This window comes from Salvia splendens, chromosome 10 (genome assembly GCF_004379255.2).
Source record: "Salvia splendens isolate huo1 chromosome 10, SspV2, whole genome shotgun sequence".
Classification (NCBI taxonomy): domain Eukaryota; kingdom Viridiplantae; phylum Streptophyta; class Magnoliopsida; order Lamiales; family Lamiaceae; genus Salvia; species Salvia splendens.
The window spans coordinates 8,824,988-8,885,935 of NC_056041.1; the positions used below are offsets into that span (position 1 = coordinate 8,824,988).

The window sequence follows — 60,948 nt, forward strand, 5'->3', positions numbered from 1 at the left end:
GCGGTTTTGCCACTTCGGCCACTTCGTTTTACAAAAGGCCCTAAAGGGCTGTACAGGGATCAAGTAAAACCAAGACCCCTTCCTCTTAAATTGAAAGAATTTAAGGATCGCCTTCAAAGACAAATCCCTTCCTAAATTACGGAGTTCGGCAGCGAAGGCCGACAAGTGCCTCCAAGAATTCGGAGTCACCTGGCCTAAAGGAAGCTGAAAAAAATCTAGTAAATCTATAAAAGCAGAAGGGAGGGGGAAACGAAGCCCGCATTCTAAGCAGGCCTCGTACACGGTGGCGTAACCCTCCGGCGGGGAGTCAGCCCTATGATCACCGTCAGGTACCACCACCTTCCCCCCAGGAAAAAAGTATTTTTCGGGTAGGGATATCACAGTATCCTTACTCAAAATACTATGGAAATACTCTACGGTCTTCTCCCCGGACTCTTTCCGGCCAGAAGACCCCTTACCGCCTCTCCTACCGCTACCCGACTCCGAAGAAGAAGAAGAAGACATTTTTCTTACTTTTTGAAGGTGAAGAAAGTCTGAAGAAATTCTTGAAAGCGGAGAGAGAATTTTCGCAAAAAAGAGAGAGTGCAGAAGAAGCAGTCGCAAAAGTGCTTCAATGATGAAGAAAGGAGGTATTTATCAGATTCGGGAAAGATTTCGAAATCGTTGCGCTGTTTCGAATCCCACCTTTTCAGGATTCAACGGCCGGATTTTACTGTCGCATTTAATGCAGGCACGCGCAAGGCACGTCCCCTGACGTCAGCCTCCCCCTTACCATTATCCAGAATGCCGAAGTGACTCACCTCGCCGAAGTGATTCACTTCGCTTTTCGGGGGGGGGGTAGTGATGGGGTACGAACTAAACCCTAATGGCAAGCCCAATAACAGTGACGGCCCATCAGCCCAGAGCCCAAGAAAAGATTGCTCTGGCATTAGTAAATGCAGCAAGGAGACTGCGGCCATACTTCTATGCTCACAAGGTATGCGTCTTAACTGATCTGCCACTTCGGCAAGTGTTGACCAAACCAGAAGCATCAGGCAGAATCGCCAAGTGGGCTATAGAGTTGGGAGAGCACACAATTGAATATTTACCTCGGAAAGCCATCAAGGGACAAGCCTTGGCAGATTTTCTTGCAGAAGCAAAGTTCGATCAAGCAATTCCTGTTATTGCCGAACAGAAGAATTCTGCCAATGCCGAACTAGCACAGCCCTTGGAATCCGAAGTAGAGCCGCCGGACTGCTGGAGCGGATTCGTAGATGGAGCTTCAAACAAGATGGGAAGTGGAGCTGGTATTCTACTTGTCGCTCCCGACGGACACGAGGTAACCTACTCACTTCGGTTCCTATTCCCCACTACTAATAATGAAGCCGAGTACGAAGCCCTCCTGGCCGGACTCCAGTTAGCGCAAAGTCTGCTCGTCAAATCTCTCAAAGTCCATTGTGATTCACAAGTCATAGTAAATCACATGTTGGGTACAAGTGAAGCTCGTGACGAGAGAATGAAGAAGTATTTGGACAAAGCGCAAAGCATCAGCCGAAGTTTCTCCTATTTTCGGATAATCCGCATTCCCAGAGCGGAAAATAGCCGAGCAGATACCTTAAGTAAGTTGGCCTCAGATCCGAGCTCAAAGGCGGAAGAATTAATGCACCGAAGCATTGATGAAGCCGAGGTACACTCAGTATCCAGCTCGCCGAACTGGATGACGCCGATCTTGCAGTATCTGGATCAAGGACAATTGCCCGAGGATAAGAGAGAAGCTCGGAAGATCACGTGCCGAGCACTTCGGTACGAACTTCATGAAGGAGTCCTCTTTAGAAAGTCTTACCTTCAGCCGTTATTGCGGTGCGTAGGACCAGAAGAGACGGACTACATCCTCAGAGAAGTTCATGAAGGATCGTGCGGTAGCCACATCGGAGCCAGAGCTTTAGCTAAAAAAGTACTGAGATGGGGATATTATTGGCCAACCATGGTACAAGAGGCAGTGCAGCTCGTCAAGAAGTGTACGAAGTGCCAAATTCATGCAAATGTCCCAAGGATGCCGCAGACCGATCTATACACTATGCAAAGCCCTTGGCCTTTCATGCAATGGGGCATAGACATAGTGGGACCACTTCCTCAAGCTCCTCGGCAAATGAAATTCCTTATCGTTGCCGTGGACTACTTCACGAAGTGGGTGGAGGCTGAGCCATTAGCTACGATAACGAGCTCAAAGGCATTGGACTTCGTCTGGAAGAACATAGTGTGCCGATTTGGCATACCCCACATCCTCATCTCGGATAATGGGACTCAGTTCACCGACAAGACGTTCAAGAATTGGTGCCAAGAGCTGAACATTCAACAGCGGTTCACTTCGGTCTCCCACCCCCAAGCAAACGGACAAACGGAAGTAACGAACCGGATTCTGGTGAAAGGGTTAAAAGCTCGGTTAGAACAAGCCAAAGGACAATGGGTAGAAAATCTCCCTCAAGTCCTATGGTCCTACCGAACTACACCCAAAACCTCCAACGGTGAAACTCCGTATAGTCTGGTGTACGGCACTGAAGCCGTAATTCCGGTGGAGATCGGCGTACCCAGTCCCCGAACTCTAAATTTCTCCTCAGAAATGAATGACGACGGACTGAGAGCAGAACTAGATCTCGCCGAAGAAAGAAGAGAATTGGCGTGCATAAAAGCAGCCAAGTACAAGGAGCAAGTAGCCCGGTATTATAACCAAAGGGTGAAAAAGCTTCAATTTCAAGTGGGAGATCTCGTCTTGAGAAACAACGAAGTAAGCCGAGCAGAAAAGCTGGGCAAACTCGAACCCACATGGGAGGGTCCATATCGGGTGTCAGAAGTCCTCGGCAAAGGGTCTTATAAATTGACTCACATGTCAGGAGAACAAGTACCCCGAACATGGCACGTCTCCAACCTCAAGAAGTTCCACTTGTAAGAGACAAAAGTCCGGTCAGTCCGTCTCGTGTCTAGTTCGGTCATAGGGGTATATGTTTTTATTTGTTTGTTTCTTACTTGTACCTTTTACTTGTCGTTTTTTAAAAAAAATGTTTAAAGTTTTTTTCCTTCATCTTTTTCATTTTTTCTCTATGTGTTTTGTCTCTATGTGCTTGTCGTCTCTTACAAATGGTACCAAGGTATATCGTTCTTTAAAGACTGATCCCCTTTTTAGATCGATTATTAAAGACTATTGTGAGTCCAAGCTTCTAAGGAGGATATAAGACCACAATTCAGCTTAACAAGCAGTCCGTCTGAAACGAACTGCAATAAGCCAACGATTGTGAGTCCAAGCTTCCAAGGAGGATACAAGACCGCAATTCAGCTTAACAAGCACTTCGTCTGAAACGAACTGCAATAAGCCAACGATTGTGAGTCCAAGCTTCTCAGGAAGATACAAGACCACAATTCGGCTTAAGAAATAAGCACTTCGTCTGAAACGAACTGCAATAAGGGAAAGTCCGATCCACGCGATAAACCTCGCCGAATTAGGACGACCAAGTTCGGTCAAAGAAGTTTACCTCATAAGACCGGGGACGACCATGTCTAGTCAAAGAGGTTTACTGCATGAGACCACTTCGGTTAACAGGGAAAGTCCGATCCACGCGATAAAACTCGCCGAATTAGGACAAGGGAAAGTCCGATCCCCAAATTAGGACAACGGAAAGTCCGATCCGAGCGATAAAACTCGCCAAATTAGGACACAAACCAAGTCCGGTCAAAGATGTTTATTTCATCAGACCAAAGACGAGTCCGGTCAAAGATGTTTATTTCATCAGACCAAAGACGAGTCCGGTCAAAGATGTTTATTTCATCAGACCAAAGACGAGTCCGGTCAAAGATGTTTATTTCATCAGACCAAAGACGAGTCCGGTCAAAGATGTTTATTTCATCAGACCAAGGACCAAGTCCGGTCAAAGAAGTTTACTTCATAAGACCAAGGACCAAGTCCGGTCAAAGAAGTTTACTTCATAAGACCGAGGACAAGTACGATGAAATTTTTTCGCTAAGCTGTAAATACAGTGTTAGAAGCGAAAACAAAATTTCATTTTTCAAATCTTGTTCGGCATACAACTCAGCTACCCTACAAAATGGCGTTACGCTATTACAAAGGACTATTCTAATGTCCAGGGTTGCTGAAGTTAAGCCACCTATCTGCAAAATCCTCTGGAAGCCGAGTTCGGTTGTTCCGAGCAGATGAAGAATAAGCAGGTCGACGAGACGCTATCCTCGACCCAACACCTCTTCCGCGAGCCCCAGAAGCTCTAACCCCTCGGCGATGAAGAGTCTCTGCAATAAGCATCTGCTGATCTTGCTCGCTCATAGTCACAACTCCTCGGCGAATTTCAGTCCGTCCCTGTCTTGACGATTCCGGTTGCTCCTGAGCCCGTTCTCGTCTTGACGTTTCCGGCTGTTCCGGAGTTCGTTGTTGACTTGGAGTAGGATTTTGAACAAGGGAACCAGAGGCTTGATCTGGAGTGCGAGCATCTGTTGGCGGGAAATGCCTAAGGAATCTCTCGATTGCGGGACGCCGGGAAAGAATGATGTCGTACCGAGAAGCCCAGCGCCGTAATGATTTCACAACTTGTTGGCAAGCCAAGCTCTCCAGCGCATTGTTCCTCCGGAGTACATGATATTCCTCCCACAGTTCGTCAACTCGACTCTGAACATCTGATATGGTCACTCCCCCGCGCACACGGATGTAATCCTCGTACGCAGTCCTCTCAGCAATGGTCGTATTCAGCTCGGCCTCCAGATCCTTCTTATCGGACTCTAAGTCCTTATTATCGGCCTCCAGCTTCACTAAACGAGCCAGAAGCTCGTCATTCTTCGTCTGATCGGCTATAGCTCTTTTCTCAGCTTCGTCTAAAGCCGAAGAGTACAGCCGTTTCCAGTGAAGTATCTCCATCTCCTTGAGTACAAAGCAGCTATATTAGTTCGGCAGCTGTACCGAGCAGATAGTAAAATACAACAGGAATAAAGGCGAGTACGAAAAGCTATACGAAGACAAGTGTAGAGAATTTTTCATTCACAAGGAAAATTTTTTACACTAGGAGGGCTTCAAGGCCATTTTACAAGGAAGAAACTAGACTAAGAGAAGGGAGACGAAATCATACTCCGCCAGCTTCGTCTCCGGATCCTCGGTCTGGTTCAGCTTCTTTCTCCTGAGCTACCTCAGCCTCGGCCTCGCATCCTGCCGGCCTCGCCTCCGCCTCCTGATCGGCTTCCTTCTCCGGATGCCCGGCCCGCTCGACTTCGGCCTCCAGCTCCAGCGGCTCGGCCTCACCCTCTCCGTTGTAAGTCGAAGCGGGTGAAACGGGTCCCACGGAGGCAAAGATAGCCTCCAGGTTCTCGTCCCGATCAGCTCGACAACTCCGGACTCGGTCTGCAGAAAGCAGGACCGAGGATGAAGCGAGCTCCTCAAGGAGCGGCAGATTCTGAAGCCGAGCTGCTATCTCTCGGCTGTACAGAGGCAGCACGACGTCGGCCCCCTGCTCGCCCTTATCGGCAATTAGCCTTACCAGACTACCGACAAAGGCCGAGAACTGGCTGCTCAAAAAGAGTCTCTCCGTGTAAGCACGGAGAGCCTCCCCCTGGGCAGCCACGGCGGCAGCCTCCCTCTGAGCCTCCCGGTGCTTCGTCTGCTCTTGCAGGATGATGAGCTGGTTTTTGGCTGACCGGGCTTCATCCTGAGCCGAGATCCTAGCAGCTCGGGCCCTCTCAAATTTGGCCTCAGCCTGTTCGGCCAGACTACGAGCAAGATGCAACTTCTTCTGCATCTCCTCGTAGTCGTGGGATGCTTTGGAGAGCTCCACGGAGACGAGCTTGGCTCTCTGAAGATGAACAAGGAAAAAACTCAACAGAATGGCCATCAAAAAATGTGGAAAAGAAGCCAAGTCAGAAAGCTTACCTCCACAAAATTCGTCGGCCATTGAAAAGGCTCAGGGACGTGTTCCGGGATGTCTGCAACCACCTCGGAGATGACCAGGTCTTTCCCCGGCACTCTTGGGGACTCATGAAATTTCCCCTTCCCTTTAGCCGAACACGACTCCGGCTCTTTCGGATCCGAAGAAGAGGTTTTTTGCCTCTTCGGATCCTTCTCGGCTTCAGACGCCGAGCGAGGGGCTCTCTGCCTCTCCGGCTCCACAAGCTCGGAGGACTTTCGGATAGCCTTATTCAGCATGTACACTGCCAAAAAGCAAGAAAACAAGGTTAGTTTTCTTCGTTAAAGCAGCAGAGCATAAAGATAAAGAGAAATCCTCACCCTCGGCCTCTTCGTCCGAAGACGAGATGTCGAACACGACGTCGCCCTTGACGAGCTCAGACTCCGTGTATTGTTTCCTAACTATGGGAATCTTGTTGAGCTCGCCATCGAGCTCGTCCAACGGTTCAGGCCGAGGATGACGGATAACGGACTTCGGCCCTCTCCAGGGAAAACTAGGAGCCGCGGTCCTATCATAGTAGAAGAAGCGGTTTTGCCACTTCGGCCACTTCGTTTTACAAAAGGCCCTAAAGGGCTGTACAGGGATCAAGTAAAACCAAGACCCCTTCCTCTTAAATTGAAAGAATTTAAGGATCGCCTTCAAAGACAAATCCCTTCCTAAATTACGGAGTTCGGCAGCGAAGGCCGACAAGTGCCTCCAAGAATTCGGAGTCACCTGGCCTAAAGGAAGCTGAAAAAAATCTAGTAAATCTATAAAAGCAGAAGGGAGGGGGAAACGAAGCCCGCATTCTAAGCAGGCCTCGTACACGGTGGCGTAACCCTCCGGCGGGGAGTCAGCCCTATGATCACCGTCAGGTACCACCACCTTCCCCCCAGGAAAAAAGTATTTTTCGGGTAGGGATATCACAGTATCCTTACTCAAAATACTATGGAAATACTCTACGGTCTTCTCCCCGGACTCTTTCCGGCCAGAAGACCCCTTACCGCCTCTCCTACCGCTACCCGACTCCGAAGAAGAAGAAGAAGACATTTTTCTTACTTTTTGAAGGTGAAGAAAGTCTGAAGAAATTCTTGAAAGCGGAGAGAGAATTTTCGCAAAAAAGAGAGAGTGCAGAAGAAGCAGTCGCAAAAGTGCTTCAAATGATGAAGAAAGGAGGTATTTATCAGATTCGGGAAAGATTTCGAAATCGTTGCGCTGTTTCGAATCCCACCTTTTCAGGATTCAACGGCCGGATTTTACTGTCGCATTTAATGCAGGCACGCGCAAGGCACGTCCCCTGACGTCAGCCTCCCCCTTACCATTATCCAGAATGCCGAAGTGACTCACCTCGCCGAAGTGATTCACTTCGCTTTTCGGGGGGGGTAGTGATGGGGTACGAACTAAACCCTAATGGCAAGCCCAATAACAGTGACGGCCCATCAGCCCAGAGCCCAAGAAAGAGTATCTGTTCGGCACCAAAGAGTTCGGCACGACCAAAGAGTTCGGACTCAGCCTACAGTTCGGTAAAAGCCGACCAGTCAAGCTCTCCTCTCAGATCGGCAAGAGCTGATCGGTAAAGTCCAGCAGTTCGGTCTCAGCATTCGACCGAACTAGGAGTTAGTGGACTCATGAAAGGCCTCCACGACCTCCACTATGCCCACGATCTATTTAGTGGTACGAAGCAGTTATTGAGCAGTTATTGCTCACCCACGATCTTGTTAGTGGGGCTGCAAACCACGATCCTAGTTCAAGGTATAAATAGAACTTAGATCAGATAGAAAAGGGTTAAGCTCTCTAGAGATAAAATATCCGATAGCAAGTCTGTGTTGTAAGCTGTAATCCCAGATCAAGCAATACAATCTTGCCCTCCCTTCTTCCCGTGGACGTAGATTTACTTCAGTAAATCGAACCACGTAAATTCTTTGTGTCATAGTCTTTATTCTCTACCAGCATTTACTAACATCAGAAATTCGCGGTCTCATCACGACGCGTTGCAGCCTCCATCCCGTCTCGTCTCGTCCCGGCGAGCCACGAGACGGGCTGTCTCGCCACGCGCCGAGGCGACGTGGATCACGGTCTCTTACGATCCCATCGTCGGGAATCAACAAACCCGGAAGTGTTTCTGGGAAAAGGTCTGCGAGGTCTACCACCAGATAAAGCCGAAAGGCTCCCGCAAGAGCAAAGTTAAAATGCTCCGCTCTCACTTTGACCGAGTCGACCGACAGATCAAAAAATTCTGCGGCATCTACTCGACTGAAGAGGCGCGCTACCAAAGCGGCGCCAAGGCCACCGACATTTTGACGTCCGCTTTGCGCGCCTACTACCAGGACGAGGGTCATCAATTCAGATTTGTTGATGTTTGGCAGGCCGTCAAGGACGAGGAACGGTGGGCCGGAGGTTTCCGCTCCAGCTTGGGCTCAACCTCGAAGCGCACGAAGCATACGGCGAGTGGCCAATACTCGTCTGGTGGTGCGTCTGGTGGTGACACCGATGGCATCAGCCAACCTAAGAATGAATCCCGGGAGTTTGCGGGTACGGTCGGCGATGCTGGAGGATCCGCGCGTGGGCGCCGTCGGCCGCAAGGGACGAAGGCGGCGAAAGCGGCTAGAGCAAGGAAGGGCCGAGGCGAATCAAGCCAGCCGGCCTCGGGCTCGCGGGGAGGCTCGGACACACTTATGGTGGCGTACATGACCGCCACAATGGCGGACACTTCCCATTTCTCGTACGCCCAATTCACGGCCTGGTGGAACGGAATTGTGCTATGGCAGCACAACTTGACCTTCCGACACCCCCTAAACCTCGACCGCCTCCAGAGGATGATTCGCCGGCGAAGTAGTTTTTTTTTTATTTTGTGTGTTTTTTTATTTTGTGTCTTTTTTATTTTGTGTGTTTATTTAGTTTGTGTGTTTTTTAATAAAGTGTGGTTTTTAATAAAGTGTGTTTGTTTAAATTGAATTGGGTAGAAAAAAAAATTCTAAATGAAATTGAATGAATAGTAATTAAACGACGGTATAGAGACGGTTAAGAGACGGAGCGTTGCAGGTTCCGTCCCTTAGTTAAGGGATGGAGGAAAAAAGGACAGTGGGGCCCTCAAATAGTGCTCAAATAGTAGTTAAGAGACGGTTTAAGGGACGGTATAGAGACTGCGTAGTGGATGGCCTTACAAATGCAAATGGTAATAATTAGTTGGCAGATATATTCAATCTATCGATCAACAACTCAAAAGGCCTTAAAACAATTACCCCAATTAAATGACCAATTAACTAGATTGATTGTATTTGCATAAATATAATACTATTGCATAGGCTTAGTTGTACGAACTACATTTATTTATAGACGATCATAAAGAAAAGGGATAAACAATAGTATTAATTTTATGCATTAAATCTAATGTACATTATGTTTCAACTATAAAATTAAAATATAATAAATACAAATAATTGTAATTCGTTAGATGTTTCGGAACAAAGTTTACTAAATAGAATAAAGAATAAATATATAAGTTTATATTGTCAGATAATTCTGGATAAGTCACCTAGAATTTAAGGTTATCATTTCATTCGTATTCAACTTTTAAAGGCCAAAAAATGTATCATGTATAAGAGCAATTTAAAGAGCAAAGGGCAAATTAAGATGTTATATTGCTCATTTATCTTTCAAAAGGATAAATATACCCTTTTTTCAAGTAAGGAAATCTACAGTCCCAAAAGAAGAACTCCAAGGGAAGGTAAAATGGAAAGGATAAAAACTTAATATATACTCCATTAATTAATATTGATATAAATTTCTTATTAAATAACAAAAATACTTATACTACTATAAATTACTACTCCCAAAAGAAGAACTCCTAGGGAGTAATATATTAAAGAGAAGACGAGTAATTATCCATTTTCTTTTTACCTTCTACCTAGCTAGAGAAGGGTAAATACACCTTCCAAAAAATTGAATAAAGTATAATTATAATCCCTTTCTCGTTGCAGCAAAAAAGCGATTCCGTCGCCTTGGCGGCCGGCCCTCACACCCCGGCCCGACATCATGTGAGGGGGTTCAATCAGGGTACACAGTAGCCCATTAAGGGGGAGGCCTTAACCCACTGGCGGCCAGAAGCCCATCTCCCAAGGCAATTCACCAAGCAATTCATAACGATAATGCAATCTGCACATATTGTTAATTAATAATCCATATGATATGCAAATTACTCTAAATATATTATATGAAAATTGTGTCAAGAGTGTCTACTACTTCATCGTTATTGTTCTGCTTTATTGAATCTAACTGATAAATATATTTAGATATTATCTGACATCAACCATAAGTGTTCCAAAATCAGTTCTAACCTATTTTCTCTTGCCACATCAACATGCAATTTTCGATCTTATTTTTTATTTCCTAAAGAAGGAAATCGAGATGCCCAATTAAAATTATTTAATAATAATAAATTAAAATCCTTGGTAAAAATAGATTGATTTAAAAAAAATTATTTAAAATATATGTTAGTGATTATAGATTGATTAAACTATAAATATGTTTTAAAAATCGGAATACATATGAAGCATTGTTTTCAAGTTTCCATATGTTCTATACAATTTATTAATTTGTTGTATATATGAAAAAAAAAACTTGCTAACATATAGTAGTAGCACATATTGATAATTTGTGCACAAAAAAAACTTATAATTCAATTAATTTAAGCATAAAATCTTTAAATTAGTAGAAATTGGTATAAAAAATCTTAGGAGATAAAATTATTGTGTGCTCAAAGACCTTATTAATGTATATTCAGTCATGAGAGAGAAGTGTGGGCTCGTGAGCGAATGCGACAATAAAAAAATGAGCCCAATTCTACAAATAATAACCCCCAATTTTTGGCCCATTTGTCATTTCGCCTCTTCGTCGTTTTGAGTTTCAGCTGAGCAACAGTGAGAAGAAGGGAGAAAGATGAATGCCCCCGATCGTTACGAGCGATTCGTCGTCCCCGAAGGCGTCTCCAAGTACTCTTTCTCTCATCTCTCTAAATATATTCTCTTACACTATTCGATCTCTGCTGCGTTTTTTTTATTTTTAGTAGTGATTTTTAAAATTGCTTGAATAAGGGTTTCGTACGAGAGGGACACGAAGATCATCAACGCGGCGACGTTCACCGTAGAGCGCGAGGATCACACAATCGGCAACATTCTCCGCATGTATGTCAATTTCCTCCCTTCATTTTCGCGGTGATTTGATCGTGCGCGGCGTTCCGTTATTAACCCTATTTTTCCCGTAAAACAGGCAATTGCACAGAGATGAGAACGTTTTGTTTGCCGGATACAAGCTGCCGCACCCGCTTCAGTACAAAATACTTATAAGGGTTTGTATTTTCATCACTCGGATTGTTTAATTCATTTTTTGGTTCTCGATTTTTAGGAATTATATTGTTTTGTCTGTGCTAGATTACTGTAAAATCGTTGGCAATAGCAATGTCGTTAGCTTAGTGTGGCAGTTTATACTGAAGAGTAATTTTGCTGAATTGTGTAGATGTTGGAAACTTAGAGCTGAGAATCTGATATTGTCTTTATCTCAGTTGTGCATTTTGAAACATTGAAAAAGATTCCATTTTTTTTCTAATTTTTGCATCTGAGCATACCAATTGAACTTTGGGAATTAAGTTTGAAGAACGTCATGTTTCTTTTTGTGGGTCTAAAATTACGAGTCATTTGTCGCTCATTGGCTTCATATGTTAAAGTATATATCTGAACCTGTTATTGCATTTCTTTCTATCAGATTGAAGTCTTCTCTATCGACTTGTTTGTAATTGGTTACTTCTCTTCCAATTTTTTTGTGTTTGATATTTTTTGGCTGGCCAATTTGCAGATCCAAACCACGAGCCAATCTTCGCCAATGCAAGCATATAATCAGGCTATCAATGATCTGGACAAGGAACTCGATCATTTGAAGAACGCTTTTGAGGTAATACTATCTTCCTAGTGTTTTTGCTGTCACATTAGTGATACATCCCCTGTCAAATGCATCCATGTAGTAGTTTCTCTTTGGTTACTGACGCTGGCAATTGCGTCTTGTTTCGTTATGTCACGTGCTGTAGCCATCTTTGGTTTATGTATACTTGCATTAACACTGTGGTTAGATAATATAAATTTTTGCGCTCTGTCTAGGTTGAGTTGGCAAGGCACAATGCAAGTCAACAACGGGAGTTCTAAGCTGCGTTATTTCGGTTAAGATGCTAGTAGCAGTTATACTGTGGTAAATGTGGTTAAGTTGGGAAATGTCTACATGTAGAACTCCATTCTAAAACTTTCAGAAACATACCTGTGTATTTTGTACGCGTTCTGAGATGTCGTCACGTTGGTATGTTGTTGGCCATTCGTGCTTCCCTCTTATGAAACTAATACTGATTCTAGTGCTGTGTTTTAGAAGAATTTAGAATTGGTTAATCCTCTTTCTACAATGTGCTGTGTTTTACAACCCCCTGGAATCGCTGCGCGGTGAGTGCACTGGGTAAATTGTCGATCCTGCTTCTGTATTTTTTGAGTCATTGGTTGGTTCCTCAAATAGGATAGGTAGCAAAATTGCTGGAATACAAATTATGCTTATGGCTTTAAAAAAAATAGCTATCTACTTATAATCATTATTTAAGATGATTAGAGTTTGATTATGTTATTCTTATATGTTTCACTTATTAATATTTTTATAAGCATATGGTCCTATTAGGTTGACAACTATCTTAAATTGATAACGGACAACTATGTCATCAAATGTCAACATGAAGACATTTTACATCTACAACAGATGCTCAGTTGACATCTACAACATAGGTTAGTTGATATAGTTGTCAGTTATCAATTTAAGATACTTGTCAATCGATCATATCCCTATGTTGTATAGTATTATAATTAAATGAGTGTCGTCTCGTTAGAATAAATGTGTGTTGCTCTCTCTCTAGTGGTATAGTGAATAATATCCTGGATAATAGGCTTTGGCTTTGAGCTCAGTCGCTCACCATGATATGGTATTAAAATTTTCTGTTTATTTGTTCATAAAAAAAGCTCAAAATTTAGCCCAATGGAGCAACATAATGAGACCCACATACTACTCTTTGCTCTGCTACTAGCTTGTGATTCAGGAGAAAGTGAAATTCTAGTATAAACTTTGTAGTGTTAATTGGATTTAACATTATAAAGCTAAAAGTTAATGCTATTTATATTTAATTGATTATGTAAATTTCTTTAAAATGAATACTAAAATTTTATTTTCACCATAGAAGGTTTTAATATTTTTCTGATAATTTTGCATTCCTCTTTGAGCGAATTGGTTCTTTGACCATACGGTGTAGGCCATTTTTATTTCAGGTAAAATCTTATGTGGGGAAGTTGCCGAGATTTATCAAAGATCCATCCCTTGTCTTTGTCTTATATCAGAACTTTGAAACTTATAAATTAAATTATTAAATTAAATTAAATTTGATCTAGAACGCAAATAGATAGACAATATATTTAGAATAAAACGGATCTTAAGTATACTCTTTTGGATCAGAATGTAACCCGGTAATGATCTACCCTTAATTGCAGATTTTGTTTTTGTATATGAGGACTTGTAACTTGGGATGTGGGAAAAATGTCAAAAGAACATAATGTCAGACGTATGGTATAAAAAAAACATACCGAAAATATAGCATTTTTGGTATGGAGTATTATTTTTGTTATTAATATATTTGAATCACCAATAATCAATACACTTTTTTTATTTAATTTATTTCTTGTTTTTAAGATATTTTATGTGCTGGAGCTTTAAAACTTTATTATAATAGTATAATAAATTCTCACTAGCTAGATATCATATATTCTCTCCATCCACAAAAAATTGTCAGATTTCTAAAAATAATAATTCTATCATTTTGTCATTTCTTATGTCCAAGTTTTGCCTTTTTTGACATCCTAAATCAAAGTTTTGCTAGTCATCAAAGATAAAAAGATACTTTGTATTGTTGTTACAAATGTTTAAGGGATCTTTTGTACATCCATTCTACAATATAGTAGGAAGACCTTTTATGAGTAAATATAACTAAATTAATGGTGCAAATTTTTTTAAGCTCAAACGAGAAAGCTTATTTAGCATTTTGACTGCTGCATGAAATAACATTATTATTAGAAAAAAGAATGGACACTTTATATAATAGGAATGTAATCAAATGCAAACTCTAAATATTGTACAAACTCCAAACTATGTTCTGGACCGTTGGAAAATGTCAACATATGACAAAACATTGAAATTTTCAAATGGTCCAGATCAAAGTTATAGTTTGTACAATATTTAGAGTTTGCATTTTAGTACTACCCTTAGGCAATATGTACAAGTAATAATAGTACTTTTACTCTCTTCTACTTTATTATTTTTATAAGTAATTCTCTAAAGATTATTTTCTTAAATCTCGTGTTTAAAAGAATGTCTCATTTATGGAAACGAAGGGAGTAATATTTTTGGGTAAAAAATCATACAACGAGAAGTGTAGAATTGAAATTATTAGTCTCAAAATTTATTAGCTGTTTTAAGCCTAAAAATCATAACAAATGAAATAGTTTCACCTCTTAATAAATTTTCATTACCACAATCCAACGGTCAGTAATCGGTATACGGCTTCATGTAATCCATGTACGGCGAAATCGAGCTCTCCGCCATTGCTGATTGGAACATCGAACTCGTCCGCGGAGAGCAATAGAAATCACTCGATCCATTTAATTGCGGCTCCCCCTCCACCAAATACGGCATTCTGTACAACGCCGCCAGATCCTGATTCACGTCGGCCTCAAATCTCTGATCATCAATCGATGACGCTGTTTCATAATTCTCTTCGTACGATCCGATGCCGCCGCCAACAGTATTTCCAAATCCGCCGCTGCTGGTGTCTACTTTATCGTCCTCCTCCTTCACCATCCCAACCTCCACTTTTGCCGCGGCCTCGGGGGTTGCCTCCCCGTCGCCGTCGTCGGACTGGCCGGTGAGCCTCTGCACCAGCTTCATGAAGTTGCTCGGCGCGGCGTGGATGACCTTCGGCGAGTGCGTGTATATGATCAACGGCTGCCGCGGCTTGGCGCCGGCGGATGGGTGGTGATTAGAAGGGGGTTTTTGGATAATGTGGGAATCTTTGTTGACTCGCATCGGATGACGTGGCCTGGCGACTTCACTACCGTTATAATTTAAATTAGGGCTCATTCCTTTCTTGATGTTGTCAAAATGATATAATTAAATACTAAAAAAATGAAGTAGAAAATGTGTGAGCTTTTTTTCTTTGATTTTGTGTTAAGGATTGGTGGGGGCTTTGGTTATAGGTATAGAGGTGATAGAAATAAAAATGATAAGTAAAAGTGAGTCTACTACCTGCTTATATATAGAAGTGATTGAAATAAAAATGATAATTAAAAGTAGTGAAAGTGTAGTACCCTTTATATAGATGTTTGATATATATGGCGGCGATTTCTGACCGTTAAAACAAAGTGTTGAGGAGGTGGAATCATAGGGTTTATAGTGAGAGTAATGGTCGAGAAAGAGTGGTTTGTTTCACTTTTGTTGCCTTCTTTTCGGTGGTGGGTGACACTGCTTAACATTTTAGAGATAAATAATCTATGGTTTACACGTAATTTTCACATATTTTTATTAAATAACGTTTCAAAGGTAGAACTAAATTGAACTCTTGTAACTAAAATGATATTTTCTAGTGAACATATCTAGATTCAAATGAGTAATTAAATAACTGAAACTAGTAGACAATTCTAGAAGAAAACAGTTGTGGTATAGTATATTGTAATAATTTTGCAATAGTTAATTGATTGAAAATTGCCAATATATACACAACACAAACATACCTCGGCTTCCGATGAGTCAAAATCTAGGGTTTAGTTGATTTCAGATATACATAAAAAATAGAGTTTGTGAGTTTTTTTAATAGAAAATTTTCACAAACATGTGTGAATATCAGTTGTCGAAAACCTTCAATTCAGTTTGCATGCCGCAGCCTCCGCTCTCAGGCGACACGAATTCTCTAGCGGGATTGGTGATAGGGGCTTGATCGGAGAAGAATGGTTGGGTAATGTAATGGTGAGTGGGAGATGAAGAAGTTATTGAGTGTGATGTACATGATTCTGCAGTTACTCAAAAATGGTGATAAGCATTTTGGTAATTCAGATCAAAATTTGATCAACCGTATATATGCAGTTTTGTGTCAATGGTTTCATTACTCCACAGTTAATATTATTTATTGAATTATCAACTAAAAAAATGTTCAAATCATGTAACAAACATCTTATACGGAGCATTCTCGAATATTTTTGCATTTTTCAATTGCAAAAATACTCCCCTCCCACGTCTAGATTTGTGCTCACCAATATGCTGGGTTTTTAATTTTTGAGATAATGTATATGAGTTTCATTTTACAGCTATGCACGCTTTGTCAAAACAAAATTGGGATACGACATTTTTCTTCTTTCATTTATGATAATTACCCCTTCCTAGTTGAGTCATTTGATTTTCTGCACTTTTTAGAAGGATGAAATGAATAAATAGTTAAAGTGAGTAGAGAGTAAAGTAGTAGAGAGTAGAGTAAGAGAGAGATTAATGTAGAGAAGTGTCTTATCTATATTACTCTCTCCATCCCTCAAAAATATGCACTCTTTCCTTTTTAGTTCGTCCCACAAAAATATGCACTTTCTAATTTTGGAAAGCCTTTTATCTCTAATGAGGTGTGACTCATTCTCCACTAACAATATTTTATTTACTTTTTATTTCTACCTCTCTTTTCCTTTACCAATTTTACATTAAAACTCGTGTCGAACCTAAAGTGCATATTCTTTGGGGACGTATCTCTCTTACTTTATTCTTTCTCCACTTTAACTATTTATTATCATTTTTCAAAACAAGTGCAGAAACATGATTAAAACCTTTTATTTTTGTTATTATGATTTTTGATATAATATAAATTCAACGAAATAATTAAAATATTATATTTTATCAAAGGCCTTGAAAAAATCAATATTAATAAAGTGCGGACTAACATTATAACAAATACTACGCACTATTTTTCATATCTTTATAGACTATTCTGAAAACTAAATGTCTTTCTTAAAATATATATGAGTGGTAAATTATCGCATACGAAGGAGACAAAATAAGTAAAGTAAGAGAGAAGGAAAAAATGGACAAAATATGATTAAACAAAAAAGAAGAGAAAACGTGGGTAATTCATAGTAGTATGATAGATAAGAGAGTATGTGAATACAATAGTGTAATAAATTGTAGGAATATAAAGGTAATAATTTGAAATAAACTTTCAATTTTTAGATGTGACCATCTTTTATGAACGGGCTGAAATAGAAAGATTATTTTTTGTGGAAGGAGAGATTATAATTTTATTTCATTGATTAGTACGATTTGCATGTTGATATATTGGAGACTTGGAGTGGCTGTTACATTACTCAATCTAAAAACGTGCCGTACAGCCCAGAAATTGAATAACAATATGAAGAAAAAAGAAAGAAATGGTCTTTGAAGAAATTGACAATTGATTTTTATTTAAATTATCGTAAATTAGCCTTCTTGTGAAACCTTGTTACTCAATTGTGGACCTTAAATTGTTATATTAGGCTTGGCTAAAGTTAATCGAGGCCCATAGTTTTATTACAGAATATCTGTTTGTGGGCTGTTAATGCTTTTGCCCCTTCAAGGGCATTATTCTTCCTATGACTCTGTTTGATAAACATAATTGTTGTTTTAGTATGTTTTTATATATATTGCTACTCCCTCCGTCCTATTCAAGACGACCACCTTTCTTTTTTTGTTTGTCCCAATCAAGATGACCACTTTCTAATTTTGGAAATAACATCATCTCTCATCTCTCCTCATTAAAATATTCAACTACATTTTTCCTCTTTACTTTATTTCACCTAACAACACTTCCTAAAATCATGTATAACTCAAGAATGTGGTCATCTTAAGTAGGACAGATGGAGTATAATTTAATTATTTGGTGAGTTTGTTGAGTTTAGACAGCAGAAATAATATAAAAGGTAGTAAAAATACATGGAAAAAACATATTCAGAGTCGAATTCTTGAGTTTTACAAGTTACATGGTGTTTGGGTGTCCTTATAAATCACATGGACAGCTTAAAGTCCTTTTGATTGGACAAAACATATCACATAGTTAGGGACAGATTCAGAAATTTTGATTAGAGGATTAGATTTTTAACTGCAGAGACTTTGAGCTTTAAAATCCGACCTATCAATTTTCTTTTATTTTGTTAATTGTGAATGTTTTATATAGATAGTTTGTGAATTATAAATGCCTTAAATAAGTTTTTAAAATTCAAACAACACAAAAGTTAAATTGAATGTAGTCTTTACACTGATATTTGCTAAAATTTCAGGCTGACTGTACATAAACTATCATTGACCCCCAAAACTGTATTGTTCAAGTTAAAGTAAAAATAAAAAATGTGGAGCAATTGGAAAATGCCAACTCTCTTCATTGTGCTCTGTAATAAATTAAATGCTTTATTTCTGTATATAAGACAATTGTACCATAATGTGTTGGAAAGAGGAATGTGATCAATTGCCCTGACAAGTTATCCATTATATATTCATGTAGATTAATAAAATATTAATTGATCAATTAAATATTAATAAAATATACACACAGAATACACAATACATTATGTTGTTGTAAGCATGTGGGCTTGTATTTATAGGATCACGCGCACAAGCAGAAAGCGCATGCGTCGACTCATTCCTTTCTATGTCATAGTACTATTTGATTACACATTATTTTTAAATAAAAATTATTAATTGTAAACTAAAAGTTTAACTGCAACTATATTTAAAATTCGATCAAGACAACAACAATTTTAAATTATAATGAATTAGTCCGCGAATTCATAATTTAGTAAAATATTTTTGTCTTTCTTTTCTTGGGATCAATATTCAACAGTTAAGATATACGGATTCGTGCGTGTATAAAATATGATTAAAATCAAACTATATGGACAGTTTAAGCATGTTCCAAGTTGGCACCAGATTACTAGAGACTAAATACATGGTTTAAGGCATGCGCCTTTTCATCATTCGTTACTACCAATATGCGACTTATTATACTATTACTCTGTTTTAGGTCAGGTATGTTTGTAGTATAAGTTATATTTTCTGTCCAGAGCTAAACAACAAACCTTTGTCCCAATAGTCAGCGCATTCATTAAGTAGTGTAAGACTGGTCAAATGATTTATTCCATTCACATAGACAGAGATCGAACTCATAACTTCGATTTGTAGTACATACTTTTAAAGTGTGCATGAATAGTTTGTTTGATTTAGCAGCAATAAGATAAATTAATTAGTGTTTATCATATTATAATAAATTATATATAAAATGTTTTTCTATTTAATTTTTGAAAATTAATTTCATCTCTATGATAACATAACTTCATCATATTGTTCATTAAATCATAAATATATCATCATAATACATCATACTCTTGTTATTGCCAGATAAATACTCTGATGATTACTCATTCTATGTTGCTTCGAGAGCGTTAAAATGATCAACTTTTAAGTCCTGCCCTATAGATCACTAATACATATAAAAGTGTAGTAATATATACTATACATTAAGTACCTAAACAAATTTTTATGAATAAAGTCACATTTTATTTACGAAATCATATTCACATTTTATATACAAAAAAACATATCGTAATTTGAAAATTAGGATAGTTTGATAAGATAGATAAGTAATCTACAAAAAAGGGAGTTAAGTTAATATACTACTACCTCAATCCCCGAAATATTGGCACACTTTGACCCGGCACGAGTTTTAAAAAATGTAATGGAAAGTGAGTTGAAAAAGTTAGTGGATTGTTGATCCTACTTTTATATATTAGTTTTATAATAAAATGTGAGTAGGAATGAGTTAGTGGAATATAGGGTTCACTGCAAAAATTATTGTTATATGAATGTTTGGATATATTAATACTCAAAATTATTTTGTTATCATACCATATTTTATTTTTTTATAGTACTAATTTTAATTTTGACAATTATCTCAAAAATAAAATGCAATATTCATCGACAAATTGGAAAATTAAATTTCAAATTCGGAAAACATTAGATAGTTGGACGCAAGCATTAACAATCTACAGTTTACCCAGCATATCCTCAAAGTGTCTTGTAGTTTTATGTAGAATTCGAATTATAGCTTCTCATAACTAAAGTACAATGATAATGGAAATGAATTGAAAGTTGTATGCCAACCATCTGGTTCTTAGGCCATCCACAACGCTGTTCCTATACCGTTCCTAAACTGTTCCTTAAACCACTATTTGAGGGGTCCACTATACTTATTTACTCCATTCCTTAACTAAGGAACGGAACCTGCAACCCTCCGTTTCTTATCCGTTCCTTAACCGTTCCTTAAATTACTATTCATTCAATTTCATTTTTTATTTTTATTTCCAACTCAATTCAATTTAAATAAACACACTTTAATAAAAAACAAACACACTTTATTAAAAAACACACAACATTAAAAAAATTAAAACTTAAACTTAAAAAAAACAAAAAAAAACACACACTTCAACGTGGGAAAATAAAAAAAATTACTCCGCCGACGAATCATCCTCCGGAGGCCGTCGAGGTTTAGGGGGAGTCGGAAGGCCAAGTTGTGCTGCCATAGCAACAATTCCGTTCCACCAGGCCGTGAATTGGGCATACAAGAAGCGGGAAGGGTCCGCCATTGTGGCGGTTATGTACGCCACCATAAGTGTGTCCGAGCCTCCCCGCGAGCCCGATCCCGAGGCCGACTGGCATGATTCGCCTCGGCCCTTCCTCGCTCTAGCCGCCTTCGCCGCCTTCGTCCCTTGCGGCCGACGGCGCCCACGGCTGGATCCCCCGTATTCGCCGGGCGTTGGATCCCCCTTACCCCCAAACACCTGCGGTTCACCCTCGCTGGCCTCACCGGTGTCACCAGACGAGTAGTTGCCGGTCGCCGTGTGCTTCGTGCGCTTTGAGGTTGAGCCCGAGCTCGAGCGGACACCGACGGCCCACCTTTCCTCGTCCTTGACGAGCTGCCAAATATCAACATATTTGAACTGTAGCCCGGTGTCCTGGTAGAAGACGCGCAAAGCCGCCCTCAGAATGTCGGCGCCCGAAGCTCCGCTTTGGTAGTTCGCCTCTTCGGCCGAGTAGATGCCGCAAAATTTTTTGACCTGTACGTCGACTCGGCCAAAGTGAGCACGGAGCATTGTATATTTGCGCTTCCGGACCCCTTTCGGCTTAGTCTGGTGGTAGACATCGCGGACCTTTTCCCAGAAGCACTTGGCGGCTTGTTGATTCCCGACGATGGGATCGTACGAGACGGTGAGCCAGGCGGTGTACACCGCCTTTGTTTCTTCGTTGCTGTACGGATGTCGGCCCAGATCCTCCGGTTCCTCCTCCTCCGCCTCATCGGCCGCCTCAGACGCAGCCATGGAGCTTTCACCGCCTCGGCCTCCTCCCTTGGTGGGTTCAACGGGGATATTCTCCCGAATCTGGGACCTGAGAAAGCCGCGAGTCGGGTGGTCGTGCGTAGGCATCCACATCGAAAGTGGGTGGTTGGTACCCACCCGGCGTCGCCGACCCCTGGGTGCCCGGCGTCGACGACCCGGAACCACCAAGTGTGTTGTACATGGTCTGCCAATCGCCGAACGCGTTGAGATCCCACCCACCGGAGCCGTCACTGCCGTAGTTGCCGTCGCCGGACATTTTGTGTAGAGACTGAATATGAAAATTGGAGAGGAAATGATGTTGGTTGTGTGTGAAATGAGAATGAAGTAGGAGTATTTATAGAATAAGAAAATAAAAATAAAAATAAAAAAATAAAAAAAAGTTAAAAAAACGGTAATATTACCGTTATAAAAAAAATTTCAAAAATCAATTTTTTTTAAAAATAATTATTGCGTCAGCAGGTGACGTGTCCCACTCGCGGGCCGGCGAGTGGGACTCATGCACGCCGCGGGGAGCGCCACGTCGCCGAAGCGCGTGGCGGCACAGACCGTGCCGCGTTTCGTTCCGTCGGCACCCGGCACGGAATGGGAACCGAACCGCGACGAAACCATGCGCCGCAATGCGTTCCGCGGCGAAACCTTTCCAGCGGAACGGTACGTGGAACGCTGGCGGCCCGCGTTGCGGGTGCTCTTAAACTGTATACAATATTCCAAAATGATATAGAATTAAAGAATTTTCAAGGACGTGGGCGTTATTAATATTGAATAAGAAACAAGTGGGAGGATGATGATGTGACAAGGAAGAAGAGCATGATTTTGGGAGCTTGTTTTACAGAGCAGGGGAAGAAGTGAAAGGAGGCAGGCAGTGTTTGCATATTAGGATGGAATAGGACCACCTTTTATAGGATTACGCACCTAATAAAAATTAATGTTTAGAACATTCACTATACGCTGTCTCTACTTTCCCTTAAACTACTATTTGAGGAGGACCTCATTGTACTTTTTTACTCCATCCTTTAGCTAAGGGACGGAACCTGCAACGCTCCGTCCCTTAATCGTCTCTTAACCGTCCCTTAAATTACTATTCATTTAATTTTATTTTTTTATTTTTTTCAACAAATTCAATTTAAAAAGCATACTTCATTAAAATTAAAACAACATTACAATTTAAAATTCAAAAAAATAGAAAAAAGACATAATTAAAATCCTAAAAAAATAAAATGACATAATTTAATTTTCTCCGCCAAAGTTTTCCCAAATGTGCTCAATTAGATCCTCTTGGAGTTGGGCGTGGGCGCTAGAGTCGCGTGGCCTTGCCCGAATAGACAACCGTGCTTGTATAGACGGATGTGCTCCACTTCGCGGCGGACTACTTGCGGTTGAGCTTCCGGGGGATTCGGGGTCGAACCAATTTCCCGCCTCGGGTCCTTCGTCTTGGACAATCATGTTGTGCAAGATTATGCACGTATACATGATATCAACCATGCTCTCCATGAACCACAAACGAGCCGGGGCTTTGATGATGTTGAAGCGCGCTTGGAGAACACCGAACGCCCTCTCCACATCCTTGCGAGCAGCCTCCTGCTTCTGCGCAAAAAGAGCCCGCTTTGGGTTCGCAGGCCTGCTGCACGTCTTCACGAAGGTCGGCCACTTCTGGTAGATGCCGTCGGCGAGATAGTACCCCATTTTATACAGCCGGTTGTTGGCGACGAAGTTGATGGCCGGCGCTTTACCATCCAAAACTTCGGTAAAGAGGTCGGACTGGTGGAGCACGTTGACGTCGTTGTTCGAGCCAGGGACCCCGAAGTACGCGTGCCAGATCCAAAGTCGGTAGTCCGCAACGGCCTCGAGTACAACGGTTGGGTGGGTGCCTTTGTGGCCGCTCGTGTAGGACCCCCTCCACGCCACCGGACAATTCTTCCATTGCCAGTGCATGCAATCGACACTGCCAAGCATCCCAGGGAATCTGTGCACTTGTTCGTGCAGATCGAGGAGGAACTGACAATCGGTCGTGCTTGGCCTCCGGAGAAATTCGTCGGTGAAGGCTGCCCGGATGCCTTTGCAGAATTTGAGCAAGCACGTGCGCCCAGTGGTGTCTCCGATGTGGAGGTATTCGTCGAACATGTCGGTCGTTTGTCCAGTCGCAAGCTGACGGATTGCTGCAGAACATTTCTGCAACGTCGTGTGGCTGGGACGGCCGACCGCGTCGAACCCTTCTCGGTATAACTCTTCCCGGGCCGCCAAAGTATTCGCGATGTGGAGAAATAGCGGTTTACTCATGCGGAAATGGGGACGAAAGTAGGTATCTCCCCAAATCGGGTTATCGCAGAAGTAGTCGCGTACTAACCTTTCGGCGGCTTCCTCCCGGTTACGATGGATGTACGTCCGGGAGTGTCGTTGGGGCAGTGCGGCTTCCTCCGCCTCCTGACGTCGATCTTCTTCATGTGATTGTTCCATTATTTGACGCATTTGCTCAAAATGATCCATTAGTTTGAGTTGATTTGAGATGGAAATTGGAGTGGATATAGAGAGGATTTGAGAGGAATAGATGTGTGTTTTGTGTGTGAAATGAGTATAAATTGGAGTATTCATAGAGTAAAGAAATAAAAAAAAATTTTAAAAAAATTGAAAAACGGCTAAAACAAAACGGTAACATTACCGTTTGAATTTTTTTTATTAAAATTCGAATTTTAAAAAAAATGAATTATTGCGTCATCCGTGACAACGCCCACTCGGGGGCCAGCGAGAGGGCGTCACGCATGCATCGGGAGCTCGCACCGTTGGGGACGGCACGCACCGCTGCAACGCGTCCAGCGATGGAACCGTCCCTCCGGAACGGAACACGGGCTGGCGGCGGCAAGCGTAGTGGATGGCCTTATATGTATTATCTAGGAAACAAAAGTACTAAAAACAGATAAATGGAAGACTGTGATTATATCTATATGTATTGAACGCTGAGTTTTGTTATGATGATCCAATTTACTACAGAGTTGTTGATAGAGATTTAGACGTACATTTTAATGTCCAAATGTGTTTACAAATAGGGCTGATTGTTATAATGCAAATGGTTGAAAAATCAAAATGGAACTCATATTATTAGAACGAGAAATTTATCATATAAACAAATAGTACTAACTTTAGTAAACAGAAGAAAATAGAGAAATATGGTTATTATTTGTTTAAAACGGTGTAGTATATGGCTATTGAGTTTAATCCATCATATTTTTAGATTAGAAATATTATTATTGCTAGCATACTTCAGCTTTAAATTATGGAGTACCAATAAAATAAAAAAATTAAAAATAAAATAAAATAAGTGTGTAGGTAGCCGCAACATTGTTGTGGCTGACTGTTTAGTAGTATCACTCTCAAATTTAATTAGGCATAAAATTAAAATCAATTTTAAAATTCATCTATAGATAATTGCTCACAACCTTTTCTCAACATATTCAATTAAGGAGTATGATTTTATTAATAATACTAAGATATATTTTAATATGCTATCTAAACCCAGAGGCGGACTTACATGTTAGGGTGGGGGACACTGGAACCCCCACAAATTTTCTAATTATGTAGATATATTATATACAAAAATTAGTAATTGAAGTATTAGTTCAAGTGGGATTAGATATATTATATACAAATAATAGTAATTGAAGCATTAGAGCACCCGCAACGCGTGCCGCCGGCGTTCCGCGTGCCGTTCCGCCGGAACGGTTTCGCCGCGGAACGCGTTGCGGTGCTGCATTCCGCTCCCGTCCCGTTCCCATTCCGTGCCGGGTGCCGACGGCACGTAACGCGGCACGGAACAAGCCGCCACGCGCCTGGGCGACGTGGCCGATCCCCGTGCGTGCGTGCTTCCCACTCGCCGGCCCGCGAGTGGGACACGTCAGCAATGACGCAATAATTATTATTTTTTATATAAAAATCGAATTTTAAAAAAAAAAAAAAAAATTTAAACGGTAACATTACCGTTTTTTTTAACTTTTTCTTAATTTTTTTAATTTTTATTTTTATTTTCTTATTCTATAAATACACATAATTCATTCATTTTATACACAACTACACATCTATTCTTCCTACATCAACATCAATTTCTCTCCAATTTTCATATTCTATCTCTTCAAAAAATGTCCGGCGACGGCAATTACGGTGGTGGCGGCGCCGGAGGGTGGGATCTCAACGCGTTCGGCGATTGGGAGACCATGTACAACACACTTGGTGGTTCTGGGTCATCGACGCCGGGCACGCAGGGGTCGGCGACGCCGGGTGGGTACCAACCACCCACTTTCGATGTGGATGCCTACGCTCCAGCTCGGGATCAACCTCAAAGCGGACGAAGCACACGACGAGCGGCCAGTACTCGTCTGGTGACACCGATGCGCCCAGTGATCGTGGCACGCAGGAGGTTGGGGTTACGGCCGCCGAGTACGAGGGATCTAGCCGTGGGCGCCGTCGTCCGCAAGGGACGAAGGCGGCGAAAGCGGCTAGAGCGAGGAAGGGCCGAGGAGAATCAAGCCAGTCGGCCTCGGGATCGGGCTCACAAGGAGGCTCGAACACACTTATGGTGGCGTACATAACCGCCACAATGGCGGACACTTCCCGCTTCTCGTACGCCCAATACACGGCCTGGTGGAACGGAATTGTGCATATGGCAGGACTACTTGGTCTTCCCCCTCCCCCTAAACCTCGACCGCCTCCGGAGGATGATTCGCCGGCGGAGTAGTTTTTTTATTTTCCCACGTTTAATTGTGTGTTTTTTATTGTGTGTTTTTTATTTTTTTAGGATTTGAATTGTGTGTTTTTTTTAATTTTTTTAAGTTTAAGTTGTAATTTTTTTTAATATTGTGTGTTTTTTAATAAAGTATGTTTGTTTTTTAATAAAGTATGTTTGTTTTTTAATAAAGTGTGTTTATTTAATTTAATTTAGTTGGAAATAAAAATAAAAATTGAAATAGAATGAATAGTAATTTAAGGAACGGTTAAGGAACGGTTAAGGAACGGAGGGTTGCAGGTTCCGTTCCTTAGTTAAGGAATGGAGTAAAAAAGTACAGTGGGGCCCTCAAATAGTGGTTTAAGGAACGGTATAGGAACGGTATAGGAACAGCGTTGTGGATGGCCTTAGTTCAAGTGACAGTGTTGTTGGTTTTAAAAGCTTTGCCTCTTCTTGGCCTGAATTCGACTCCAGCCAAGGAAGTAGTTTTTATTTCTATTTTTCTTGTTTATTTTCTTTGTATTTCTTATTTTTATGGTGTTATGTAGTTTGGAACCTCCGGTATAAAATTCAATGAGTCCGCCAATGTATCTACCACAAACCGAGCATAGCATATTTAAATAGATTAAAATGGATATAATAATCAGTCTAGTATTGTATAGAAGGACACTATACATGAAATGGCAGGTCAGGTTTGATCAAATTAATGCATTCAAAGCCCAAGCTCCATAGGTGTCGCTTTCCCCCAAAAAATGATTAAAGGTCAAAAAATGATTTTTTGTTGGTTTTCGATGACATGAAACCTAGGATTCAAACTCTCAGTCTAGCTATGTTGCTAGATTTCAGTAAATAGTGGAAATTATTGGTACGAACAAAATGAGTAAAAATGGATTGAACACAAGGAGAAGCATACAATTTTTTGCTTGACTGGTTTTTGTTTGTATTTATGAGTTAGTAGCAATTAGCAGAATGTACAACCACCAGCCCCTCTTCTCTCCCTATTCACATTTAGAGCATCCGCAGCAGTGCTCGCTGGGACGGACAACGTCCGTACCACTGGCGTGGCACCGCTGTCGCCGGTGCTGCACTCCTGCCGCTGGCACGGCGCTGCTCGATGCATCGAGCACGTCTGTGCCGCTGAGCAGGCTACGTGACGCGTTTCTATTGGCCAATGGATTATCCGTTGGAAATTCATTTTTTAAAATCGAAAATAATACTAAAAAAATTCAGATTCCCAAAAATATGACCGTTTTATTACCATTTTTCTGATTTTTTTTTAATAATTTTTTTATTCCCAAAATCATCTATAAATACACACATTCATCATTCATTTTTCACATCAAATCATCTCTCATTCATATTTTTTCATACAACTCATCTACATCTTCATCTCTCACTCAAACACTCTCAAATGGATTTCACCGATATCATGGCGGAAGCGGAGCGCGAAGAACAAGAATACTATGAACAATATTGTGCCGCCTATGAAGCCTATGTCACCGCCACTACCCCCGCCCCTCCTCCTCGACCAACTAGATCAATTCGCCGCTACATCCCTCGTGACCGGGAGGGAGCCAACGAGAGGCTCGTTGCCGACCAGCCGCGGTTTTCGGAAGATTACTTTCGGCGCCGTTTTCGCATGTCAAAACGGTTGTTTATGCATATTGTCAACACATTGTCCGTCCGTGTTGAATACTTTCAATCAAGTAGAGACGCAACCGGTCGGCAAAGTCTCTCGGCGTTGCAGAAGTATACTTGCGCCATCCGACAACTTGCTACTGGGCAAACAACTGACCTCTTCGACGTGTATTTGCATGTCGGTGAGTCAACTGGAATCCTATGCCTTAAAATTTTTTGCGATGATTGTCAACGGTTGCTTCGTCTTTACAAAACAGTCCACGGTTTTCCCGGTATGCTTGTCAGCATTGACTGCATGCATTGGAAGTGGAAGAATTGTCCGACTGCTTGGAGGGGGCAACACTTAAGCGGCCACAAAGGCGGCGGCTCAACACTTATCCTTGAAGCGGTCGCCGACTACCCCCTATGGATTTGACATGTATATTTCGGTATTGCCGGATCCAACAACGACTTGAACGTGCTCTATTCTTCACCACTCTTCAATGATGTTTTGAATGGTGTAGCACCGGCGATCGACTTCACCGTCAACGGAAATGCATACTACATGGGTTACTATCTCGCCGATGGTATCTACCTAAGGTGCTAGACTTTCGTGAAGACGTTCAGCAATCCGCAAGACGCGAGACGAGTTCTTTTTGCGCAGCGTCAAGAGTCTGCTCGGAAAGACGTCGAAAGAGCTTTTGAGGTCCTTCAAGGCCGATTCAACATTGTGAAGGCCCCGTCTCGGCTGTAGTACGTTAAGAATATCGCCGACATCATGTACACGTGTATTATCTTGCACAACATGATTATAGCTGACGAAGGACCAAGGGTGGCTAACTTTTACGACGAGGAAGCTCAACCGCGAGGTCTCCCCACGCCGAGGTGTGCATACGACAGTGGGCGAGAGGATCGAAACAAGAAACACAATGCGCGATACTCGAACCCACACTGAGCTACAAGAAGACCTAATCAAACACATTTGGACGAAATTCGGCCACGAGTAGTGGGTTTTTTAATTTTATGAATTTAATTATGTAATTTTAAATTTTTAGGATTTTAATTATGTAATTTTTAATTTTTTTAATTTGTAATAGTATTGCGGATATTTTTAATGCATTTTAATATTGTGTAAATGTTTTTATTTAAATTGAATAATAGAATGGTGAGACTCTTGAACATATCCTTACGAAAGAGCATGGATATGGATTTTGTGCTCTTGCCTAAAAGTATGGAGTAAAAAAGTAATAAAAGTGGGTCTGAATCCACGTCCGTAATCTTTGGTAATAACACAGATGGAGATGCTATTAGAGCAGCCTCATCCCCGAAATTGGTCGCCCCCTCCTCCCTCAATTCCAAAACTTATACCACAAGAAAACTTCAAAAAAAAAAACTCTTAACAAACAAGAGAGAGAAAGGGGGACTTTCCAATTTAGAGGAAAAACAGGAGCTGGAAATAGCTGGAAAACCTACTCCATCAAGAACTGCTTCACAATCTTCACGCTTGGTTCCAACACCTGCCTCTCCCAAATCTCCGCCACCCTCCTCCCACTGGCCCCCTCCAGCGCGGCCGTCAGCGCCGCCGTGGTCTCCACCTTTTTCAGATCCCACCCGGCGCACTCCCTCAGCCGTTGGATCTTGGCGACCTGCCTTTTCGCCAGCTGACACGTGTTGTCCTTGATGGCCCCCACCGCCCCCTCGTACGCCTCCACGTCATCCTCCTCCTCATTGAAACGACGAAAATACCCCTCGAATTCCGGGACCCCTATTGCCTTCTTCTGCCCGCTCCGACTCATTGAGTCCGACTCGCCGCTGCTGAAATACGCCTTGAGCTCATCGAACATGCCGGAGCCGAGCATGTTGTCGACGCGCTTGTCGAGGTAGGCGTTGAGCACCGGCAGCGCGACGTCGACGTGGAGGAAGCAGCAATGGTAGCGCTGCTCCCGGCAGAAGGCGGAGGAGGAGGAGGAGGAGAAGACGTCGGTGTCCGGGTCGAATTTGTTAGAGATCAATGCGTAGATTAGGGAATTGGAGCCGCCGACGAGGAAGGGGATGCGGCGGCGGGAGAGGATGTCGGAGATGGCGGCGGAGGCGGCGGAGCGGAAGTCGGAGGGGGTGAATTCGGGGTGGGAATCGGAGGGGGTGAAGTGGCCGAGGAGGTGGTGGCGGATGTTTCTGCGGTCGGAGAGGGGGATTTTGTTGGTGGTGATGTCGAGGCCGCGGTAGGCTTGGATTTTGTCGGAGTTGATGATTTCGGAGGAGGGGAAGAAGCGGGAGAGGAGGTCGATGGAGAGCTTGGTCTTGCCGCAGCCGGTGGGGCCCATGACGACCACGATTTTTTGGGGGCTGGACATGGAGATGGTGTTGGAAGAAAGGGAATGGGTTTTTGTAAGGCATGCTAGTAGTCTTCTCAATCTCATTAAGAAACAATGTCAAAGAGAGAGTGGTGGTGGCGGATCGCAAGGGAATGAGTATTGGATGAAGAGTTGGTGAGGGTGGTATGTACGGTTTTGTCTGGAGCTGTTGGCTTTTCTTTCATTTAGTTAGGAGTATATATATATATATATATATATAGATGGATAGATAGATAGGTGTTCGTTGAGAGTTGATTGCTAGCTTCAAACTCTCTCTTCTACTGTGTGAATTCCCGACGTTAATAAGTGGTGTATGCTTTGAAAAACTCATTTTTTTTCCTGAGCTTTTGATGGCGTGTGACTGATTGTGACAATCCCTGTGCAATTGCGCATAAAAAGTGAGCTTTTTAGAGTTTTTAAATATTATACATGCCGAGGTGGCACGAAGAAATAAATTGTAGCCGGTTCACCTTTTAACCGTACGGATTTTAGGCTATGTCCAAAGTGTCCACAATGGTAGCCCTTGAAGGCCATCAAAGTTGACACGGCCATGAAATGTGGCTCTCCATGATCCTTCACAATGGTAAATAAACAAAAACAACAAGGGCTACCAAATGTGGGTCCTCTCCAAAAAAAAAATTTAATTTGTTCTTTTTTTAATTATATTTTTTAATTTAACTACAATAAATTTAATTAGCCTAATAATTTGAAAAATAAACATAATTTAATAAAAAAGCGAATTAAAGACAAATTTTTGTCGTATTATAGATAGAAAAAAGTTATACAACGAAAATTTTTAAAAAACACTACACAAAAAGACGCCACCCTTCCTACTTGGTGGCATTATCGGAATTCGGCACATCTTCATCACCACCTTCGTTGCCGCCGCCCCCACTGCCGGTTGCTCCGCCCATCTCCGACCCATCGGCCCACCCCAACTTCGACCTCAATCTAAGAATGAGGTCGTAGCACATCTTCTTGGTGAGAGGGTCTGTCGACTTCTCGTACAAGGACAAGTTATCCCCAAGATGCTTCATCATCTGCACCTCCAGTGTTTGAGCCAACGCCGCGGTCGGTGATGGGCGCGGTGCTGACGCGCTCGCAACAGAGACTTGGGATGAGGTTCTAGCTTCCCGGATGGCGGCTTGTTGGCCGTGCGGGCGTTGGCGCCTCGACATTGTCGAGGGGGGCTCCTCCAACACATCGTCATTCAGGTCGAATGCACGTGAGTCGCTACCACTACTGTAGGTGCCGTCGGCACGGAGTTTTGTCCGCTTCCCAGTAGGACCGGTCTCATCATCGCAGATCGCCTTGAATTGAAGGGAGTCTCGGAGAAGCATATATTCATTCCAGTAGGTGAACTTGGGCCACTCTTCAGTATTAAACAACTGATACGATAACGCCCGTACGCCGGCTTCGCTGCGGCCGCTTTCGGCATTCTGGAGTTATCTCTCGTAAATGCTACTGAACCTCTTCACAGCTCTACTGATCCGGCCGAACTTCTTCCGGATCTAGCCTTCATCACGCTCGGCACTGTCTGCTGGTTTGAAGCCGTGGTACACCGTCAGGAAGCGCCTCCAAAAGCAAACGTCGGTCTGATCCGTACCGATGACCGGATTCGTCGTGACCGCCTCCCAGGCCCGCGCAACAGCAAGGGATTCATCGTCGTTGTACGGGACCCTCCGCCGAGCACCACCGCTCAGCCCGCTTCCGCTTCTGCCGGGCCACTGCTCTCTGTCTCCGCCGCGGCCGACGCCGGGCCCCTGCTCTCCGTCTCCGCCTCGCCTTCCACCGCCGCCGCCATTTCGGCCTCGGCCACCCCCAGTAGGGGCTTCCACCTCCACACTATCGGATGTCGGGGTCTTCGGTGTACCCATCAACTGTTCCCATGTGAATCTATCAGATTTAGACAGAAGAGACTGGGTGTATTGGAATTGGGAGGATTGGAAGTGCTGAGACGGGTTGTTGATCGCGTTTATATTCGGCCGGTAGTCACCGAACCCCGATTGTTGGCGAACCACGTTCCTCTGCTGATGGGAGGATGACTGAACCCGGTATTGCGGCGATTGTGGACTCCACATCTGATTTAGGAAGTTATCGTATCCCGAGTCTCCTTACCCCGGGGAATCACCATCTCCACCTTGCATCTTTGGTAGGATTTTAATTAGGGTTTTGAAGTGTTCAAGTGTAAAATGGAGTGGAAAAAATGGAAATGGAAATGGTAGGATTTATAAAAGAATTTTCGAAAATTAAAATTTCACGGCCCAGCCGCCGTTTCGTGGCTCCTTGCAGTGGTGGGCCGCGGCTCACACGGCTCAGCCGCGTGAAGGCCGCGGCTCTCTCGTGGCTCTCGGCCCTCAGCCGCGATTCGTGGCTCTCTGCAATGGGGGCCGCGCACCCGAGCCCCGTGCCGCGGCTCCCCCACTGTGGACACTCTCATACCCCAACTCTACATCATTTCTAATTAAAATTCTACTCGTACCATTGCCAATATACTTAATTTTACTAACATGTTTTATTTTATTATTCAATTCAGAAAAAATCATCTTACATCCACTAAAATTTCATATTTTGCTATTTTCCTCCGTCAATCAATAAAATCCATACCTATCAAGCCTTAGGGCATCCGCAGTGGTGCAAATGTCCCGACGGACATCCCTGGGGTCATCCCAAAAACACATCCTGCCATGTCATACGGACTTCCCACTGCGGATGCCACGTCATACGGACATCCCACTGCACAGTGGCGGACATCCCCAAGGACATCCCGACGAACTTCCCATATTAAAAAAATTCACAAATTCACCAATTTAACAATTCACGGAATTAAGCAAATTACAGAAGTAAAATTTCGACACAAATATGGAGAAAATGAGAACACTTTATTTAAAAAAACATACTTAATTAAAAAATACATTAAAAAATTACATAAATATAAAAAAATCGCCTTCTCACTCCTCGGATTCCCCGCCTCCGGTACCCTCGTCGTCGCCGCCACCCCCCTCGCCGTTACTATCCGACATCTCGTCGAACCCCAATCGCGCTGCATACTGTTGAGGAGGGGTTTAAGCTTCCGCTTGTAATGGGGGTCGGTCGTTTGACGCCATTCAACCATCGCACGTAACAAGGTTTCATGTGCCGCGATGCGGGTGAATGAGGGGTTTTCGGGATCGTTTTGGGTGGGTGCTGCCGATTAGGCCTCGGCGGATCCGCTGTCGCTTCCTCCCGGAGTCCCCGCCACGGCATTTTGCCCAACCGGGTGACGGCGGCTGTTCGACGTTGAGGGTGTGGGGAACTCTGCCTCGGCGGGGGGAGCTCGTAGGAACCAGAACTGCTACTATACTCCCCGGAGGCGCTGATCCTCGTTCGCTTCGGCCAGCCAGATTCAACGCCCGCAGTGAACTTGGCTGAATCCTGCACCACAAGATAGACATCCCAATACTTGAATTCCCTGAACCCCTTTGAAGGATCGATGTACTGCTGGTGCGCGGCAAGCTTCACGTCCTCGGCGGGCATGCCGCTGGACGCCATGCGGAGACAGGTCGTGTAAAGGCCGGCAAAGCGGCTGAGCTGCCTCCTCAGCCGCTCCCACTGTTTCCGGCATTGTTCGCCGTTGTAAGGCTTCCCCCCTGCCGGTTTGAACTGGAGGTAGCTTTGGCTAATGCGCCACCACATCCTGTCGATGTGCTGGTTCGCCCCGACGTATGGATCCTCCACTACACTGATCCACGCCTTCGCCAGCGCAATGCACTCCTCCATGCTCCAGATGGTCCTCTTGTTCCCGCTGGACCCCTCCCCCACCTCAGCGGCCCCCGACCCACCATCGTACACCGCCGCAGATGATGTAGTGTCCCGTCCCCTTCCCCTCCCCTTTCCCCTTCCCCCTTCTCCCCGTGGGCGTCAGCGCGTCGGTGGGAAAATCCCGGATCGGAGACAACCCCAACTCCTCTAGCGAGAACGTGTCGAGGCCAGTGAACTGGTCTCGACAGGAGTACTCGCCGGGTTGTCCGGTGACAGTAAATCCATGTAGGGTCGGTAGACGTCCACCGGTGATTGGGGGACCCCCTGCCTACTCCGCCCGCACCCGCCGGCGACCCCTGCATCATCCCCGGCATCATCATACCGGGCATCTGGGGAATTCCGCTCCGACGTCCGTGGGAGTCAACCCAATGGCGGACGTCGCGACGAACGTTAGCAAAAAGGCGCGGACATGCGGTGTCCGTATCGGACGTCCGTATCTGTTGAACAGTTGCTCAATGGCGGACGTCCCGCGCACGCCAATCTGACATCCGCGCGGAAGTCCGCCATTGCAGATGCTCTTATATTGGTAGACAAAGAGAATATAATACTAACATTAAAATTCAAAAATAACAAGTTCTAAAATTAAAATTAAAATAATACTATATAATTAAAAATGGAGGATACAGGTATAAATTGAAAGTGAAACGTCTCGTATTTATAGAAATTGATAATTGATTTAAAATTAGATAAATTCGGACCACAACCTATACTGGAGTATGATAATTTGCTTGTAAGCTCTGCTATTGACCAAGCAATTATCATGCTATAATTTATCATAGCATTTATGATGCATAAATCAATACGAAACAATGCCATATACCTAAATTCTTGAATATAGAATGCGACTAACAAAAAGGGATATCGATGTGTTTTGTGTGTGCCAAATGAAGTTTGAACGTCACATGGAACCCCTCTACTATATTTTAGTTTTATGTTTCATTTGATATAGTGTTATTAATAAGCATTAGTCATTACAATATCTAACATTTTAATATAACTAAGCACCTAAGGAGAGCTTATATAAAAATATATCGGCCGAGATACACTTTAGAAGTATAGCATAAAACCAATGTACAATTAGTGTTTGTGTGTGTAATTGTAGAAATAATGTTCGATGGGAATCTGCATGTTATTATCTATAGTTAGGCTTAGATTGAAATATCCATTGCAATAATACAAGATAATGTCCTAAAAACTCGTTACAATACATGAATCAATAAAATTGGGTAAGAGTATAGTCCAATTTCAATCTATCAAATTATATTCGTCAATTTGTATACTATGCGTAAAAGAAAACTCAAAGAATAGCGTAAAAATGATAGACACTTCAAACTTCATAACACATGCAATATCATTATATCTACATTTGAGTATCTCCTTGTCTATGGAAACATTAAAAGTAGATTAAAGCTCAAAACGAACAGTATCATACGATAAACACTAGTAGACGCAGGTAGGGGTAAATGTTATGGGTTAAAATAGTAAGAAAATTTTCTTTTTGAAATCTCATAAACAAATTCGAAAATTTAAGTTCCACTTAGAATTTTTTCTGCTTCCTGCTCTACGCACTAATACAGACGATCATTAACTATGGGGAAAGATAAATATATACAAGTATTAATTTAGAACAAAATTAATAAGCCGCGTGGGGGACTAGCCTCGAACCCAATTGGCTGGGAAAATAGGAATGTAAAAACATGTGACAGTGGGCGTGGGGGTTTATCGCAGAGCCCCATGAATTTTTTCCTAAATTAATATTATAGGTGACTATGAATAAATGTTTGGCTTAGAATAATTAAATTATACTAGTAGTAAATTTTATTTTCCTAGGCGAGGCCTGTTTGATTGTGTGCATTCACGCTTCTGTATCTAGTTTTTGGGGTTTGGTGGAACGTGGAATGTTGGTCTTATAATACTACTATATTTTAATTCTATTTTGAAATTTTGATAGTATTAACAAAGTTTTCTTTAATGTGTGGAGTATAATTTAGCTATTCTTGTTTTTTATGTATACGTATTAATTTTTCTGGTTCGGCCTTATGATTTATGTATGAATCTCATATATACCCTCGTGCTAACTAATTAGTAATTCAAAATTAAGATAAATTTTTAACTATTAGATTAGGAGATAGGAGATTTAGTAGATTTAGTGGTTAATATAATGCCAAGTGGATTATATTTTAAATAGTATTAAATAAAAGTAAATGGTATTAATGTCAATTCTCTCTTATTAAAAAAATCCCAAAATTTTAAATTTACGTAATTCTCTCAATTTAAATTTTTTCGCAAAAAATATATCAATTTAAAGGTAATTTTATAAGGATTCTAACGAGATCTCAATTGCATATGTTCCGACGACATTCGGATGATGATATTTGATGATTTTTTATTTCAGTTTTCTTATATATTAATAAGCATATTTTTTTATCAACAAATACATCAAAAAATCTCAATATAATGGAGACAAAATCTCAATATAATGCATGTGAAATCTCAATAAAACTAGGTTGATATTTTCGTGTACTTGTGTTGAAATACTCATGTCATTGTGTTGATATTTGTAATACACTATGTTGATATAAAAAAACACAAAAAATTATGATATGATAACAGAATGACGATCTTACAATTTTGTTGATATTTTGTCTACTATTTATTGAGATTTGTAAGATTTAATCTCATCCACTCATTTTAAAATCTAAGGGTGGAGATTTATCTTGATTTTGGATTATGATGCTATAAGCAATATAAGAGGACCCTAGACTCAAACTCATGGTGATAATTAAATTCTCTTTTCCTTTTTCTTTATTTTTAATATCTTATATACAAGCATATAATCAAGTAGGTAGAGTAATTATTTGATGTAAAATCTCAATCTCGTCCACAATAATAAAGATAGCGTCCAATCTCTCAATTTGCATCATGAACACGTGTTTTGATTACAATTAAAAGGCTAATTTGTATTATTGGTAAGCAAAACACAACCAAAATATTAAACAAAGAGAAATGTTTGAATCGGCAACATTCCTAATTAGCCACTGGACGAATTATGCGACCACATTAAAGAGAGATGTTTGAATCATGGTAAAATTGAAAAATGGGACTTCTGTCCAACTATGAAAGTGACTAATCGAATCTTTAGATAGAGAGATTAACAATAGTATACTCCAAAGATACTGAAAAATCTATATACACTGAAAGATAATACTCCGTATATAATGAACCTGTTACAATAAATTTAGATATATTTCATGTCATTTATCAAATTCTTAATTTTCACAATTACGAAATTCAAATCTTTATTTTGTAATAATGATTAAACAAGTGTACGCTGTTTGGTATATTTCACAAAAAGGCACAATTATTCAGGATAACATCTTAGCTTACATTAATTGCTACAAATAATTTTAAAGATAAGAAAGGTGAGCTAAGATCACGAGGTGGCCGCCATAATTAAATAATTAGAAGGCCCAAAACCGACCATACTTCCTGATTTGGAATTTGAACTTTATTTTTGGAGCATCAAAAGGTGATCAATGAGATGATGATAAAATCAATTCTCCTAACTCAAAATTCAGTAATTGGCACATATAAAATTGAATGTGAAACTATTGACCCGTGGACCAGAAAATATTGAACTAGAAAAGTGAAAAAAAGATACAACTAAGAAAAGAGAATTTCGATATCTCATAATAACTTTAATTTAGACCTTTTTAATTCCGAAAGTTAATAGTAATTGTTTAGTATATGAAATCATGGAAACTAAATTAACTAATCACAATTCAGCAGTGAACATATTTCTAACCCATAAATCACAAAATTGAAATTTAGCATTGTTCTTCATGTCCAGATAGAATTGTTTTATACCACAATCAACTATAATTTGGGATTTACCATTAACTCATCTCAACAAATGAATTTCTTCCCGTGATCCAAGAAAAATAGCAACACATGATTATTCACTTACAATTTCTTCGTTGTCTATCCAAATTGACATTTCATGCACTTGAAATCATAAAAAGATGTGGGAACTACTAATTTATTAAGAAGACCTTAAAAAGTGTAAGAATCTAATTGATCACAATAAAGATGGTGTCACTTGTCTTGTGTGAACCCAAGTAGTCAAAATTGGGTCTATCATTTCTTGATCAAACTTGACACATATTGTCTTATTGATTCAATCATTACCAATAAAAGGAACTAAAGTAAAATTTTAGTTTGAAAAAGAGTACATCAATGTAATGATAAATTTTTCATGATATATCAAGATATACAATCATCGCATGAGCTTTCTTTCTTCTCTCTAAGGGGGGAAATTCAATGTTCAAAGATACCAAGCATCTCAAAGATAGGGACACAACACCATAACAAACATTTCGTGTACAAATTATGTAAGAAAATTGGAGAATTGACAGGAAACTATATGCAAACTGTTTTAGACTATTGAATCGATGTGGTAATATAAACATGGGTTGTGCGTAAGTCAATTTTTCTTCTTCTAAGTTATTATGTTACACGATATATATGCTTCATTTGATACAATGTTCAATACTACTATAGGTAATGTGCATTGTGTTATGAGATGTGACATTATTGTGATCGTCAACGAGAGAAAAATATCATGCAAAAAAAAAGTCCAAAAGCTAACAGAAGATTAAGAAAAATAAAAGTATAAACATAGTACTAATTTTTCTTCCTATCATGATAAGAAGCAAACCTCCATTGACGACTTCTTGCAAGCATGAATTACCTTTTGATTGTTATCTTTAATCATGTAATCATTTGCTAGAAAAAAAAATTAGCAAGTGAGAATATTTTCCCGTATAAGGTATTTTGCAATTTGAATAAAGATAAATGTACATAAATTATAAATGTATGTAATGCCCCTAAATTATAAACTTAATTGAATTAAAATACAAATTAGTTATAAAAAATTATATGGAAAATTTATGAATTTTTTACAGCTTCATTTGAAATAATTATACAACATACAATAAAAAATTACTTCTATTTTTTAAATATGTAGATATTTAATATAAAAGTTTAAGATTTTTCAAAATTGTTGTAGAATGGTTATTATGTAATTTATTTTAAACCAATTTATATTTATAAATCAATTTCAATGTAAAATATCTAAAATGTTCAATTATGTACGTACAAATGTGCATTTATCAGTACCCTTTAGATTTTTTTAATATTACTCTTAAACTAATTAAGTGATTTCCATTTGCTCTTTGTTCATGATTTTGGAGTTCCATTTAATTATGTGTGATGTGTTTCTTTATGGATCTATTATACCAGTTCCAGTATCTAATATTTAGGTGTTTATTTATCTTTTTCAAAAATATATTACTATTTTTTCTGCACCTTTAAGTTCAGAGTGAGATTTGCTATGATGCAGATCTATATTTTATTAGTTAGTACTTACTATATTTTTGTCAATGCATTTTCAGTCAAATAAAAATACTATCGCTACTTGTATATCTAGCAGTAGCACACATGATGGTGGGACGACTTACGTTTGATAAATCAAACTTGTCATTTTCTACCTACTAAGTTGAGGAACATTAGTAATTACGGATTGCTTTTAAAATGATAAACAAAATTGATATCGAGCGTATTTTTTTCCCTTCAGTATCCTATTCATTATTGTTTTAATAATCAATGAACAAAAAACTAATTATACGTCATTTGTTAGTTAGGTGTACGAATGGAGTATGATTTTAAATTTTAATACGCTGTTGATATAACAGATATATCGATAGTTTCAATTTTTATGAGATTATTCGAGTTGTGACCAAGTAGCAAGGTATAATTTGCCAAATCATACCCGAACTACGCCCTAATGGGCCAACAAACGTTCACCAAAGCTGGGCTTCAAAGCCCAAGACCATAATGAGCTTTACTGCTTTATTAATAATGTAAGCTTAAGCTTATAGGAGTAGTACTTTCTGTTTAGCTTAATATTTAATATTTAATTCTAGCTCAACATTTATTTATTTTTAATAAAATCTATGGAGAGAGACGGTGAGCAAAGAAGTACGTGCAAATGTATAACCAAACCAAATACACTTGTTACTAAAGGCCCATTACGTTCAACAACTCACAGAAGAAAAGATGGATGGAATCACCTTAGTCTCAACCGGCAAGATAGGGTTTGGTCTTTCAATTATATCCCGACCATTTTCTATTTAAATTAAATCCTCACACACTTAAGATCAATGTTTTAAAAACCGGATCGGACCGACCGGTTCGACCGGTCGGACCGCGAATCGGTAGGTAGTCCGGTCCGGTTCACCCCTTTAAACTACCATTGCATTGAACCGCCGTGAACCGGTGGAACCGGCCGGTCAGACCGTGAACCGGAAATCGGTTTTCTATTTTTTTCAAAATTTTTAAAAATTTGTTGTTGGTAGAGAGATTGAACTCATGACCTCTCTTCTAGTTAAGAAGACATCTACCACTCCACAACATGGGCTCATTGAACAATTTGAACATTAAATATTTTATACATTAACCATTAATTTTATCTACAAAAACTAATAATTCATTTTAATTTTATTATTCTTTAATATAATTGTTAATTATAATATATATAATTATCATCCTTTATATTTTAATGATGCTCTACTTACCACCTATATTATTATTAGTACCATATAAGATTCATTATTTACTATAAATAAATTTTTTATATTACATACTTAATTTATATACACTAGCTATTGACATTAATGAATTATCTTATCTAAACTAATTAATAAGTACTTAATTCGTATTTAATTATATATTATTTTACGAAATATATTTTCTTAAATTAATATAAATATTATCTATTTTAATATATGAAATATTAAATTTTTTATCTAGACTAACTAATATTAAATATATATATTTGAATATATTTACTAAATTTTAATTTTATTTATATTTATACATCACTAATTATCTATAAGATTTAATGTTTTGTGATATATTATTAATTGTAAATCATTTACTAATTTTAATATATTTTTATATATATTTGCAACAGTAAAAAGGTTAGACCGGTGGTTGGACCGGTTGAACCGTGAACCAATAACGTCGTCGGTTCGCTTGCCGGTCCGGTTTTTAAAACATTGCTTAAGATGGATGGAATCACATTAGTCTCAACCAGAAATGGTTTTGTCTTTCAATATATTCGATCATTTTCTGTTTAAATTAAATCCTCCCACACTTGCCTCCGGTAAAATGATAACTTGAATTATAAGTTTTTTTTGTTTTCCAACATCCCAGTTTGGTTCTACCTTCTATACTATATTATATCAACTATTTAACTCTTCAAAGGGAGAATTTCAATACATAAATATGGGTTTTAAACTTAGAGCATCTGCAACGGTAGACGGACGGCGTCCGTCCGTCCGTGCCAGCGGCACGGAAGAGCTCGTCCGCCGCTGCGCTCGCGGCGCTGCTCGATGCATCGAGCACGTCCATGCTAGCGAGCAGGTGACATGGCGTGCTGCGAGTGCGAACACAACTGTGAGTGTTGTGCTCTTGCCTAAGAGTAGGCAGGAATAGTGGTGCCGGGCCCACAACCGTGCTCGTTGCAAGAGCACGGTTGTGGGTGCTCTTAGCACTGATTGTTGTTCGTTTCTCCGGTGTACATGGATAAAGATGGACTTTCGATATCAATGTTTCCCGGCCCGGCCCATTTATATTTGTTTCTCTTTTCAGTTTATGAAGAATGAACTGTAAAGACAACGCAAAGAATCAATATTTCGATTAATTTTTCATTGGTGATTCGGTAGTAATCTTATAGTACTACTCCTAATAATGAGCGCAGAATTCTTGTAAAATCGAATTCCTAACAAGCTGAATTCTGCTGCTTTAAGGGGCGCACGAACTCCAAATGTCTATGTTGAATCAACTCTTTAACAGGGGTCTCCTTGGAGCGAAATGGTTGGTTCAGTCGATTCACTTTTCATCTTTCCTTTTCTCTATAATTGGGAGAAAATTTTTTTAAAAGCTATGAATTGTCGATCTTCATCGGATTGTTGCCCTTTCGATTTATTCATGATTTTATTTCTAAATACAGTATTATGTATATCCTGCAAATCGCGTGTATTTATATACGGTTGATCATCTGAATCGGGATTGAATTTTGGGCATAAATTGTAGCTGCTTGATATTTGGATCTAGAATTATGAACGATTGTAAAAATTGCTGCAATGCTGCCAACCATTTTGGGATTTTCTATCTACCTGAATTAGGGTTTAATTGCGAAAGGTGATTGATGAATTGTGTTGAGCTGAATGCTTTTATGCAATGGGACAAGCTGTTATTCTTCTAATTTGTCACAGTTTGGATTGATTACTCATACTTGTTCTGTAGTAAAACATGCTTAACCTTGGCGATCTCGCGTATCAAGCTGCTGCAAAACAAGCGGGATGTGCAGCTGAGGCTTATGAGGAAGGAGATAGCAGAATTTCTGCAGGCGGGCCAAGAAGCTATTGCTCGAATTAGAGTACTTATCTGTTCATATTGAGAAGATCTTGTTTGATTCCGACACAATGTTTCCATTCCTTGTTACTAATATTTTCTGTGTTGATATAGGTGGAGCATGTTATACGAGAACAAAACACATGGGAGGCATATGAAATATTGGAGTTATTCTGCGAATTTGTTCTTGCCCGTGTACCAATTCTTGAAAGCCAGAGGTAACCTCGTTCTTGGTTTTATGCCAATGCTCGTATATTTTCTGATTTTGGGATGTTAAGAAATACCAGAAGCGTTTAAAGAAGTGCGTCGTTTTATTTTTTAGCAAACTACCTTTGTTATGATTAAAATGGTCTAAAATAAGAAGACACTTCTGCATTTTGTGGTTATTATAAAGCAGTTAATTGGTTATGTTTTAGCACATTGATTCTCTAGATGTGATAATCTGGAACTTTATGTGAAGCGAAGGCATTGGTTCGTCTCTATTCTGGTCTAAGTTACATGTGAAAATCTGATGCTCGTGAGTTCATTTTTTTTACTTACATGGAGTCAATTTATCTTAGTTTGTGGCTTAAAGACTTGATTAGGGATCGGCCATTGATTTTTTATTGTACTTATGATTGTTTGATAGTTCTAGTTTTTTAATGTGATTGTGACAAATTAGTGGTGCATCCTATTTTTTGAATCATAACATTTTATGCCATTTGTCTTGCTTAATACAGAGAATGCCCTACAGAGTTACGGGAAGCTGTGGCTAGCATAATCTTTTCAGCTCCAAGATGTTCAGATTTACCGGATCTATTGCAGGTCCGGAATCTATTTGCTGCAAAATATGGAAAGGAATTCATAGCCGCTGCATCTGAGCTTCGCCCCGATACCAGTGTCAACCGCACAGTTAATAGTCTTTTTATGTTCTTTTAGCTCGATATTTCCCCATCCTTGCCAAATACTATAATTCAAATGCGTTGTGTAATCTGCAGATAATTGAAAAGCTCTCAGTGATTGCCCCGCCCACAGATGTAAAGCTCAACATACTGAAGGCAATTGCACTAGAACATAATGTCAATTGGGATTCAACCAAAACAGAACAAGAATTTAGCAAGAAACCCGAGGACCTTCTTGTAAGGATCTCTTTCCGACTCTCGATCAAACTCGCTCTATGCATTTGGTGTTAAGATCTTTTGAACACTCATGATTTCACCTTTCATAAGCATGCAACTCTTTTCGCTTTGGTAATAATACTGTTTTCATGAATCCATTGTTTTGACTTAATTTCCTTGCTATGTTTTAGAACGGACCAAAACAAATAGCTGTGCAACCTCGTCCAGAGCTAGAAGTTCGGAAATCTTTGTCTACCATCACAGATCAGCCAGCACCATCTTTACATGGTAATCGGCCAGCGCGCCACCTGCAACCTCCCACTTCCCACAACAGCACTTCATATGTGGAAACAAGGCGAGCTGAGTCATCAGCGAGAGAACAAAGTCCCAAACCAATCAACGAGATCAAGGATCCCAACCCACAATCTTCCGATGACACTCTGCAAAAGGCTCGTACTGCTATCACCGCAGCAGAGCGGGCATCAGCTGCTGCACGAGCCGCTGCTGAACTGGTGAATGCCAGGTTCTCCTCGCCCAAGCAAGACGAACAGAAAATCTAACCATGTAATCACCATTTAATTTTATCGTTTTGTTTATGTTTGTTATGTAAAAAAGTCTCGAGGGAAAAGCAATATTGAGTGAAAATGAAAGGTCCAAGAATCAAATATGATGCAGCAGAGTTTGTTGTTTGAAGTATATCAGAGGCAGTTAGTTAACCATGTGAGTGACTGTGTGTGTGGGTGGGTGTGTTGAAATCCACACAACTTTTTGAGGCATATATGAGTAGGGAGTTACTATATGTATAATAATAATGTGAAATAAATATAGGAGTAAGAAGGGAAAGAGTTAAGAGAGGGTTGAGATGGTACAATCAGTTTCCTAATAGAGAGAGAGAAAGACAAAACTTAGTTGTGAATGCTTCGCCAACTTTTCATCTCCATGAAAAAAGACATTCACGTTAATGTGTAAGTGCTGCAGCATGATTGGTGATGAGACAAGCAGACTTCTGCCCTTACTCAGATTTTTCATCTCATCATCATTAGAGCATGCGCAGCGGTGGACGGACGGCGTTCGTCCGTGCCGCTGGCACGAACAAGCTCCACCGCCGCTGGCACGGCGCTGCGAAGAGCACGTCCGTGCCAGCGAGCAGGCGACGTGGCGGCACGCGATTGGGCAACGGCATAGCCGTTGCCTTTGAATTTTTTTTATTAAAAATCGGGTTTTAATTAAAAAAACGATAAAAAAAATCACTTCCCAAAAAAAATATATCCGTTTATTATCGTTTTTTACTACTTTTTAAATTTTTTTTTTATTTTTTTCCCCCCAAAAAATACACATTTTCATCTATAAATACCCCCACTTTTACACCCAAAAATTCACACCAAACTACACAATTCTCATCTTCATTCTCCCATATCCATTCTCATCTTCATTCTCTCATATCCATTCTCATCTTCATTCTCCCATATCCATTCTCAATCTTTCTTCCACTCCTACACCATAACAATATCCGGCCACGGCGATAATCCCCCGGGCTCCGGTTGGAACCCCGAATGGTTCGGTTCACCACCGTTTCCTAGTCCGGAAACGGAATACTCGGCCCCTCCTCAAACCCAAAGTTCGGGCGTTCCGGGTGGCTACCGGCCATATAATTCGGTTCACCACCGTTTCTTAGTGCCGCCGGATGAGTAGTCGTCCACGGGGGTATTTTTAGCTTTTAATTATGTAATTTTTAATTTTTAGGAGTTTAATTATGTAATTTTTAATTTTTAGGATTTTAATTATGTCTTTTTTATTTTATTTGTAATTTGTAATATTTATTATGGTTTTTTAATGAATTTTAATATTATGGAAATGTTTTTGTTTAATTGAATTCTAAATTGAATTGTGCTCGTCCTTGCGGAAGAGCACAATTGTGGGTGTTGTGTTCTTGCCAGAGAGCAGACAGGAATAGTGGCGTCGGGCCCACAACCGTGCTCGCTGGCAAGAGCACGGTTGTGGATGCTCTTAGAAAACTTAAATATTCCCATTTCCTTTTTTATTTTATTTTCTTTTTCTAATCGATTAATGGTTTCTGTTATGCCCATATCAAGAGCTTATGTTGAAATCTTTGGATCAGGAACGGTGCTAAATCAAAAGTTCTAAAAGGTGCAAAATTGCAACATTTCTTTTGAGGAGGCCTCGAACTATACTTTTATAGGGCAAAAAATTACAATTGAAGATGTCTTATACTAATGTAAAATGAAGGTTGATTAATAATGTATGCAGATTTTGAACCCCTTTTTTTGTGGGAAATATTGTACGAAAAAAAGGCAAAGTAGTAGTAGTAGTATGATATGCATGCGGCGTCGGCCAAATGAAAAGGTGGGAGCACAAAATAACAATGGGGTATTGGGGTTTCCTCAAGGTTAAATGTGTGATATGCCACTTTTCACAAAAATAGATTTGGTATGCATATATGCTTGCATACCCAAATCAATATATAAATTTAACACGCACATGATATTTCATTTAACTTAGAACCCAATTATGCTGCAATAAAAGGACATTTCTCTGCACCCTAACTTCCACCGCAACGAGTGCTGATAGGGATCCATCAACCTCATCTATTTTCTCCATTTTTAATTTACTTCTAAATAGGACTACTTTATTAATTGCAAAACTAATATCGATTTATAATCCATTAACTTTTTCCATTAACTTTCTTTACCTTTCTCAAAACTTATGTCGAGTTAACATAAAATAGTACTCCTTATTTATTTATCAACGGAAAGAGTAATACTTTGATTAACTAGTAAATATCATGTCAGCTAATGATGTAGTAGTGTTGTCTCACTACAAAAAATATAGAGAGACGCAATTACTTGTGTGATTTTTTTGAAAAATAACTAAAGATTAGGATGTAAAAGAAAGCAATCTCAAGTTGAAAATAAATTATCTTAAATCTTTGATTTATCTAGAATGTTTCCATTTATATATCCTAATTTTAGTTGAGACACATAATGAAAACGTTTTTAAAACGGTGATGCATTGATATATTTGTAAACACAAATTAGTATTCTTTATTGCTTTAAAAAATGTTCTTACCCAATTTTTTTTGTTGGTAGTGTCTTGTGGATACGTATAAGAATATATAGTGGATGCATATATGACGTGGTAGTGTTCGTGGACTGATTACATATATGCAAATTTGAAGATAATAAATGGGTCAATTGATGATAATAATGAACGAGCTCATAGTAATTTATAATTACAACATGTCAACATGACCTTTTTAACTTTCTATAATCACAATACATACAATTACAGCGTTAGCTTTGTTGTATCACAATATATTTTTAAATATTAATTTTACAGTTACAAGTTCACAACACTTCCTAGTATTTTATTGATGAAACTGAAGACGTTATGTTGTAATTGCAAAAACATAGATATGAATATGTGTAATAACCGCGTACTTAAATATCTTAATTGCATTAAATATAGAAAAAAGCGGGAAATCCGGAAAAACGAAAAAATTTGTTCTAGCTGGAGTTTATACTCTTCTTAATATCATTAATTTCGTTATCACAAATCATCGACAAAAACTGAAAATATTCTGATGCAATTGTAATAGAAAACCTAAGACTTAAGAGCATCCACAATAGTGCCTAGCGCACCGCCTAGCCAAGCCCCGGCGCTAGGCAGTCCACTAGGCGAACCATTGTAACCGCCGAGCCAGTTTCCGGAAAAAAATTGCCTAGCGCTAGGCGATGTGTGGGCGCTGGGCGATCCGCTCAGCGCCATTGCAGGCTCCGGATCGCCGAGCGCAACGCCTAGCGGATTTTTTAATTTTTTTTATTTAATTTTTTTTTTATGAAACTCATTCTTGGTTGTTTCTATTTTATAGAGACATCCGTGAATGTTTTATGTTCCACTTTCGATGTGGGACAAACTCATTCTTGGTTGTTTATCTTTTTAGAGACATCATTGAATGTTTTATGTTCCACTTTTGATGTGGGACAAACTCATTCTTGGTTGTTTCTCTTTTATAGAGACATCCTTGAATGTTTTATGTTCCACTTTCGATCTGGGACAAACTCATTCTTGGTTGTTTCTATTTTATAGAGACAATCCTTGAATGTTTTATGTTCCACTTTCGATGTGGGACAAACTCATTCTTGGTTGTTTCTCTTTTATAGAGACATCCTTGAATGTTTTATGTTCCACTTTCGATGTGGGACAAACTCATTCTTGGTTGTTTCTCTTTTATAGAGACATCCTTGAATGTTTTATGTTCCACTTTCGATGTGGGACAAACTCATTAATGAGGATGTTGTAATGTTATTTTAATTTTAATGAAGTGTGTTTTTTTAATTAATGTACTTTTTAAAATTTAAATATTATTATTGAATTTTCCCGTATCCGTGTCGTAAATTTAATTCCGTATTTTGTATGATTGTTAATTATTTGTTTTATATAATTTTGAGTGATGTGGCTAGGCTATGACTGAGCTATTTGCTTGTTTTGATGATGTGGCAGGAGGATTTTTAGTGTTGATGATGTGGCAGGAAGAGTTTGTGGCTAGGATATGGCTGAGCTATTGCTGGACTATTCCTACTGTGGATGGCCTAATACTCATACTAGTACTTAGGGGTGAGCAAAAAAACCGGAAACCGAATATCCGAACCGAACCAAACCGAAATTTTGAAATTCGGTTCGGTTTTTTCGGTTTTTCGGTTCGGTTCGGTTTTAAAAATAAAAAAATTTCGGTTTTTCGGTTCGGTTCGGTTCGGGAGAAGAAAAAAATCGAAAAACCGAAAAACCGAATTATATATATATTCTATTAATTTAATATATTATATTATATATAATATATATTCGACTATATAATATATACTATATGTATTATTAATTTTATATTATATATAAATATTCTATTAGTATATATAAAATAAAATAAAATACACATATATAAATATATATTTATATTATATTTATTTTTTCAGGTTTTTCGGTTTTTTTCGGGTTTTTCGGTTTTGTTCGGGTTTTTCAATTTTTTAAGTTCGGCTTTCGGTTTTTCGGTTTCAGTTTTTCGGGTTCGGTTCGGTTTGGATTTTGAACTAAATTCGGTTTTTTCGGTTTTGGTTCGGTTTTGGCAAAAACCGAACCGAAACCCGAATGCACACCCCTACTAGTACTATATGCTTATATAGATATTGATTAATATAGATTTGTAGCGTACAATTTTATAAGCACGAGAATTAGTCCACGGCAATCAAATGTTTTGTCCCTTTATTTAATCTTTATATTCTATTTTAAACTTACAATTACTCTTGGCAGATATGCAACTACATACACCTCAATTCATAACTCGTTTACCCAAGTTTGTCATTTTTAATTAATGAAGTACATATCTCAATTCATAGACAAAAACTGGAATTTTTTCTGCTACTGTAGCAGAAAACCTAAAAGAAACATTTAAATTAAGATACATATATGAGGGCAGAATTTTATAAGCTCGAGAGTTTCTTCATGAGCAATCAAATGTCTTGTCTCCTTATTATATTTATCCTATTTAAATTCTCAATCACTTTTAATGATATTGATTTATTCAATCAGTTTGCATAAATTCAGTACCTTTCTAGTTATTGTAGATATCCAGGACATCTCATATACAGGTAAAGGGAAAAAATAGAAAATAGAGCCAACTTTAGACTTGGAAAAGACTTATGCTTTTCACATCTGCATAGTTTATAGTATTATAAAAGTTTTATAATATTGAGTTCAGGATTAGTTTCCTGAATTGTTTAGTTATATATTTCTATCAAAACTATCAGTCTCCATTTCCAAGATGAAGGAGTATAAATAACTGCTTGTTATTTTCTCTTATATTAATTTCGTGTATTAAATAAATAAAAGGACGACGTCTGACCCAAAATATTTAATACAAGTAAACTTGTGAAAAAAATTCAAATTAAAGATTAATAGTTTCCGAAATTGGATGTGATAGCTATACCACATAAATAAAGTCCTGCGCTTCAGAGAGGCATGAATGTGAACAGAATGAGTGGGAAAGCAGATTCAGAAAATTACTTGAATTAACTGTACTCATTGATCAGTAATTAAGGTGAAGGGAATTTTTTAAATTATAAAAAAAATAAAAGTATTGATTTAATTAAATTGGAGTAAAGCATTAGGGTGGTGCAGCAGCAGCTTTAAACGTCTCAAAAATTGTGAATTGCAATTAAGCTGACTCTATAAAATCATAGGGGTCGTCGACTTTTCCTGCTGCAGCAGCTGCACCTTCAATTTGTATCTTTAATTTTCAAAATGTTTTAATTAAAATGATTATACTAGTATTTAATTAGACCAGAATGCAACTTTTTTAGTGAAGTTTTTCTGGCCTAACTCATGCGATGCTTGCTGGAAAACCCTATTAAGGCAACAGTACAACCTAGTGTTGTTCCTTTCACCAATGAGGTCTCGGGATTTCAGCTATGAGAGAGAGAAAGAGTGATTTAGTGTATGTGTATGTGTGTGTGAGAGAGAGAGAGAGAGAGAGAGAGAGATCTAAACGTTCTGCACTGTTGAAGTGTGACAGTGGACTGCTTCTTTACTCAATGGAATATTGCGAAATTGTTAGCAAACTATACTTTCTATAGTGGTGTGACATCAATTAATTGGACAATATGGTGTTGGATTAATTTTGTTTCACTAGGATAAATGATGCATTTTTGTGATATTTTATGTGACTGATATTTAGAATTGAATATACTTCACTATAAAATTCATTAATAGTAGGAAAATAATAAAGTCATCATTTTTGTGTATATATAATTTCAATAAATAAGTTACTAGTGTATCATTTTTATGTTGGTATTGTTAGTGAACTAAGTAGCACTGCAAAGTAGGAGTACTAAAAGTTATCCATCTCTCTAATCACCCTTATCTATATGGTTGTGTGGTCATTGGAAGATCTAAGGTATTGCTACTATGTTTGTCTAAAGTTGTTTCTAAATACCAAAATGTATTAAGTCAAATTGGATTTAAAAATAACAAGACGATTTAATTAGAGATTGAGAAATGTATGTAGTAAGATTAAGGATTGGGGGGAAATGTTATGATTAGGGCACTGAAATATGGAAAAAATATAAGTAAAACGGAGGTTGATTGATCTAGAGAAATTCAGAGGCTAACTAGACTGTGAGTTGACCTGCCAATTAGAGTTGCCATATATTTGTTCCTTCACATCCTATATTTGCCGAACATCTTAATCTGCAGCTTTTGACCGTAATTTACTTTGGCCTGCAAATATTTCCCACACCTATGTTTTCTTGTCTCTCTTTCTCTATCTGAATCTATACATTTAATTTGTACATTAGAGCAACCATTATAACTAGCCCTAACCAAAATCTTGCATTCTTAGAATTCAAGAATTATTACTCCATCCGTTCCATAAGAAATGAAATATTTATCTTTTATTACGAGATTTTATGTATTGTTGCTTTTCAACACGAAAACATTTCTATGTCAAAATCTTTTTTGTCAACATACAAATGTCTTCGTGATGACATCTATATAACAAGTTGTTGGCATAGTTAGGACCCATAAGAGCACCGCCTAAGAAAGCGTTAATTTAACCCTTCAAATTAGGACCTTAATTTGATAAGTGAGATGTGTATACATTTGTGACCAACTTATCGGTTAATATTCATCATATAATAGTATCTATATTGTGTTGTTGTATTAAGTAGTGATCGAATTTAGCTATTACTCCTGCCCTAACATATTTCATCTACCCAAACTAGCACACATTGACAAATGAAGGAGTATAGTATATTTTGCCAACCTGTTTGATCGGTCAAGATTTGACATGTGGTATTATATTTTTTTTCTTGTATGAATAACTGGAAAAGTTGTTCTGTGAAATTATTCATGTGAGAGGAAACTAGATGTAATATGGTCCATATGGATCTGAAAATTAATGATGACAGCGACCTTGAAGCAAATAGAGTACCTAGAGACAGATTCGGGAATTGAATGAAGTGCAAGAATATAGACTATTAGACCTATTTGTATGTATATAAATCTCTACATCTTACTTGGCATGTATTTATTGTTAATAGTAGATCTTAATAACTCGTTTCAATAGACCCTTCTGGGCGTTCGGTTGAAATCGCTTATTTATACGAGTATACGTATTTATTTTTCAATAATTACTATTGTATTTAATTATTTAAAATGCATTTTTCAGAGCAAACGATCAACAAATTAAATTATTAGTATATTTAGATGTTTGCATTTATCAGTGCGCAAAAAGCAAAAGATATTCTTTAACACTAACACCTCATGGAAACTACAGTGAACAAAGGAAAATATAACTCAACACGTGTTGATTCGTCGATCTTTTATCTTCTCGCAGAAAGAGATAAATCGATGAATCATCTTCTTCATATAAATCTATTAATCATAAAATACAATTTGACGAAATTATAAAAAATCATTGAAATACTACTCTAGTTTTTACCATTAATTCAATACGACTTGCAGATAACATAAAAACCTAGCAAACTCGACAATCATACGGAGTATGGAATATAGTAATTTAAATTTATTCACATACCTGCTATACACATCTGAAATTGATTGATTAAATATGGAATAGCTATTTCACACAAGAAAAACTCACTGATTCAAATATGAAGAAACTCTGATCATAAATTTCTCATACTTGCCATATTTATGGAGATATTAATTAGTAGTACTAGGATTTAATTAATTGAAAATTGGAAAGAAAGAAGCCTCCAATCCCAGTTGAGGAGAAAGTAAGAGATGTGATTCATGTGAAAAAATAAACCCAAAACTGATGGGCATTGAAGGATTTGTCAGCATGTTTTTGGATTGTTTGTGTCTGAGTGAGAGAGAGAGAGAGAGAGATTAAGAGGAAAACAGTAATGATAAAAAACAGAGAGAAAAACAAAAGAAAAGAATCCATGTTGATGCAGATTGATCGACATATACAATCCAAAACGTTTTCCAATCTTGTCCCTGTCTATCTCCGGCCCCACCCAAGCCCTTCCTCCTCATTCTGCAGCGACACGTCTCTACCCCCGCCGGCGAATCCCTGCCCCACCGGCGCCCCTATGCACGTGTACCTATTCTCCCCTTCCATCACATGCCCCACCAAGTATTCCGGATGGAACGACACCATCCTCGGCGGCGACGCGTACATGTAACCCCCTCCATGCGGCGGCGGAGGAGGAGGAGGAGGAGGCATCATCCTCGTCGGGTACACCGGCCTGAACGGCATCGGAACCTCCCCTCCTTGCGGAACCGGCTGCCCTCTGCACATAATCATAAATTAATTCTATACAATTTCAAAAAAAGACAAATTTATGAGAGAGAGAGAGAGCATACGTTGAGACATAGCTTAGGTGGGCTGTGGGAGCTAAATCATTGGTGAAAACCAGTTGCCTTGCCTTGTTCAATGTCTCAGTCTCTCTCTCTGATAGTAATTAACATGTAGTAGTAGTAGTAGTAGTAAGCATTTGATTGTATGTGAAGAAAGAGAGTAGTAGTAGACCTCCTACCTTGGCGGTGGCGGTTCATGTGGCCGCCGAGGGCTTGAGATTTGCAGAACTTGAGGGAACAAAACCTGCACTCATAGACCTTAGAGGCTTCATCTTTTCCTTCCTTAGCGCCGCTTTTCTTTTTCCTGTACACTGCCAATTAAAGCAACTTTGATGAGACTAATCCTACACCCTAACCTAATCCCCTTCATTCCCCTCCTCTTCTCATTTTGGATATGGATATGGATACGGATATTACCTTGTCTTGTCATTTTTTCAACCACTTTCTAGGGTTTCGTTCTCATACTCCACATACCAAGAATTTCATTTTTAATTTATTAAGAATGTGCAATCTTGTTCATAGAGAAGGGATCTTTTGGTTCGTAGTAGGTGTGATGGAGTAATTAATAAGAGAAAAGCTATGTACCAGCAGAAGAGGAGCTGTCCTCAGAGACAAGTTTGGCATCTCTTGCATAATCCTCAGGTAAGTTGTTGAGGTCTAGTGGATTTCCCTCTGGCCTCCTGGAAAATATACATACCAACAAAAATAAATTAAAAATTGGTTAGTACTACCCAACAAGTGAAAGAAAAAGGTGAAGGAGAAGTTGCAGTGTGGAAATTGAAAGAAGATGATCATGTGTGTGTGTGTGATGTTTTGTGGGGTTGAGGGGTGTGATGCATACATGGAGACGACAAAGAAAGACAGATGAAAAAAGGAGTATATTTAAAAAATGTGATTTTGTTTTTTTGGATGGGAGATGGAAGAGAACTAAAGCTTGGGAGATTATAAGACTTCAGTTTGGGACTGCAATGTAGAGGCTATTAGTTGAGTGATGTTGAAGAAAGGAGCCTTGAAAGTTCTCTATCAGTTTTTTCTTTCTGCCAGCTCTTGTGGAGACATCCCTATTCCCTCTCTCTCACTAAAATTGAAAGAACACAAGGTCTCGTGACTTTAAAAAGGAGAGGATGAAGAGAGGCTTATTGCCCTACTCATAGTAGCCTGCATTACACACAACACGAACACACACACTAAATCATGGGGAAAAAAACACACATTATATGTAAAAATTGAACCCTTAAGTTTCAGAGTAGTGACCATAAAACATGCGTCTTATTGGTGCAGATAGCATCAAACCCTTTTTCATTCATTTTTATCAGAATTGCCACTATATATATGTGTGTGTGTGTGTGTGTGTGTGTATGCCCTAAGGGCATTGAAAACAAAGGCTTTGCCTTTTAGACATGACTGTGCAGTTGTGATCGGTTTTGATGTAAAGAAGCATGCTTGAGATTATTACTTATTGTATTAATGCGTAAAGATTGAAAGGGCTAATACATGATGTGTAGCCATCAATATAGTACTTGCAGCCCAAGAAAAAAAATATAGGAGATAAAGTTGGAGCTATTTTGGTAATTAAGAAATTTCTGATCAGACCAAATTCAGTGGCTGGATATTTTGGAACTACATAGGTTGTCTTGATTGAGTTGCTTCAAGATTTGTCTTAATCGTTTTGGATTGTTTGATTAGGTGAAAATTTATGTGTCTTACCGCAGTTAAAGAATGAGTGGTTAATTTGCAATATTAGGGTTAAAAGGACTGCACATAAAGGAAAAGGTAAATATTGTGGTCCTCCTCATATATATATCTAGAGAGAGATAGATCTTGCTTTAAGTGAATATTTTGGTTTCTTCCTTCTAATTAGTCTGGCAGTTATCTATTAGTTTTGTAAATATTCTACACGAGAAGCAATAATGCACACTTCATCTCACACCTGAAATCAATGGTAGTGTGTACGTAGTATATGTGTATATCACAATTCAACTATATTAATGTATACATATTGCACACACACAAGGTGTTATATCTACGGTTCATGCGTGTGCACATATGGAGCATACAAGTATAGAAATAATGAAATTTTATCTTTTGAAGACATGATGATCAGTATATAAGTTGTTTTTATTACATGGTTAAATAAAAATCATCTAATATTCTGAATAATTTAGTTCCTATTGTATTTATGTTTTACATACATTAACATAGGAGTCATTATGTATTCTTTTTATTATTTGTAGTATTATTTAAAAATGGAGGACCATGTCTTCATCAATACTCCTATAGAATTTAAGCTATGGGCCGTTATTGTTCATAAATTTGGGCTCAGGCCTTCGCAATATTACTTGGCCCGTAATATGTAAGTCATTTTATGTTTAGCCTTATAACAAATGCGATTAATTTGAATATGAACATATGTTATTAATTATTCAATTTGCTTCTAGAAATCTATATAGAAGAGATTATGAATTCTTTTAAAATTACTTTATTCGTTTAGGCTGAAAATCACTGTGAATGAAAACGCTATATTTCCGTAACTAGCTTTGGAGCCCAGGCCCAATTTTGTCACGCTATGTAATTGCAAAATGAGCAATGCGATGAGTTTAACTTGTTACACATTTGAGTTTAATCAACCAAAATTTCATCAATCTAGATAGAAAAATAATCAAATTATAAAAGTTACAGGAAGTAAGCGCATATTATTTGGAAGAATAAAACACATAATTGTACATAAATTTGAAAACTCGTAGTGAAAATACTGTATTTAACTGAATTGGGTATTCAATGATTTGGAGAAGGACTGTATATTTTATATCTGACTTTCTATCGGCCGTACACTAACACAGTAGAGAGATACGCCTGAGTGAGTTGATTTGATTCGATCTTCTTCAGCGTCAGATTTCCACCCACACGATCCGATGTCGTTTTGCTGAAATATATAGTTTTAAAACTAACCATTAAAAACATTTTTTAGAAATATACTTTTAATTAAATCCAGACAGTGGTAACTATTGACGCTATACCGTTCAATTGGAACTGTTACAAATGTTGGTATTGAGTCTATTGACTTGACACCTTGCAACCTTTTACCACAGCATAAATGTATCGAAGAAGGCTTTAGAATACACGGCGATTAAATTTTATTTTATTTTTTTTTTGTTTTTTGATCATTCATAATTAGGGCGTGCAATTTACAAAATCTAATAAATTGATTATTATTTTTGCTCTTTTTAACATGTGCTATACGTAATAATAAGAGAGAGATGTGTGTTAGTTGCCCTAAGAGCATCCACAATGGCAGATTTCCCGGTGGACGTCCGACCGGAAAGTTGGGTGTCCGCGCGGGACGTCCGCTATTAAACATGAGAGGGGCGGATGCGGACGTCCGTTGCTGACACCGCATATCCGCGGACTTCCGGCGACGTCCGCACGGGACGTCCGCTATTAAACATGAGAGGGGCGGATGCGGACGTCCTGATTTTTTAATTAAAAAAAACTCCATATATACGGCTCGTTTGAACTTCATTTCATTCGCACCACTTGTTTTAACGAGTTTCTCTCTCTCTACGTTTCTATCAGTATATCCAAAATGGCTAGTGGTAGTGGTTGTGGTAGTGGTGCGGGTGGTAGTGGTGGGGGTGCTGATGACATACGCCGAGGAATAAAAGAAGAGGTGCGGGCCTATACGTCCCGGGAGATAAATCGCCTGATACAAGCGGCCTTGCAGCAGCGGCAGCGGCAGCAGCCGGCGGTACCTTGCCCCATCCATCATCCAACTATAGTACCCCAGAACCACATCGTTGCACACCATCGGTTGTATGAGGACTACTTCGCTCCGGAGCCGCGGTCTGGGGATAACTTATTCCGGCGACGTTTTAGGATGCATCGTCCGCTATTTATGCGTATCGTGAGCACTTTAGAGCGTCGATACGAGTATTTCAGGTTCAGGGAGGATGCGGTGGGTAAACCCGGCCACACGCCCATACAGAAGTGCACTGCCGCAATCAGACAACTGGAGTACAAAGTCTCGACCGACATGTTCGACGAGTACCTCCACATCGGTGAGTCGACTGCCCGCGAATGTCTGCAGTATTTTTGTGAGGGCGTTAGGGAGATATTCGGGGATAGGTATCTTCGGAAGCCTACCCCCGAAGACTGTCAGGCTCTGATGGATATGCACGGGAGTCAGCACGGGTTTCCGGGAATGTTGGGCAGCATAGATTGTATGCATTGGGAGTGGAAGAACTGCCCCGCCGCGTGGAAATGGGTGTACACTACCGGCTTCAAAGGCAAGCATCCCACGATTGTCCTTGAAGAGGTAGTTGACTACCGGTTATGGATTTGGCATGCGTATTTTGGAGTAGCTGGGTCGAACAACGACATCAATGTCCTCTAGTCGTCGCCCCTTTTCAATGAACAGTGCATGGGCGTTGGTCCAACAGTCAGTTTCGCCGCCAACCTGCAACCAGCACAATATGAGCTACTATTTGGCGGATGGGATCCACCCTATGTGGCCCTTCTTTGTGAAGACGATCAGATGCTCATCAGACGAAAAGAAGATCTATTTTGCGGGACGTCAGGAGGCAGCGTGCATGGATGTGGAGCGGGCATTTAGTGTGCTCCAGGCTCGATGGCCGGCAATGAAGGGTCCATCACATCGTGGTATATTGACAGCATCGCTAATGTCATGTACGCATGTATTATCATGCACAACATGATTGTCGAAGATGAAAGTCCAGCACTGACTGATTGGGCCAATGATGATGTTCATGCTGCCGGTCCAAGCCACGGCGCTGCCACCGCCAATATGCGTATGGGGATACCCCATGGAGCTGCCGATCGGGTCCGTGCATTTGCCGACATGCGCCAAAAATAAGCCCATATTCGACTCCAGAACGATATAATTGAAGAGATATGGACGCAGAGAGGTGCACGTTGATATTTTATAATGTAATTTGTTTAAAAAAAATTTTGTTGAACTGTACTTTTTTATTTTTTTTTATTTAATGAAATTATCTTTGCACTTTCTCCGTCCGTATTCGTGTCGAAATTTTATTTCCGTAAATTGTTTAATTTGGTGAATTTGTGATTTTTTTATTGTGGATATCCGCCATTGTGCAGTGATATGTCCTTATGAAGTGGCAGTGCAGTGGGATGTCCTTATGATGTGGCAGGAGGTATTTTTGGGAAGTCCGTCGGGATGTCCGCCGGAACATCTGCACCATTGCAGATGCTCTAATGATAGAGCGATTATCATGTTTGGGGACAAAGGTAAATATTCGAGTCCATTACAACCTCCATATACATGTTAAATATGAGGTCAAATGTCCTACGTTTGAATCCACTTTAACATGACCTTTATATTTATGTTTATTTGAACATTTGAAACCAGAGGCCAAAGGTCTTTAGTCTCATGTTCGAATCCACCATTATACGGACTTTAAATTTATATTCTTTTGAATATTGCTATTTGACATCTGAGGCCAAAGGTCTCAGGCTCGAATCCATAGTGGCGCAGTTTTGTTAAATTTATATATTTATTTGTCCATAAAAAAGAGAATGATTGTCGAACATCCGAGAACAACACAATAAGAGATATAACTCAAACGATGTGCTTCTAAACTAAACCAATTTAGATTTTCAACTTCTCGTGAAAATCTAAACTTTAACATCAAATCCGCGTAGAAAAACTAAATAATTCACTCTGAATTTTTTTTAAAAAAAAGACGTTATTAAAACATAAGTCTAATATGATGTAAATTCATATCCATTCAATGGTTGGTTTCGGTTTTTCTCTACACCTTAGCAATTTTCATATACCCAACTTAAATCCAATTTAGTGCTACCGTATTATTTAATATTAATCACATTCGGTGATGACAATGAATAGCTAGCTAGCCTTCCTATTTGTAGACTTGAAGCTGTGGATTGAATTTCGGGTTATGATTACTTAAGGGCATGTTCAGTTTCCTTGATATGGGATAATGAGAATTAAAACATGAGAGAATTTAGTGATGAGGGGCCCACATAATTAGAACCCAAATCTAATGTTCAGTGTATAAGAAATAGTCATGTTTTGACAATTTTTAAGTTCTGAATTAATTAATTTTTATTCTTTCCTTTATGAGTAGACTAAAAAGCCCTCGTAGCTTTTGCATAATCCGTGAAATTTTTGGGCGAGAGATTATTTCACTTGTAAAGAAAATAACCCAGATTCAACAAATTCATTCAACAATGATAAAACTCCTAAAATAATTACCAAATCACGGAGGAATCTAAGCAAGGTTTCATAGAAAGCTCAAACACTTTTCTTCATTTTCTTTAAATTTACCATCAATTGCGACCGCAATCATAAAAAAGCGGCGCAGCGTCGTGCGACAGCACCAACGTTTACATCCGTTCCCACCACCGCCGCCGAGAAGTACGATGCCATCTACGCGTCACCCACATGTGTTGCGCACCCATCGTCTTCAATGCAGTTACAATTGGGTGGAAATTGAGTTGACGTGAATGCATATGAGAGAGAGGGTAGAGATGAGTTGAATTGGGTGGAAATTGAAAATCAAAGGGGTATAGATGGTATTTTGACACCAATTCTTGACTCAATTCTTCAATGCAGTTACAATTCTCAGCCATTTTGGAAGAAATAAAAACCGAACATCTCAACATGGAACAGTGCGGGCCGATGTTATAACATGGGCCTGATGGAATTAAAACTTAAAAGGTGAACGCCACATAATGCCAAGAATTGAGGTCTTAACTTGCTATTTCTAAGAAGGTGAACATGCCCTAAGTGTAAAGTGGGATTGGTTGGATTAGGCGAAGCGAAACATAAGCGCGTTCCTCAAATTCTTAATTTGCAAACCAGCTGTTCCTTAGAGCATCTCCAATGGCGTCGAAGGTCGGATACGGACGTCCCGTGAGGACGTCGGGTGTCCTCGGACGTGCGGGCGACGGGCGGGCGGACGTCTGCCATTGTGGAGTGGGTCGGACGTCCGGTAATTAATTTTTTTTAAACTCTATATATACGGCTCGTTGAACTTCATTTCATTCGCACCACTTGTGTTAATTAACTATGTTTTTTTATGTTTTATGACTATGTATTTTTACCCGTATTTTACTTTCCTGTATTCCGTGTCAAAATTATAATTCCGTTTTTACGTAATTACATTATTGTGATTTTTTTATTGCGGGAAGTCCTAGTGGGAAGGGCGATGAGAAGGGCGGATTGTGCAGGGGATGTCCTAGTGACGTGGCAGTGGGATGAGAAGTCCTAGTGACGTGGCAGGAGGTGTTTTTGGGATGTCCTAGTGGATGTCCGAGTGGGACATCCGCCCACTGGAGATGCTCTTACTAAGCCAATTTAGGTAGCGCCATGTGCTGATTTACTATTTTGTTGAATTTATGCAAACCCAATAATTTATATTGGAAATGTGACAAAAATTAGTACTATAAAATCAGCCATTAAATTTTATGACCTAATTTTTCTCCTAATATAAGCTTCTATTATTGTATTCACTGAAATAAACAATACTTCATCTTAAGAGCACCCACAACCGTGCTCTTACCAACGAGCACAGTTATAGGTCGGGCCCCACTTTTTCTGCCTGCTCTTAGGCAAGAGCATAACACCCACAGTTGTGCTCTTCCGCAAGGACGAGCACAAGGGTCCCACTATTCTATTATTCAATTTAAATAAAAACATTTCCATAATATTAAAATACATTAAAAAACCAAAATAATATTACAAATTACAAATAAAATAAAAAAGACATAATTAAAATCCTAAAAAATAAAAATTACATAATTAAAATCTTAAAAATTAAAAATTACATAATTAAAATACTAAAAATTACATAATTAAAGCTAAAAATAACTATTCATCTAGCGACACTACCCCCAATTGTTATTGGAGGCCCAATATCATAGCCTCGTGCGATCGAAGTTGCGCGGGGGTCATAGTTGACCTATCGGCCATATTGAGTTGGGCCAAAATCCCCCACAACGAGTTGGTGGGGGTGGAGGTGGCACATAGGGCACGGGAACGGGAGCGGGTTCGGGAGTATCGCCGGATTGAGT

The 60,948-nt window shown here is 39.5% G+C and overlaps 5 protein-coding genes across 7 annotated transcripts; 2 read left to right on the forward strand and 3 right to left on the reverse strand.

Moving 5' to 3' along the window:
- Positions 1-10,787: 10,787 nt before the first annotated feature.
- LOC121750713 (DNA-directed RNA polymerases II, IV and V subunit 11-like) lies at positions 10,788-12,303 on the forward strand. The gene is made up of 5 exons (XM_042145306.1): positions 10,788-10,900; positions 11,003-11,092; positions 11,178-11,256; positions 11,760-11,855; positions 12,059-12,303. The coding sequence occupies exons 1-5, from the start codon at positions 10,848-10,850 to the stop codon at positions 12,101-12,103; spliced, it is 363 nt and encodes a 120-aa protein (XP_042001240.1). The 5' UTR covers positions 10,788-10,847; the 3' UTR covers positions 12,104-12,303.
- A 2,103-nt stretch (positions 12,304-14,406) lies between these two features.
- LOC121751474 (VQ motif-containing protein 20-like) lies at positions 14,407-15,361 on the reverse strand. Its single transcript, XM_042146224.1, has 2 exons — positions 15,341-15,361; positions 14,407-15,084 (listed from the first exon to the last, which is right to left on the reverse strand). The coding sequence occupies exon 2, from the start codon at positions 15,057-15,059 to the stop codon at positions 14,520-14,522; it is 540 nt and encodes a 179-aa protein (XP_042002158.1). The 5' UTR covers positions 15,060-15,084; positions 15,341-15,361; the 3' UTR covers positions 14,407-14,519.
- Positions 15,362-28,914: 13,553 nt separating this feature from the next.
- On the reverse strand, positions 28,915-30,407 carry LOC121751251 (adenylate isopentenyltransferase-like). The gene has a single exon (XM_042145964.1). The coding sequence runs from the start codon at positions 30,170-30,172 to the stop codon at positions 29,222-29,224; it is 951 nt and encodes a 316-aa protein (XP_042001898.1). The 5' UTR covers positions 30,173-30,407; the 3' UTR covers positions 28,915-29,221.
- An 11,191-nt stretch (positions 30,408-41,598) lies between these two features.
- On the forward strand, positions 41,599-44,147 carry LOC121750395 (IST1-like protein). The gene is made up of 6 exons (XM_042144924.1): positions 41,599-41,845; positions 42,278-42,410; positions 42,500-42,603; positions 43,105-43,276; positions 43,363-43,503; positions 43,674-44,147. The coding sequence occupies exons 1-6, from the start codon at positions 41,796-41,798 to the stop codon at positions 44,040-44,042; spliced, it is 969 nt and encodes a 322-aa protein (XP_042000858.1). The 5' UTR covers positions 41,599-41,795; the 3' UTR covers positions 44,043-44,147.
- Positions 44,148-52,436: 8,289 nt separating this feature from the next.
- On the reverse strand, positions 52,437-54,300 carry LOC121750805 (zinc finger protein JAGGED-like). 3 transcript variants are annotated; one of them, XM_042145419.1, is made up of 6 exons: positions 54,130-54,298; positions 53,717-54,033; positions 53,461-53,555; positions 53,055-53,186; positions 52,882-52,969; positions 52,437-52,808 (listed from the first exon to the last, which is right to left on the reverse strand). In XM_042145419.1, coding segments are annotated over exons 2-6 (609 nt in total). In that variant the 5' UTR covers positions 53,719-54,033; positions 54,130-54,298; the 3' UTR covers positions 52,437-52,516. The 3 variants fall into 3 exon arrangements, with proteins under 3 accessions (XP_042001353.1, XP_042001352.1, XP_042001354.1); XM_042145418.1 differs by lacking the exon at positions 53,717-54,033 and having other exon boundaries at positions 54,130-54,300; XM_042145420.1 differs by lacking the exons at positions 53,461-53,555; positions 53,717-54,033; positions 54,130-54,298 and adding an exon at positions 53,293-53,441.
- Positions 54,301-60,948: the final 6,648 nt, after the last annotated feature.

What these genes read in the sequence shown, in the direction of transcription:
- LOC121750805 (XM_042145418.1), bottom strand. Translation starts at nt 54,248, where the DNA reads ATGCCCTTAGGGCATACACACACACACACACACACACACATATATATA. An exon ending in AATAAGACGCATGTTTTATG is followed by an intron (nt 53,556 to 54,129) that starts GTCACTACTCTG and finishes TATATTTTCCAG; the next exon opens with GAGGCCAGAGGGAAATCCAC. An exon ending in CATGAACCGCCACCGCCAAG is followed by an intron (nt 52,970 to 53,054) that starts GTAGGAGGTCTA and finishes AATTACTATCAG; the next exon opens with AGAGAGAGACTGAGACATTG.
- LOC121750713 (XM_042145306.1), top strand. Translation starts at nt 10,848, where the DNA reads ATGAATGCCCCCGATCGTTACGAGCGATTCGTCGTCCCCGAAGGCGTC. An exon ending in GTCCCCGAAGGCGTCTCCAA is followed by an intron (nt 10,901 to 11,002) that starts GTACTCTTTCTC and finishes TGCTTGAATAAG; the next exon opens with GGTTTCGTACGAGAGGGACA. An exon ending in ATCGGCAACATTCTCCGCAT is followed by an intron (nt 11,093 to 11,177) that starts GTATGTCAATTT and finishes CCCGTAAAACAG; the next exon opens with GCAATTGCACAGAGATGAGA.
- LOC121751474 (XM_042146224.1), bottom strand. Translation starts at nt 15,059, where the DNA reads ATGCGAGTCAACAAAGATTCCCACATTATCCAAAAACCCCCTTCTAAT.
- LOC121750395 (XM_042144924.1), top strand. Translation starts at nt 41,796, where the DNA reads ATGTCTATGTTGAATCAACTCTTTAACAGGGGTCTCCTTGGAGCGAAA. An exon ending in ATACCAGTGTCAACCGCACA is followed by an intron (nt 43,277 to 43,362) that starts GTTAATAGTCTT and finishes TGTAATCTGCAG; the next exon opens with ATAATTGAAAAGCTCTCAGT. An exon ending in AGAAACCCGAGGACCTTCTT is followed by an intron (nt 43,504 to 43,673) that starts GTAAGGATCTCT and finishes GCTATGTTTTAG; the next exon opens with AACGGACCAAAACAAATAGC.
- LOC121751251 (XM_042145964.1), bottom strand. Translation starts at nt 30,172, where the DNA reads ATGAGATTGAGAAGACTACTAGCATGCCTTACAAAAACCCATTCCCTT.